The 71,714-nt window shown below is 43.0% G+C and overlaps 1 protein-coding gene, 3 long non-coding RNA genes and 1 pseudogene across 4 annotated transcripts; 1 reads left to right on the top strand and 4 right to left on the bottom strand.

Annotated features, from left to right (window-relative positions):
* The first annotated feature begins 2,164 nt into the window (after positions 1-2,164).
* On the top strand, positions 2,165-2,901 carry LOC101326651 (elongation factor 1-alpha 1 pseudogene; annotated as a pseudogene).
* A 29,359-nt stretch (positions 2,902-32,260) lies between these two features.
* On the bottom strand, positions 32,261-44,458 carry LOC141279058 (uncharacterized). The gene is made up of 4 exons (XR_012332808.1): positions 44,047-44,458; positions 43,471-43,636; positions 40,455-40,540; positions 32,261-32,479 (listed from the first exon to the last, which is right to left on the bottom strand). It is a non-coding gene; the product is annotated as an uncharacterized lncRNA (long non-coding RNA).
* A 10,266-nt stretch (positions 44,459-54,724) lies between these two features.
* On the bottom strand, positions 54,725-55,342 carry TNP1 (transition protein 1). The gene is made up of 2 exons (XM_004321099.3): positions 55,165-55,342; positions 54,725-54,958 (listed from the first exon to the last, which is right to left on the bottom strand). Exons 1-2 carry the CDS (start codon positions 55,301-55,303, stop codon positions 54,930-54,932), a joined length of 168 nt encoding a protein of 55 aa, XP_004321147.1. The 5' UTR covers positions 55,304-55,342; the 3' UTR covers positions 54,725-54,929.
* A 7,194-nt stretch (positions 55,343-62,536) lies between these two features.
* Positions 62,537-66,529, bottom strand: LOC141279057 (uncharacterized). The gene is made up of 3 exons (XR_012332807.1): positions 66,309-66,529; positions 64,745-64,781; positions 62,537-62,725 (listed from the first exon to the last, which is right to left on the bottom strand). It is a non-coding gene; the product is annotated as an uncharacterized lncRNA (long non-coding RNA).
* A 1,465-nt stretch (positions 66,530-67,994) lies between these two features.
* Positions 67,995-70,677, bottom strand: LOC141279056 (uncharacterized). The gene is made up of 3 exons (XR_012332806.1): positions 70,615-70,677; positions 70,169-70,250; positions 67,995-68,385 (listed from the first exon to the last, which is right to left on the bottom strand). It is a non-coding gene; the product is annotated as an uncharacterized lncRNA (long non-coding RNA).
* Between the last annotated feature and the right edge of the window lie 1,037 nt (positions 70,678-71,714).

Below are 71,714 nucleotides of genomic sequence, written 5' to 3'. Positions count from 1 at the left end.
ATCCTTGTGCCATATTGTGCAATAGAATTTCCTGTGATGGTGTTTATATCTGTCCCGTCCAGTATGGTAGCTCTTAGTCACATGTGGTTACTCAGCACTTGAAATGTCGTGTGGATAAGGAATTGAATTTTTACTTTGTCTTATTTATGTTTCAAATTAAATAGCCACATGTGGCTAGTGGCTACTGCGTGGGACACGGGAAGTCATTTGTTCCTCACGATAACTCAATGAGTCGGACAGAGATCACCTGTCCAGTTTTCAGGCAAGCTGGGGTTCTAGAAGATTATGTGACCTGCCCAAAGTTACATGAATATTAAATGACAGAACCAGGGTTTGCATACAGATTTCCTCTATAGGAAGCTATTTATGGTTACTGCCCTGGGCAACATGAGGCTCTGATACGCCTTCCGTCATTAAGAATAAAAGTTTGCAGTTGTAGTCTTTGAAAACTGGTCCCTGTTGGTTAGGTAGGGGAGCTCTGTTATCACACCTAAGTTCCTGCCACAGTGGAACAACACAAATACACAATCAGAGGGAAGGATGGGGCAGGGGGGTGAGGCTGTCGTAGGGGTAATGGGAGGACCACTGGGTTCTTCTCTTGATTCTGTCGAATGGCAAAATCCAGGTGTGGATCTTGGACTAGTTACCTATGACCTGTGGGACGGAGCATCTTTATTGATGGAATGAAGAGGCTCGCCAAGATGACCCCATGGTCCTTTCCACCCCACTTTTGGGAACTAAGACTCGGTAGAAGCCATGCTCTGGAATTCTTACAGCTCAGACACCTGCTGGTGGGGCCGATCCCATATGAAGGTGAGCATGCAGCTCAGCCTCTTGTCCAGAGGCCCTGGGTGTGAGATAGATTCAAGGTTCCAATATAGCAAACACAGCTCCAATACAATTCAGCTTCATCCTCAGCAGGGATGAGGGACAAAGTCCAGGAATTCAAGTAGAGCTGTCACTCGGGTTAGATTAAGGACCTGGGCAGGAGGGAGGTCTGGCTTCTGATAGCACAAGGGTGAGGAGGCCCCACTAATGAACAATGTAAAAGTTCTGGAAAGTTTGAAGCTATGAGAAAAAAATATAGATAGTATTGTTTTTTAAGCACTTAATTTTTTTTTCTTTTTTTTCCTGAACTCAAAATAAGAAGCATCTACTAACTTGAGTGTTTTTAAGATGATCACATTTGGTATTTTTGAGAAGACAATTGAGCCTGAAAACAACAAAAGGATTTGCGGGAAAAAAAACACTGGCTTTTGACCTTGGTATCCTCATTTTTACTGAAAATTAGTATTTCTGTTCCTTCATTCCCTGTAGGCCTTGGCATTGCTGCAGATGCTTACAGCCATGGAGGGGCATATGGTGGGGAGTCCAGCACCCGCCTGGATTTGCTTAGCATGAGGTCTTATCTGTGTCAAGCACAGGATTCCTTTCCTGGGCTTTGAGTCCCTGAAGAACTGGAAATTCTGTGTCCCATTTCATCTCACCTGGCTGCATTTTTTTCCCTGCCACCTCTCCTGCCTTGTACAGAGAAGCCACAGGTCATCAGTCATAACTGAACTACTTCTATATCCAAAGTTTGGAGAAATGGGAAATTTAAAGATCTTCAAGGCAGATAGACAAAGTCCTTAAAGGAGACTGGAGAGGTAGGGCTGGGGCTTAGTGTGTCCTGCCGTCTGTGCCCAATTGTGCATTGTACATAGGGTAGTCGGAAATGCAGTCAAATTTGCATTTCAAATCAATAATGAATCATTTATTTAATATAAGCATGTCCCCAATATTGCATACATTGTTGATTTGAAAATTTATATTTAACTGAGCATATTGGATTTTTGTTAAATCTGGCAAAACTTAATTGCACATCCTCTTGGCCTACATTTTACACGATTACTGTGGAGGCAACTAGCTCAGAGCCCCCAGCAGTCCTCATCTAAGCTGCCTCTTGTATCCTTTGCTTCTTGCTGACACTTCTCTGCTGTTACTGTATAGGAAACTCCTGGTCATTGGTGAGGTACAGACCATGAAGGGTAAGGGAGTTAACCGCCATGGGACAACCTCTGACCAGTGGGATGGGAGTTGATGGAAAAATGTTTGTCTCTTTCCATCCCTCCGTAGCATGGAATTATGAGTGCGTTCTATACGGCTCTTCAGAAGATACCAGTGAGACAGCGGTTTCCTGCACCATGAAGCTTTGCGTAAAGCTCTTCCTGGGGACCATGTGGGCTTCAATGTCAAGAACGTGTATGTCAAAGATGTTCATCATGGCAGTGTGGCTGGTGACAGCAAAAATGACCCACCGATGGAAGCAGCTGGCTTCACAGCTCAGGTGATTATCTTGAATCATCAAGGCCAAATCTGGATATGCACCTGTGCTGGATTGTCACATAGCTGGATTGTCACACAGCTTACATTGCTTGCAAGTTTGCTGATCTGAAGGAGAAGATTGATTGTCCTTCTGGGACAAAGCTGGAAGATGACCCCAAAGTTTTGAAATCTGGTGATGCTGACATCGTTGATATGGTTCCTGGCAAACCCATGTGTTTTGAGAGCTTCTCTGACTATCCTCCTCTGGGCCATTTTGCTGTTAGAGACACGAGACAGATGGTTGCTGTGGGTGTCATCAAAGCAGTGGACAAGAAGGCAGCTGGAGCTGGCAAGGTCACCAAGTCTGCCCAGAAAGCTCAAAAGGCTAAATGAACATTATCCCCAATACCTGCCACCCCAGTCTTAATCAGTGGTGGAAGAACGGTCCCAGAACAATTTGTCTCAACTGGCCGTTTAAGTTTAATAGCAAAAGACTGGTTAATGATAACAGTGCATCATAAAACCTTCGGAAGGAAAGGAGAATGTGTTGTGGACTATTTGTTTTGTGTGTGGCAGTTTTAAGTTATTAGCTTTTAAAATCAGTACTTTATTTATTTTTACATCTTTATTGGAGTATAATTGCTTTACAATGATGTGTTATTTTCTGCTTTATAACAAAGTGAATCAGTTATACATATACATATGTTCCCATATCTCTTCCCTCTTGTATCTCCCTCCCTCCCACCCTCCCTATCCCACCCCTCTAGGTGGTCACAAAGCACGGAGCTGATCTCCCTGTGCTATGCAGCTGCTTCCCACTAGCTGTCTACCTTACGTTTGGTAGTGTATATATGTCCATGCCTCTCTCTTGCTTTGTCACAGCTTACCCTTCCCGCTCCCTATATCCTCAAGTCCATTCTCTAGTAGGTCTGTGTCTTTATTCCTGTCTTACCCCTAGGTTCTTCATGCCTTTTTTCCCTTAAATTCCATATATATGTGTTAGCATACAGTATTTGTCTTTCTCTTTCTGACTTACTTCACTCTGTATGACAGACTGTAGGTCTATCCACCTCATTACAAATAGCTCAATTTTGTTTCTTTTTATGGCTGAGTAATATTCCATTGTATATATGTGCCACATCTTCTTAATCCATTCATCTGATGATGGACACTTAGGTTGTTTCCATCTCTGGGATATTGTAAATAGAACTGCAATGAACATTTTGGTACATGACTCTTTTTGAATTATGGTTTTCTCAGGGTATATGCCCAGTAGTGGGATTGCTCGGTCATATGGTAGTTCTATTTGTACTTTTTTAAGGAACCTCCATACTGTTCTCCATAATGGCTGTACCAATTCACATTCCCACCAGCAGTGCAAGAGTGTTCCCTTTTCTCCACACCATATCCAGCATTTATTGTTTTCAGATATTTTGATGATGGCCATTCTGACTGGTGTGAGATGATATCTCATTGTAGTTTTGATTTGCATTTCTCTAATGATTAATGATGTTGAGCATTCTTTCATGTGTTTGTTGGCAGTCTGTATATCTTCTTTGGAGAAATGCCTATTTAGGTCTTCTGCCCGTTTTCGGATTGGATTGTTTGCTTATTTGTTATTGAACTGCATGAGCTGCTGGTAAATTTTGGAAATTAATCCTTTGTCAGTTGCTTCATTTGCAAATATTTTCTCCCATTCTGAGGGTTGTCTTTTGGTCTTGTTTATGGTTTCCTTTGCTGTGCAAAAGCTTTTAAGCTTCATTAGGTCCCATTTGTTTATTTTTGTCTTTATTTCCATTTCTCTACAAGGTGGGTCAACTTGCTGTGATTTATGTCATAGAGTGTTCTGCCTATGTTTTCCTCTAAGAGTTTGATAGTTTCTGGCCTTACATTTAGGTTTTTAATCCATTTTGAGCTTATTTTTGTGTATGGTGTGATCTAATCTCATACTTTTACATGTACCTGTCCAGTTTTCCCAGCACCACTTATTGAAGAGGTTGTCCTTTCTCCACTGTACACTCCTGCCTCCTTTATCAAAGATAAGGTGACCATATGTGCATGGGTTTATCTCTGGGCTTTCTATACTGTTCCATTGATCTATATTTCTGTTTTTGTGCCAGTACCATACTGTCTTGATTACTGTAGCTTTGTAGTATAGTCTGAAGTCAGGGAGCCTGATTTCTCCAGCTCCATTTTTTGTTCTCAAGATTGCTTTGGCTATTCGGGGTCTTTTGTGTTTCCATACAAATTGTGAAATTTTTTGTTCTAGTTCTGTGAAAAATGCCAGTGGTAGTTTGATAGGGATTGCATTAATCTGTAGATTGCTTTGGGTAGTAGAGTCATTTTCACAATGTTGATTCTTCCAATCCAAGAACATGGTATATCTCTCCATCTGTTCGTGTCATCTTTAATTTCTTTCATCAGTGTCTTATAATTTTCTGCATACAGGTCTTTTGTCTCCTTAAGTAGGTTTATTCCTAGATATTTTATTCTTTTTGTTGCAATGGTAAATGGGAGTATTTTCTTGATTTCACTTTCAGATTTTTCATCATTAGTGTATAGGAACGCCAGAGATTTCTGTGCATTAATTTTGTATCCTGCTACTTTACCAAATTCATTGATTAGCTCTAGTAGTTTTCTGGTAGCATCTTTAGGATTCTCTGTGTATAGTATCATGTCATCTGCAAACAGTGACAGCTTTACTTCTTCTTTTCTGATTCGGATTCCTTTTATTTCCTTTTCTTCTCTGATTGCTGTGGCTAAAACTTCCAAAACTATGTTGAATAAGAGAGGTGAGAGGGGACAACCTTGTCTTGTTCCTGATCTTAGTGGAAATGCTTTCAGTTTTTCACCATTGAGGATGATGTTGGCTGTGGGTTTGTCATATATGGCCTTTATTATGTTGAGGAAAGTTCCCTCTATGCCTACTCTCTGCAGGGTTTTTATCATAAATGGGTGTTGAATTTTGTCAAAAGCTTTCTCTGCATCTATTGAGATGATCATATGGTTTTTCTCCTTCAATTTGTTAATATGGTTTATCACTTTGATCAATTTGCTTATATTGAAGAATCCTTTCATTCCTGGAATAAACCCCACTTGATCATGGTGTATGATCCTTTTAATGTGCTGTTGGTTTCTGTTTGCTAGTATTTTGTTGAGGATTTTTGCATCTATGTTCATCAGTGATATTGGCCTGTAGTTTTCTTTTTTTGTGACATCCTGGTCTGGTTTTGGTATCAAGGTGATAGTGACCTCATAGAATGAGTTTGGGAGTGTTCCTCCCTCTAGTACTTTTTAATGGAAACAACTTGACCAAAAATCTGTCACAGAATTTGAGACCCATTTAAAAATTTAATGAGAAAAAAACCCCAAAAACCAAAAAACTCAGTTTCCTGCCACGGTGACCAGCTCAATAATTTACTCTTGTGTTAACCTGTCTGCCTTCTTCCCTCCCTCCCTCCCTCCCTCCCCTCCCCTCCTTCTTTTCTTCCTCCTGTTGCCTCACTCCTGTTTCCTGAGATCACTTCAAAAACTAAGCCTCCTGCACTCAAACCCTTGGCTCAGGTTCCCCTCTCAGAGGGGAAGCTCAGGTTAAGAGAGGTTTACTGGGGCTTCTTCTGGAAGGAGAAACTAGATCTCAGAGCTGTATAGAATTTTAGCAAATTTGGACTGGAAGAATCCTGAGAGATCATATAGCACACCCACTCATTTTAGAGACATGGAAACAGGCCAGGGACTTACCCATGATCATCCCCCAACCCTCCCAGCCCAGGGATAATCTGGAATTTCTGTTCTTTATGAGGTGAACTAATCTATATAAACACACAGTGCTTAACACACAGCAGGTGCATGGTAAATGTGAAAATGGAATGACATGGGGAGGGGAGTGGATAAAGGTCTGCTGTGAGAGTGGACAGAATGTTTCCATATGTCTCGGTGGCAAGACTCTGTCTCTAGGATCCTGGCTCTTGCCACCTGTTGCTGCTCCTCTGGGCTCTTTGCACAGATGATGTCAAGGTAACTCTGTATGATTAAAGGCATCCCAAGAAAGTCAGCCCTTAAGGAAAAGGGACTCAGTGACAAATCTTAGTGGAAACACTTATTCCTCCATTTCTGCACCAGGGGCCGAGAGTTTAGACAAAGGCAACCAGTGTTCCCTAGGGATTGCTTAGAGCCTTTCTGGATCAACCCAACTAATATAATTTAGTTCAATTCCACAAATTTTTGTGCCAGGAACTGCCTAGGTCTGAAGAGTCACTAATAGACTGGCCTGTGCTGCAGGAGACTCATAGTCCTGTGGCTCATAAAAGCAGCCCTCCTGAGAAGGGAGTTCTGGGCCCAATTTATTAAACCAAACTGTTGAGATGGATACCCCCTAACCTGTAAGAAAGCACCTGCACCAGGGAGAATAGAAGAAATAAATGACATAGGAGAAGGAAGAAAGTCCATACGTGTTACATGCTTTCTCCATGACAGGGGTTAGGTCTTCAGAGCAACCTCTCCTGTGCTCTGTTCATGATGTTGATGAAGTTGTGCTAACTGGACTTGTTGGCAGGAAGTGGCCTTGCTAAGACACATGCTTACCGAAAAGTGGGAATTAAACTCCACAAAGATTCAAAACCCCATTTGTTAAAAGATCAAGTCCATTTTAAGGAGTACAGTGGTTTGGAGCATACCCAAACACCCCCTCTAGGGTGAATGATGAATTGTTGTATCTTGGGCCCTCAAACATTCTACCTCTACTGCGAACTCGCTCTGGTCTCCTCATGCTGATGGTCTGGCAGGCAAAGAAAATAAATAATTACTGTACTGGTGGGGGTAATTGACCTTGATAGATATGAGGAACTATGGTGGCTTCTATACAGCAAAGGGCAGGGAGATTCCTCTCCCTGCCAGGTATATTCCATCTCAATATACCTGGAATTCATGGGATTCACCAGGTATCACTTCATGCTTTCTTGCTCAGTGATATAAGTGGATGAGCAATTCTGACATCCATGGCCTAACAAGGGAAAGACAACTAAAGATGCAGACTCTTCTCTGAAGGGCCTGTGATGCCCCATTAGGAAAGCAATGCAGACCAATCAAAGTGCTGACTGAGGGAGGGAATCTAGAAAGGATGGTGGAGGAAGTGGGTGATGAACATTAATTATGCCTTCAGGACAGCTATAGCAGTAGGGAGTGTAGCTGGTTTCACTAACTCTCTTTTATTAATTATTTGGGGAGTTGTGGCTGGCCACCATCCTGAAGGAGACTGTGATAAATTAGATTTAAGGGAGGGAGGGCATGAACAGATCTGAGTGGTAAAAGGGGTAGATTGTATCAGTCACTTCTTGAGCATCACTTTACATCCTCTTGGGCTCACTTCTTCTAGCCACTGCTGCAGTGACCTCTCCCACAGAGGTTTCGACCTACTTCACAAAGATGGAACCTCATTCTCCTACCATGTTCCTCTTGCTATCTGTCCTGGGTTTTCTAACGGTACAGTATGGGACACCCATGGGAAGCCCTTAGGCACTGCTATATAGGCAACCTGGATGTGCAGAGCAATGAACACCTTGGGGTGGGGGCAGCCCTTAACCAATGGGGGATGGTTGCGGATAGGTAAATGCTCCTTCCTTTTCTTCTCTCAGATGGACAATCTAAGATACAATTCATAAGGTTTTTCAGATGGATGCAGTATCGACCATTCACTCCCTTAACAGTTTTGATAACGTATCCTAATATTGGTTCTCTCTTCTTCCGTTTCATTTCCCTGTTCCTTACTCCTGATCCTAGGATCACAATCCTGAATAAACCATGCACACAGAAGTCTTCATTTAGGGCTCTGCTTTCTCTGGGTAATCCAGCTTAAGAAACATTCCCAGGTTTGCTCTTTGGAGCTGTGAGACTTCAGGATAGTTACTTAATCTTTTAAATCCTGTCCCCCCTGCCTTCCATCGCCCCTGGAGGGAGATGTTCCCCGAAGCACTTGGAATCCTGGAATTAGAGCAAAATGGGGCTCTGTTAGAGAAGAAGAGGGAAAGAAAGAAATGGTTATTGGTAGGTGGACAAGTCAGGGATCTGGGGGGTAGAAAATAACTGGTATACTCAGAAGGAATGGTTGAAAAGAGTTCAGCAAAGAACTATGCAGTGCGGTCATTGTTGAGGGAAACCAGGAGGAGGAGGTGAAGTACACAGTGACTGGTACTGTAGGAGGCTGCTCTCATCCCTGGGTGTATTGTTGTCAGGTAGCTACAAGAGATAGCTGCCTGGCAGATGCTATGGTTTTTGCTAGAAGAATTCAGCCACTGTCAAGCTCAAGACCTGCAGGGAGAGAGTCGGGGGATAAATAGCCTAACTTTTCTTTCCTCCCACCTTCTATCTCCTACTGATAGGTTCCGTTGGTTGAATCCAACCAGAGGCTAGAGGACAAGGAGGCTTGATTGGTCCAGTCCATACAGGTCAGCCTCCTGGGGCACAAAGCAGGTTGGAGAATGGAGCTGAAGAGTCAAATGGAGAACATCTAGTCTAGTGGAAAGCAAGCATCTGTCCCAGTAACTTTATTTAAAACTTATAACTATAGTAACATATACAACTGGCATGGACAAATTTAGGAACACAACTGACTCTTGATAAACAAACAACTCAATCAGTGAGAACAGACATGCATTAGGGCATGAGAGCATGGCCCAGTAGCCATGAGCAATCAGTGTACTCTGGGTTTGTCTGGTTTACTTCTCAGTGGAAATGGAGGGTATTGGTTCAGTCTGTGAGTCAGTTAGAGGAGATGGGTTAGGAGAGTTTTCCTATTTTACCTCCCTTCTTTCCTGGGGTGGATAAAGAGCAGACAAGATTCTGTTAAGTACAGTTTAGTATTGTTTATTAAGTATTTCCAATGTACCTATTATTGAGAAATAGATACTGTAGGGAAAAACAGATGAAGGGTAAGATATGGCCTCAAGCCTCCTGGAGTTTACATTCTAGGTGGAGGGATAAATTCCATAGATGAAACAGAATAATAAACAAGAGAGAGAATTGAAATGCTGAGGTGTGGGATCAAGATGAATCACAAGGAATTTGACCAAGGTGCACCACATCCAAGTCTATGGTTTCTACAGGGTCTTCAAGGGCCTCCCACCTGGATGGGATGTGGTTAAAGCCTTATGCATGAGTTTGGAGACCAGGGTGTGCCTAATCAAAATTGGGCAATGGGACTAGAAAGAATGTATCATACTTGGACATTCGATTTCCTCACTTTTGGGTGGAGGTCTCTTGGATCTCCTTGTCTTAACTATGTCTGTTGAAGGCTCATGTTGGGTTTCTCAGGGCCCAGACTGATGAGGGGTCATGGGCTAGAATAGGCACTTGGGAATCCTTTGCTCTTTGCAGATATTGCATGTGTGCAGGGCCAAGGAGGAGAGCCATTTGCAAGGCTGGTGAGTGGTGTTCACTCCATAGGTGATGGGGATGGATAAGAGGTCTAGTATCCTCACTGGCCTTGCTCTCTACACACTGAAAGGGAAGGTGAAGTGTTAAACTCATCATTATCCCTCAAGAGTTAGAGCAGGATTTCACAAAGTGTGTTCTCTGGGACATAAATGTCCAGGAAATGATAAGAAAAAATTCATGAAAGAAAAGGGTTCCTTTGCTGAGTAAGTCTAGGAAACACTAGATTAAACAAAGTTAAATAAGGTTTCCTTTGCAAGGTCTCTCAGAGTCTTGAATGTGATGCTGTGTATTATGAAATTCTTGCAAGGGGCTAGCAATGGCATGCAGAGATTCCCAAACTTTTTTGATCAAAAGAACACCTTTTTTAGGAACACCCAAGAATATCTCTTGGAACACTAGCACTCTGAGGAACAGTTTCAGAAATGCTTAATATGTGGGGAATTTGCCTTCTAAATAGGGACCCTGCAACAGAGCACAATGTTTAACACCACAGGATTTCTACTAATACATAGCTTTTCAGGTACCAATGGGAAGTTGGGGGGATTCCCTCAGCATTCCTGGAACCTCCCCTTTCCTCCATTGGGTTGAAGAGTGGGCAACATTGAGGGAGGGCTTTAGGTGAGGGGGTAGGTAGCAGAGAGAGTTTCTGCTGATGGACAGAACAAAAGAAGCCAGAGGTAGGGAATTTGGGAACCTCCTTCATAAAGGGCTAAAAGAACCTGGGGAGAAGAAATGTGGGGTTTCCAAGATGGTGGGACTTGGGAGATCCTGAAGTGATCCTCTCCTTCCTTAAAAAGGCTTTCACTTCCTACTCTCAAGCCAGCAGTGCATATTTTATTCCACATCCCCTCTCCCCAGGAAGCAGGAAGAGACTGAAGATGCAAGAATCTATTGCATCTAGAATCTGTATTTTTACCAGGGTTTCTAAGTGTGTGGAATTGTCTGGCAACTATAGGTCCATGAGGAAGGAAACCCCCCCCAGCATACTTGAGATGCTGAAATATTTTACTCAAAGCCTCAGTGCAATCACCATGAGAAATAGACAAGAACAACTGGCTTTGGCTTAAAAATAGGAAGGTTCAGAGGTCACAGAAACCCCCAAGTCTGGATCTTTGGGTTAAATGTATTGAGTTGAACCATGATAAAATTGCCCTTTTCCCTAGGTCAGAAATTGTTGAATATTGACCATTTTATATGGGTCAGCCTATATCTGGCAAACATTTATGGGAGAGCCAGAGGGAGAAGAATGTGAGTGAGTGTGTGTGTGTGTGTGTGTGTGTGTGTATGTGTGTGTGTGTAGCGAGTACATTGCTGGGAGGCTAGTCTTATATGTAACAGAAATAGTTTCCTTGCTGATAAAAAGGTGGAAGAGAAAGGCTCTCTTGGGCATATTTCCAATGGGTGAACAACAAGATTAGAAGTTCATCAAGGAGATAAAGGTGGAGGTTGTTGGGGACTGGCTTTTAGGATTAGGTGTAGAAAGACACTGGGCACACTGTTGGTCTCTAGGAGCAAGGCATGGGCACCTGGGTCTGACAATGTATTAAGTCACAAGCTGTTAGTGACTTAGACATGAAAAAGAGTGAAATAAAGAGTCACTCTAATTAGAGAAATTGAACCAACCCTTTAGGGTGGTGGCTTATTCCTTACTCCTTGGCCTGTCCCTTCATTTCTCCTCCCAGTACACCTGAAAATCAAAGTGGTGGGATGTAGGGTAGGACTGGGAACAAGGTATAGAGAGAGACAGTTAACATAGGGGAGTGTGGGGAATTTCCATGCCCATCACCTCAGCTAGTCCTTTTGGAGGATGAACACAGCTGTTATAATGGTAAGTTTCCTAATTTCCTAATTTCCATAATACTTTAAAACTTACAAAACAGCCCACAGATATTATCTCATTTATTCTGATTTTCAAACAACCTTTGGAAATGGTATTGCAATTCCCATTTTCCAGATAGGAGATCATGGCTCAGAGAACAAATTCCCCAAGAATGGTAATTGGCAGAATCAGGTTCAAACCTGTACCTTTGGACTCCAAATGGAATATTGGTTTAGTTTGATCTCATGGAGCGTGACCAAGGTCATCACATAACCAGGAAGTCCTAAGGCAAAACAGTTGTTCAGGGACCAGGCAGGTAATAGGTTTGAGTGAAGCTGGTTGGTTATAGGCAATAGGGAGTGGTGGGGACTGTGGCTCAGGATTGGTGAGTCTAAATCCTGCCAGAGGGTGTAGTCACTACTCAGCTCCAGGTGATTATTGCCAGGAAGATGTGCCAGTCTGATTTTTTTTGAGAGAAACTGGAAGTTCAATTAAATAAGTGTTTACTGAGTGTCTACTATGCACCAGGCACCAGGGTAAAGCAGTGAATAAAATGGATAAAAAATTCTAGATTTTTATGTGAGCTTGTCCAATTTTTAAGTGTTGGGAACTGATAGAAAATTTAGAAAACATTATTCAGGCCAAAAAAACACATCTGTGAGTTACATTTGGCCTGTAGGTTGCCAGTTTGTGACTTCAGTTCAAAAACTTTGATGAACCAAGTGTTCTCCAAAAAGGGGACTGTGCAGAAGGGTCCATTAGGTCCAGGGAAGAAACTGTTAACACTTTTATTCATACTGGTCTTTTATCTCGTCCTTTAAAAATTCTTATTTTTGTGAATACTCTATCATAAACATAACTAATCCGTGTATAGCACATGTATGTCCTTATAAATATTTCAGTAGATATTATTTCTATTTAAATAACAATAGATCTTATAATATTTCAATAGATATATTAAGGGCACATGATTAAAGTACTTTATTGATAGTGATGTGGATCAGGAAAAGTTCAAGACCACTGGAAATAGTCTTTACAAAGCAGATATTTGTACACTCCCTGCCTGAAACAGGGATAAAGCTGTAGACTTCAGTTTAGTGTCCAGAGGGCTTCCGGGAATGTGGGAGTGGGCAGAATGTCTATAGCAAGATTGACTAAACACAAACCATCCCGCTGTTCCTTCTGCCAGAGCGGCTGTCCTATGAGTGAAAACTGTGGGCCTTGCTGAGTGATGGAAGAAACAACTGGATGATGGGGTCAGTTCAGGGTAGAGCTCCCCTGCCAAGGTTATGGGGCTCTTATAGTCATGATTGTTTTTACTTCTTAGAAAATGAAACATGCTTGTGAGACTGTAGCTGTACTGGAGAAATGAGGAGGGAGGGGTCATATAATACTCACCCTTAAGTGTCAGGAGGTTATTATGGGAAAGCAGGTGATCAGAGACTCATCAACTTCTCTGTGGACAGAACATGAATAGGTGAATGTAAACTAATAGAGAGATTTGGGTTACAACTACAGAAGATATTTCTTTTTTTAAACCACTTTTAAAACACTGAAGTATAGTTAATTTACAAGTGTTAGTTTCAGGTGTACAGAAAGATGATTGAGTTATATATTATATATATATATTGTTTTGCAGATTCTTTTCCATTATAGGTTATTACAAGATATTGAATATATTTCCTTGTGCTATATAGTAAGTCCTTGTTTTTTACCTATTTTATATATAGCAGCAAGTATATATTAATTCCAAACTCCTAATTTATCTTCCCCTTCCCCCACATATCCCCTTTGGTAACCAAAGTTTGTTTTACAGAAGATATTTCTGAGAGTGAGCTTTGTCTGAATCCTGTTCTAAAGCCTGTCTTGACCACTGTACCCCCCATCTGTCAGTAGAGTGGCAACGTTATGTCCTGAAAAGAGCACAGGACGAGGAGCCAGAAAATGAGTGCTCTAGTTCTGAAGAGACCTTTGGGTGTCCCTGACCTTAGACAATGCCAGATCTGTCTTTCTCTGGATCTCTCTTTCCTCTCTTGGATAAAGAAGGGTGTGGTCTATGGTCTCTGAGCTTCTTTCTTCTACTTCGAACTTTAGTCTCATGCTAAGAGTCGGAGTGCTGGAAAGTGGTCACTAGGTGTTGCAAAGTGTTTTCTCGGGACAGAACAAGTTCTCTCTAACCCAGGTCAGTATACTAGCTGTTATAGCAAACAGATTGCAAAATGTATACTGGTTCTTATATGATAGAAGCTTATTTGTTGTTCACAAAAATTATAAATATGTTTTCTTGATTGGTAACTGTTTTCCTCCAAGTATTGATAGAAGGATCTATGATTTTTCTATCTTGAAGTTCCACCATATTCAATACATGGCTCTAAGGTTGCCAGGCTCATCTACATCAGGCTGATGATAGGAGGGGGAAAATCATGGACAATTAAGCCTGGTATATTTTTATGGGCCAGACTGGGAAGGGTGTGCATTAATTCTGCTCAAATTCTATTGACTAGAAATCAGTCACAAGGAAATGCTTAACTACAAAGGGAAGCTAGGATATGTAATTTCCCAAAAAAGAGGAAATGGATTTGGACAATGAGAACCCATTATGCCACAGAGAGGAGAGCTAAAAAGATAGAGGATCATATGGTGTGGAAAAGGGTAGGATGAGAGTGATGTTAATTATCTTCCTGTTTATAAAGAGCTTGGAACAGTCCTCAGCTGAAGAATGGCAGGACCTCGGCTTAAAAGATTTCCTGCGCCACAGGGAAGAGCTCTGAGCTAAGACTTAAGACACGCAAGGTTCTATTTTTGGTTGTGTCTTGACGTAGCTACGGGACTGAACAGAATTTACTTCACTATTGTGCTTCAGTTTCCTCATCTGTAAATGGCAACCAAAATACAGAACTGACACGATTTTCTGAGGAGTCAGGTGTAACAACATCATGCAGATTTTAGAAAAAATACAAGAGTGATTACTACAGAGAGTGAACTTAAACTGCTGGTAGAGAAAATTAAGTTAGATGAGAAAATAAAACTTCCCCCATAGTGGAACATGAGAAACTTTTAGGGAATGTGTAACTTTAAGAAATCAATGTGAATTTAAAGTGATGAAAGGGAAAAACCTACAAACAAGGTTACTCTACCCAGCAAGATCTCATTCAGATTCAGTGGAGATATTAAAACCTTTAGAGACAAGCAAAAGTTAAGAGAATTCAGCACCACCAAACCAGCTTTACAACAAATGCTAAAGGAATTTCTCTAGGCAGGGAACACAAGAGAAGGAAAAGACCTACAAAAACAAACCCAAAACAATTAAGAAAATGGTAATAGGAACATACATATCAATAATTACCTTAAATGTAAATGGATTAAATGCTCCAACCAAAAGACATAGACTGGCTGAATGGATACAAAAACAAGACCCATATATATGCTGTCTACAAGAGACCCACTTCAGACCTAGGGACACATACAGACTGAAAGTGAGGGGATGGAAAAAGACATTCCATGCAAATGGAAATCAAAAGAAAGCTGGAGTAGCAATTCTCATATCAGACAAAATGGACTTTAAAATAAAGACTATTACAAGAGACAAAGAAGGACACTACATAATGATCAAGGGATCAATCCAAGAAGAAGATATTACAATTGTAAATATTTATGCATCCAACATAGGAGCACCTCAATACATAAGGCAAATGCTAACAGTCATAAAAGGGGAAATCAACAGTAACACAATAATAGTAGGGGACCTTAACACCCACTTTCACCAATGGACAGATCATCCAAAATGAAAATAAATAAGGAACCACAAGCTGTAAATGACACATTAAACAAGATGGACTTAACTGATGTTTATAGGACATTCCATCCAAAAATGACAGAATACATTTTCTTCTCAAGTGCTCATGGAACATTCTCCAGGATAGATCATATCTTGGGTCACAAATCAAGCCTTGGTAAATTTAAGAAAATTGAAATCATATCAAGTATCTTTTCCAAACACAATGTTATGAGACTAGATATCAATTACAGGAAAAGATCTGTAAAAAATACAAACACATGGAGGCTAAAAAATACACTACTAAATAACCAAGAGAAGACTAAAGGAATCAAAGAGGAAATCAAAAAATACCTAGAAACAAATGACAATGAAAACAAGATGACAAAAACCTATGGGATGCAGTAAAAGCAGTTTTAAGAGGGAAGTTTATAGCAATACAATCCTACCTCAAGAAACAAGAAACATCTCAAATAAACAACCTAAACTTACAGCTAAAGCATTAGAGAAAGAAGGACAAAAAACCCCAAAGTTAGCAGAAGGAAAGAAACCATAAAGATCAGATCAGAAATAAATGAAAAAGAAATGAAGGAAACAATAGCCAAAATCAATAAAACTAAAAGCTGGTTCTTTGAGAAGATAAACAAAATTGATAAACCATTAGCCAGAGTCATTGAGGAAAAAAAAGGGAAAAGATTCAAATCAACAGAATTAGAAATGAAAAAGGAGAAGTAACTACTGACACTGCAGAAATACAAAGGATCCTGAGGGATTACTACAAGCAACTATATGCCAATAAAATGGACAACCTGGAAGAAATGGACAAATTCTTAGAAAAGCACAACCTTCCAAGACTGAACAAGGAAGAAATAGAAAATATAAGCAGACCAATCACAAGTACTGAAATTGAAACTGTGATGAAATATCTTCCAACAAACAAAAGTCCAGGACCAGATGGCTTCACAGGTGAATTCTATCAAATATTTAGGGAAGAGCTAACACGTATCCTTCTCAAACTCTTCCAAAATATAGCAGAGGAAGGAACACTCCCAATCTCATTCCACAAGGCCACAATTACCCTGATACCAAAACCAGACAAAGATGTCACAAAAAAAGAAAACTACAGGCCAATATCACTGATGAACATAGATGCATAGCAAACAGAATCCAACAGCACATTAAAAGGACCATACACCATGATCAAGTGGGGTTTATCCCAGGAATGCAAGTATTCTTCAATACATGCAAATCAGTTGATGTGACACACCATATTAACAAATTGAAGGAAAAAAGCCATATGATAATCTCAACAGATGCAGAAAAACCTTTCAAAAAAATTCAACACCCATTTATGATAAAAACCCTCTGGAAAGTGGGCATAGAGGGAACTTACCTCAACATAATAAAGGCCATATATGACAAACCCACAGCCAACATCGTTCTCAATGGTGAAAAACTGAAATAATTTCCTCTAAGGTCAGGAACAAGACAAGGTTGCCCACTCTCACGACTATTATTCAACATAGTTTTGGAAGTTTTAGTCACAGCAATCAGAGAAGAAAAAGAAATAAAAGGAATCCAAATCAGAAAAGAAGTAATGCTGTCACTGTTTGCAGATGACATGATACTATACATAGAGAATCCTAAAGATGTCACCAGAAAACTACTAGAGCTAATCAATGAATTTGGTAAAGTAGCAGGATACAAAATTAATGCACAGAAATCTCTTGCATTCCTATACACTAATGATGAAAAATCTGAATGAGAAATTAAGGAAACACTCCCATTTACCATTGCAACAAAAAGAATAAAATACCTAGGAATAAACCTACCTAAGGAGACAAAAGACCTGTATGCAGAAAACTATAAGGCACTGATGAAAGAAATTAAAGATGATACCCACAGATGGAAAGCTATACCATGTTCTTGGATTGGTAGAATCAACATTGTGAAAATGACTATACTACCCAAAGCCATCTACAGAACCAATGTAATCCCTATCAAACCAACAATGACATTGTTCACAGAACGAGAACAAAAAAAATTTCACAATTTGTGCATTGTGCATAACCATAGCAATCTTGAGAAAGAAAAACGGAGCTGGAGGAATCAGGCTCCCTGACTTCAGACTATACTACAAAACTACAGTAATTAAGACAGTATAGTACTGGCACAAAAACAGAAATATAGATCTATGGAACAGGATAGAAAGCCCAGAGATAAACCCACACACATATGGTCACCTTATCTTTGATAAAGGAGGCAAGAATATACAATGGAGAAAAGACAGCCTCTTCAATAAGTGGTGCTGGGAAAACTGGACAGCTACATGTAAAAGAATGAAATTAGAACATTTCCTAACATCATACACAAAAATAAACTCAAAATGGATTAAAGACTCAAAATGGATAAATGTAAGTCAAGACAGTATAAAACTCTCAGAGGAAAACATAGGAAGAACACTCTATTACATAAATCACAGCCAGATCCTTTTTGACCCACCTTCTAGAGAAATGGAAATAAAAACAAAATAAATAAATGGGACCTAATGAAACTTAAAAGTTTTTGCACAGCAAAGGAAACCATAAACAAGACAAAAAGACAACCCTCAGAATGGGAGAAAATATTTTCAAATGAAGCAACTGACAAAGGATTAATCTCCAAAATATACAAGAAGCTTAATATCAAAAAACAAACGACCCAATCCAAAAATGTGCAGAAGACCTAAACAGACATTTCTCCAAAGAAGGTATACAGATTGCCAACAAACACATGAAAGAATGCTCAACATCACTAATTATTAGAGAAATGCAAATCAAAACTACAATGAGGTATCGCCTTACACCGGTCAGAATGGCCATCATCAAAAAATCTACAAACCATAAATGCTGGAGAGGGTGTGGAGTAAAGGGAACACTCTTGCACTGTTGGTGGGAATGTAAATTGATACACCAACTATGGTGAACAGTATGGAGGTTCCTTAAAAAACTAAAAATAAAACTACCATATGACCCAGCAATCCCACTACTGGGCATATACCCTGAGAAAACTATAATTCAAAAAATACATGTACCACAATGTTCATTGAAGCACTATTTACAATAGCCAGGACATGGAAGCAATCTAAGTGTCCATAGAGAGATGAATGGATAAAGAAGATATGGCACATACATACAATGTAATATTACCCAGCCATAAAAAAAACGAAATTGAGTTATTTGTAGTGAGGTAGATGGAACTAGAGTCTGTCATACAGAGTGAAGAAAGTCAGAAAGAGAAAAACAAATACCGTATGCTAACACATATATATGGAAATTAGAAAAAAAATTGGTTCTGAAGAACCTTGGGGCAGGACAGGAATAAATACGCAGATGTAGAGAATGGACTTGAGGACGTGGGGAGGGGGATGGGTAAGTTTGGATGACGTGAGAGAGTGGTATTGACCTATATATGCTACCAAATGTAAAATAGATAGCTAGTGGGAAACAGCCGCATAGCACAGGCAGATCAGTCCATGCTTTGTGACCACCTAGAGGGGTGGGATAGGGAGGGTGGGAGGGAGATGCAAGAGGGAGGGGATATGAGGATATATGTATACATATAGCTGATTCACTTTGTTATACAGCAGAAACTAACACAACATTGCAAAACAATTATACTGAAGTAAGATGTTAAAAGAAAACCAGCAACAAAGAAGAAATCAATGTGAAAAAATTTCGTGAATAGTGGAAAAAGAACTCAAACTTGGGGGATGTTTTGTGGAGGGAAGGGAGGACATGGGTGTGAGTCCTGGGTCAGCAAGCCAGTTGCTGTTTGATCTTGAGTGAGTGAGTTCTTCCCCTCTCTGGCTTCCGTATTCCTCTTGTAAAACAAAGGGGTTGGATTACGCATTTTGCTAAAGTCTCATTCCCAAATGGTAAGCTTCTGACTACGTTTAATCATGTCGAAGTGTGGGGATTTGAAGGGCTTTAAGTGCCTATGCTGATGAACACAGTGCTGACAGATGAGCTCCAAACACATCCAATTTCCAGGTGAACCCTTCAACTTGGAAGTTCAATAGACACCTTGAACCTTCCATGCCCTTGCAAAGCATTATGGTACCTTCCTTCCCCAAACCTTTCCTCCTGCACCCTTCCACATCTCAGTAAGAAGGCAGCTATTCTGAGAGTCCCCCTTCAACAACCTCACTTTCAGACATAGCCTGCATCCCACTGACCAGCAAGCCCTGTCACTCTACCATCAAAATACACCCCAAATCTCACCCCTTACCTGCCAACACCTTAGTGCGAGCCACCATCATGTCTCACCTGGATGCATGCACCGACTGCTCTCCCAGATCCCACTCTTGCCCTCTTATCATCTAGTTTTCACATAACCATCAGGGTGAGCTCTTTATCCTTTCTTCCATTAAAAATCTTCCAATGACTTCTTATCCCTTTTGGAGCAAAACTCCTTGCCTTGGCCTGGGGAGATTTCTGACCTCATCTCTAACCCTCTCCTGCCCTCCTGTCCACTTCTCAACATGGCTGTAGCCATTTGGGCTACTCTTCAGCACACTGGGCTCATTTCTGTCCCAGCGCTGTGGTGCTCTCTGGCCCTTCTGCTTGGGGCACTCTCCTTCCAGATCTTCTCTGGCTCCTTCCCTTCCTCCACTCGGGTCTTGTCTCAAATGTCTCTTCTTTGAGGAGGCTGAGTGCCCACCTTCGTTCCTTTCCAGCTCCTAATTCGTTGATCTCTCGGCCTCATAATTTTTCCCTAAAGCACTTAACATTCCCTGGAATTATTTTCTTACTTGTTTACTTGTGTATTTTCTGTCTCTCTCTCTCCACTAGAATGTTTACACCATAAGTGCAGGGACTTTTTCTGTCTTTTATACAACTGTGTTTCCCATAGCATGTCTAGTAAGTATTCAATAAATGTTAATTGAATTAATGGATGAATCGTGAAGAGAAACTGACCATAGGACCCCTGGAGAGACTGCCGCTGCCAGTGGCCAACATTCTTCAACAAAGGGAGGAGAGTTGGGGACTTGGGTTGGATGGCCAGGGGTGAACCGGGGACAACCTCCCCGAGCCCAAGGTGTGGGTCTCTGACCCTGGCAGACAGCTGTCTCTGCCCTGTGGCCCTGATCAGATCCTGTTGCTTCAAGTTCTGTACTGTCCCTCCTTTTCTCTTTTTAGGATGCACTTGGTGGGCCTCTCAAGGGGTATATTTAGCTTCTTTTTCAAGCTACTTGCTCTTGCTGTTGAGAAATGACTGAGCAGATTCTCCATCTCCTGGTGGCCAGCTTCCCACCTGCGAGAGTTGACACTGTCAGCTCAGACTGGTTTGGAGGACAAGCCCTCCTTCCGAAAAAGCCTCCTTCCTTTGCTTTCTATTCAGAAAAAGCACAAAGCAGACACCTCCATCAGTGCCTTCTTTAAAATGGGCTTTACTCACCCTTGATGGGGCTCTAGGCGATCCCCATGCGGGCGAGGAAGGCAGAGATTAGTCTGATTCCTACTCTCAGAGCTCAATGTTCGAGTCATGCTGGATGTTGCAAAATGTTTGACAGAGGATATTTGGATGGTGGCATAATAATGATGACACCATTTCCTGCTTACTGACTGAGTGCTTACTCTGTACCAGGTATGATGCTAACCTCTTCAGGTACGTCAGCTCATTTGCTTCTCACAATGATCCTATGAAGTGAGTGTTGCAAATTTATAGATAAGGAACTGGAGGTAAGGAAAGGTGAAGGAACTTGCCCATGGCAGCATGACTCATAAATGGAGGCGACTCTTTGTTTCCGAGAACGTGTGCTTCTTCCTCGGGATGCACTCTCCACACCACTGCACCGATTGTTCCTAAAAGCTGAATACGGTGGAAACACAAAGCAAAACCCTAGTGATTTTTTTCCAGATTTCTCACCACCATCCCCTTACTTCACACCAGAAAGACTCCTGACAAGTTCAGTGAGAAGTTAATAGGTTTAATGTGGAAAATTGGTTTAGAAGTGAACTAAGTTTGGGAACCACTGGGTGTAAATAAAGTTAGAAAAGATTTTGCAGAATTATTAATGTGTTGAAATTGATTGCAAATCTTCAAGAGGGAGATGTATCATGTTGCCATTCCTAAATTTAATTGACCAGGGAGTACTTTTTCTCCCAGGAACATCTTGGGGTTCTAGAGTTCCACAAACACTCTGGAAATTGCTGAGTTCTACTAATATACTCACTGACTTATAAAGGTGCTTGGGCATTCTTCTTTCCATCTTCACTTTCTTCATCTGAAATCCATCCATAGAACACCTACCACATTCCAGGCACCATACAAGTTGTTTTCTCCTACATCATCATATCCATTCTCACCACAACTCCATTTTATAGGCAAAGATGCAGAGACTCAGCAAGGCTACACAGCTAGACAGTGAGAGGGCAGACGTTAGAACACAAATTTCCCAGCCCAGACTTACTGATTTTCCTTCTGTACTCCAGGGTTTCTTCCTTCAGTTGCTTATTCAAATTCTGGGTGTTTGTCAAAATCCCAACTCAAACTGAAAAGAAGACCATACGTCCCTTCCTCCCTATCTGCCCTTTGAGTAGTGAGCTCTCTCTCTCCTAAACTCCCTTCAAACTCACCATCTTTACCGGAAAGATGCTGGTTTAAGGGTGAGCAATTGAGTATGTATGTGTGTATCTTGGGTCTCAAATGAAGTTTAAGTCAAGAACTTAGCAGGTATCATCTCCTTAAATTGGCACATCAACCTTGTGAAGGAAGTAACATTAGACTCATTTTATAGATGAGAAAACTGATGGTTTTCACTGCCCAAAGTCACAAAGCAAGTTAGCAATGAAGCCTGGCCACAGGACTCATTCCTTTCACTTTTCCATGCTGCCTCTACCTAGTTCAACCCCTTGTTTCATAGCTAGGGAAACTGAGGCCCAGAGAGGGGAAGTGACTACCCCAAGTCACACAGCTTGTGAGTAGCAGTGCTAGAACCACCTGTAAAGCCTCAATGCCAGGAATCTTTTCTCCCAAGAAGGCTGCCTTCCCAGGTTTAACTCTGATCCCAGCCATCGCTGACTGTCAGCTCCTATTACCTCAATGCAGTGGAAATCGTACCTTGTAGCTGCAGAGACAGCAGGAGACTGGTAGCCTGCTCCCTGGGGCATAGCCAAGGAAGGTCAGCCTACTAGTCTGCAGACCCAGCACCTAAGATAAACCAGGCAGCAAGCTCAAAAGAAACCACACAGCCTTCCAGCAGCCCAGGGCCAGATGCAGCGTCACATTCCCAGGTTTCTTTGGCACAGTGCCGAGCACAGCACTTAGTGGCTGCTGCTTCCTCCTTTTATTTTAAAGAAAATGAGTTCCTGTTGCTCTAGATTTAGAATTTGAGGTTGGCAGGAATTGAGGGAACTAAGGTCCAGGAGACCCTTGGAACATGAGGGGGAAGGAGAAAGGAATATTTTTCACATGGCTGGTTTCCAAATTGGAATGCTTATCAGAATCACTTGGAGAGCTTCAAAAAATGACCTAGGTTTCATCCCAGACCTACAGAAATCAGAATCTCTGGGGACACAGCCTGGGACTCTGTATTTGAACATGTTCCCCAGGTGAGTGGTTCAGGTTTGTGAACCACCATCCCAAATATGCCCCTTCCCTTTGCTGGTCTGCTTGGCTTGCATCTCCCATCCACAACGCTCACTTGGGGCATGGTTTTTTTCACTTGTGAAATTTATTTATTTATTTTAAATAATTAATTAATTTGTCTGCGTTGGGTCTTAGTTGTGGCAATGTGGTATCTTCGTTGTGGCATGTGGGATCTTTTGTTGCAGTGAGAGGGCTTTCGAAGCTCCTGGGCTTCTCTCTAGTTGCAGCACACAGGCTTAGTTGCCTGCAGCCTGTGGGATCTTATTTTCCCGACCAGCGATCGAACCTGCGTCCCCTGCATTGGAAGGCAGATTCTTAACCACTGGACCACCAGGGAAGACTCACACTTGTGAAATTTAAATTCTAAATTGTCCATGTCTGTAGCATGGTGGGTTGGTAAGATAACATTTAGTAGGGTTTCTGTTCTTTTTGTAAATGGGGATTTCAAGTTTCCCCTTTCAACTGAAGCTCTGTTCTGCAAGAGGTCTAAGTTCCTGGAGGAGTCAGTTCAGGGGAATTTGGTTGCCTAAGAAATCTGCCACCAATTCCCTTGGTATCCCAGGCAATCTGTAAAATTAGAGGTCGCTAGGGTAACTGCAGATAGCAGGACACAAGCCATTGTATTTAAATTTCTTGAAACACCCTTGTCAGCAGCTGAAAATACCTACTGAAAGAGGAGAGTTTCTTTTCTTATTTAAGAAGAGATTGGAAAGTTACTTTCCTCTGGCTTGGAAAGAGTCAGGAGTTTGATTTGAGTGTAGAGGTGACTGTTGCTTCTCCTGCCCAGGGTGAAGAAAAGAGACCTCAGATGGAATGGGGGACCTTGCTAGCTCATCAGAAGACCAGAGAGGAAACACAAACTAAGGCTCCTTCTGCAGCTGAAGCCTGAGTGGCCCCATCTAGAGAAGAAAAGTCACACTGACCATGGTAGGCCCCTGGATGGGTGTTGGCATCAAGCTGATCTGAGCTCCTGGGCTGAAGCTCTAGATGCATGTTCTTACCTGCGGAGGACTAGCTTCATTACAGGTATCCTGGGGAAGTGGTTATTAACGCCTTAGTGCAAAGAGCGCTGGCTTCCATTCTGCACCTGCTTCTGCAGGACAGGGCAATGGAAGGAAGCGGGGAGAGGACTTGTGTCAGCCGAATACCTACTGCAACGTCAGGTGGGGAAATAAAAATTGTAAGGCAGAGTGTATACATGCAAGTAGTTGGTTGTCTAGAGGAAGCACGTAGCCAGAGATGGCAAGGAGTTATTCTTTTGTCGATGAGATTGATGTGATTGACTGTGACTGCCATGGGTGTATGCATTTGCAGGGAGGGAGGGACGGGTGCCTGGATCTAGATAAACCATACCACGATCTCTGCTGCTCAAGGGAGCTCTGTGTGCACTGTGGCCAGCTCAGGGAAGACCTCCAAAGACAGAGCATGTGTGCTGATCCAAGTTGGATGAGGCATCAGGGGAGGTGAGATGGGGAGAGCAAGTCTGAGCAGGGGGCGTGGCTGTTTCAGGGTAAGGCCCTCATGTGAGCTCAAAGGAGTTTCCCTTTTTGTATCCTTCATCGGAGTGCTGGTGACAGTGCTTGGCCTTAGCAATACCTAAAGTGGACTGAGTTTTTCTTGGATGTCCCCTGTTTTGAACCCTTTAACCACTTTAGATGTTCCTTCCTTAGGACCACTTTGTCTTTGAACAGGTTCTTTTTTTCAGAGAAGACAACTACCACTAAAGGTAACTTAAAGCACTTATAGAAAGGCTTTGATTTAAAAAGAAGAGCTGAGAATAAGAGAGAGAGGCAGAGAGAGAGAGAGAGAGAGAGAGAGAGAGAGAGAGAGAGAGAGAGAGGGAAACACGAGACAGCGAGAAATGGTTAATCCAGAACAATGAATGCTGGCGATTTAGACAACATTTACCTAACTGGGGAGATTCTTTAGGACAGGGGTTGACAAACCTTTTCTGTAAAAGGCCAGATAGTACATATTTTCAGCTTTGTGGGTCATGCAGTCTCTGCTGCAACTTTGCAACAACTTTGCTGCTTTGCAAAAGCAGCTACAGATAATACCAGTAAGTGCATGGGAGTGGCTGTGCTCCAATAAAACTTTATTGATGGACAATGAAATTTGAGTTTTACATAAGTTTTATGTGTAAAGAAACACAGTGGACCCTTGAACAATGCAGGAGTTAGGGACACTGACCCTCAGCACGGTTGCAGATCTGTGTATAACTTACAGTCGGTTCTCTGTATCCCTGGTTCCTCCATATTCATGGTTCCTCTGTATTTGCAGTTTCTCTGTATCCACGGTTCCACATCTGCAGATGTAGCCATCCAGATTCAACCAACCACAGATTGTCTAGTATTGTAGTATTTACTACTGAAAAAATCTGCATAAATGAACCTGTGCAGTTCAAACCCATATTGTTCAAGAGTCAGCTGTATTATTTTCCTTTGCATTTTTTTTTAACCACTAAAAAATGTAAAGACATATTCAGCTCACGGGCTGCACAAAGACGATTTGGTCCACGGGCGGTTGTTGGCTCACTCATCACCTCTCCCATCACAACCTAAGATGAGGTGCACTGTGTCTGGGTGAGGTCACTCTGCTTGGAGAGTCTCTGTATAGCCTAGCAATTCATCCATTTATTCCATCAAATACTTACGGAGGACCTGTTGTGAGTTAGGGGCTGTTCTGGGTACTGGGGACTCAGAAGCGAACAAAGCAAAGTGCTTGCCCCTGGGTAGTTTACTTTTCCCAGTCAGAGCGGGAAGATTTAGGGCCTGGAGGCAAGGATTTGGGTTTGGGTCTCAATTCTTGCTTCCCTAGACATGGATCTCTTTCAGCCACAGTCTTTAGGGCACCACACGTTTGCAGGGCTGGGCCAAGGAGCCCGAGTCCCGGGCCTCTAGTGGTCAGCCGCAGGGGAGCTGCGTGGCATGCTTGGAATGAATGGCCTGGGATAGCTTTAGTGTTCTGAATTTCCAACTAAAGAGTCCAGCCAAAAAATAAAAATGGATAAAATAGCATAAAACCCAAGACCTTTCGGGCTCAGTGTACTCTGGCAAAGCATCCCAGTGGGATTCTGGGATGGTTTTCAAGAGCCATGGCTTCTCTTGGACTTTCCCATGGCCTATTCCAAGACAACCACTGCTCTGTAGATGTTCCCCCAGGACCAGGTCGTGGCGAAGGCCGTTACAGCAGCACCCACCACTGCTGCCAGGGCTGAGAGGTCAGTGCTCATGTGGACTCTGGCAACGGCTCATGTCCTCCAGCTCCCACCCATTCCTGGGCAGGTGATTGGGAAACTGTGAATTCCTCCTCTGAGACCAAGAAATCCCCTCCATGATGTGGGGGAAGCGATATGGCTGCATTAAGACGGAAGAGGGACTTACAGCAAGTAGGAAATTGCCCCCAGCCTGCGGGCCACACGATTTATAGGACATCTGCTCCACATCCAGCCACTGTGCTGCATGCTGTAGGGTAGGAGTGGGGAATGGAACCCGGAGAAAAGACAGCAGGAAGATAAGGGATGTGGTATTGTCCCTACTTCCAAGTTCTATATAATCTGGCTAGGCGGGAACTTACATGAAACAGTTAGGGAATCCCAAGCAGCAATGCCTTTGCTCCCTCCTAAAACCCAAACTGGCCTAATCACCGGTGAGCCATGTGACCTTGATGTCTCCCAAGTTCCTCCTGTAGATCGTGAGTGTCTTCATTACACGATTACATGATTGCAAAATGTTTTTTTCCCGTTGTCAAAACCTCAAGTTTGGAACACCCTGCAGTCTCCTTTTCCTGGGCTCTCCCATCTTTTCTGCCTCCACCCCATCTCCTGTCTATTCCCTCTGACACTTCTACTCTGATCTAGCTCAGAGGTGTTCAACATTTGCCCAAAGCTCACCTGGAAGTGCCATCCCAGGCCAGTCTCCCAGGAAACAAGGCAGAGGATGTGGAGAGAAGGAGGGAGAGGAGGGACGTGGCTCCTGGCCTGCTGGGTTTTCATTAGCATCCTTCTCTATCTACTGCCCTGCCCCTAGCCAGACTTCTTTTAGCTATTCTGGATGTGGATGGGTAGTTATTTTCATGGCTTGATCATATATATGACATATTACACATTCATTCACTCAGCAGTTATTTGTTAAGTGCTGACTACACACCAAAGACAATGGTGGGGTTAGAAGAGTGGGTGAAGTAGACCCAGAACCCTCCTCGATGGTGCCATTGATTCTAACTCCCTCATTTTGTGGCTGAGGATTTTGAGGCTCAAAGTGGAACAGTGGCTTATTTAAGGCAGCACAATTAATTAAAGGCAGAGCCAGGACGGGAATACAGGGCCTCTTCACCAAAGCAAGACTGGGCTTCCTCACTACCGGACAGCAGAATTTGTGTTTCCTTTCCTTTGCTGAGCATTTGAAATGTACAGAGTATGTCTCATCTCCATCTCTGTTGTGGGAGGGGCCAGGCATAATAATTATTATTCATGTAATTATAAATAGCCTCCACAGGGTTATTCACTTTTCAGATGAATAAACTGGGGCTCAGGAAGTTAAACATGAGAATAAATGGCCGGAGGAGGCAGAGCTGTGAGAAGAACTGGGGTCTTCTGATCACGCACAACACAAATATTCCCACATGCACCAGCCACTCACCCTCCTCTCTCGTTTATGGCTCACTGGCCACCTCTGGTGCAAGAGGAGTGAGAAGAAACTCCCAGCCATCTCAGCAGTATGCTGTAGTACTGTCAGAGTGCAAGAAAGAAGCAGGGACTCAGAGACTGTTAGGGGAGAGGCAAAGAAAATTTAGGGAAGACTGGGAGCAGGGAGAGGTGTGGGGTACTGGTGAGATTAGAGAAGAAAGAGGCCTAAGACAGGCTAGATCAGGGAGAATGGACCTTGCCAATAATTTCTATACCCTCTAACATAAAAATTGACATACCTTGTGTGGATCAAAACCATTGTCATGGTGAAGGAATTAATGGCACACAGAATGAGGCCTGGACCACTAATAAACTTGGGAGGTATGAACCCTGTCTGTGATTTGATTACCTGGGGTCTGGTGACCCAGAGTGCTGGGCTACCTAACTTCACCCTTGAGCTCCTGTCTTCTGATCAGATTCCTATTCACCAACCCCTCTCCCACTGGGAACTAGAAACAGTAGACATGTGACATGCTCCCAGAATTGGGTTTGGGCAGGGGAATTTCTACGCTGAGGTAAAAGAAAAGGACAACTCCTCAGACTCTCTAAATTGTCTTCTAAAGGACTTTCCCCAGGCTTTTGGGGGTCCTAGTGGCATGAGAAGTTCCAGAACTGACTCTGCTAGTAACCTATACATTAAATCCTCAGTGTTTAAATTCAGAGTTCTATCAGCTAATCAGTGAATATATAATGAGCACCTTCTATGCAGCCGTTCTTTGATTAGCTGCTTTGGGGGATATGGAAAGAACATACCTCCAAGACTTCAAGTAGCTTATGAGTCCCTTGGGTCGTGGCTAATGTCAAGACTATATGTAATTATTCACTTATTTGCTTGGTAGACTACTGGGGCTCTCGGAATTCATTCCCCACCCATCATTATACTGTCAGTGGCTCTGTGTTGTATAAAGAGATGACTTCTGTGTCCATTTGACAAACATTTATTGGCATATACATCTTCTAAATATGGGGACGAGATAGTGATCAAAGTAGTCATGGTCTCTGACTTCAGAGAGTCTGTTTAGTGAAAGGAGAGAAGCAACAACCAAGAACAGGATAACTCAAGTATGAGAAATGCTGGGAAGGGAGCAGAGAGGACTTGAGATAAAGTGATAATGTTCAGTGTGGGCTGCAACCCAGGATACTTAGATAGGGTGGGAAAGGAAGGCCTTGAAGTGGGCTGGCGTCTGAAGTTTGACAGTGATCAACCGTGAGGGGCCTAAGGATAAGTAGACGTGGAGGAGAAAGAAGAGGTCCAGAGAAAGACAATGGGTCCTTTACTTATCTATTGCCACATAGAAAACTACCCCCAAACCTAGTGGTTTAAAAAAAAAATGTATTGGGACTTCTCTGGCGGACCAGTGGTTAAGACTCTGTGCTTGTACTGTGGGAGGCACAGGTTCGATCCCTGGTTGGGAAACTAAGATTGCACATGCCATGTGGTGTGGCCAAAAAAAAAACCCAACAAAACCCAAGAAACCAAAACTCAAAAATGTATTCTCATCTCTCCAAGCTCTGTGGGTTGATTGGGCTTTGCTAGGTGTAGGTTCTCACAGGGGGTCTCTCTTGCAGTGTAGTCAGATAGCAGTTGGGACTGGAACCATCTGAAGGATTGACTGGGCTGGAGGTTCAAAATGGCTTCTTTACTTATGTCTGGCGTGTGGACTGGGCTGGCTGGAATAGTTGGAGGTTGACTATCAATGCTCTCTCTTCATATGGCTTCTCTGAATGGCTAGCTTAGGCTCCTCGTAGTACAGAGGACTTGGTATAGTTGGACTTTTTATAGGAGGCTGGCTGGCTTTCTCAAGAGTGAGCAGGAATGAGGAAGCTGCCCAATTTGTTAAACATTAGATAGACCTAGATCTGGTCTAGTGTCACTTCTGCAGCATCCTGTTGATTAAAGCAGTTGCAGGTCAGCCTGGATTCTAGGATGTGGAGGATTGGAAACTACCACTCCAAAGGAGAATGGCTGGTGCATTCAGGAGGGAAGGATTGATGATGGCCTTCTTGGAGACAAGCTAAGGTTTTGAGATAGAAAAAGCTTGGGGTGTTAGTGGACCAGGAAGACAGCCAGTATTGCTAGAGTGTAGTGAGGGTGGCACAAGAAGAGGCAGGAGTGACAGGCAGAGCAGGGTCCTGGTAGCCAAGCTGTGGTAGGGAACTTAGATTTCTTCTAAAGTGTCATGAAGTCCTTAGGTGTTCTGCTTTCCAAGGGCTGATAATCATAGGAATCTCCTTTTTCCTTCCTCCAATCCATCCTCACTTTCTGCGGGTAGATTTTGCTAAGTCCCAGTACTGGTCACATGATCCTGTGTATCAAACTTTTAGGGAGTCCTCATTGCCTCCTGAACTAAGCATCAATTTTCCAGCTGGGCTTCAAGGTCCTCTGCCAAGTTGTGCACTTATACACTTTTCTCACATTTTTACCCTACCTGTCCTATTGGATCTCTTATTTCCCCTGAGAGGTGTATTTTGTCTTCCTGCCTTCATGCCTGGTCACATCAGTCACTTTGCTTATAACGCTGTTCTATGATGCCATCTCCATCTGCCCAAATCTTACCATTCTTTAAAAACTAACCTTCAATGTCACTTCCTCAAACTGAGTGTGACCCCTCACCCCTGGAAACCTCCCAGTTCTTGCTAATTGGAAGGTGCAGCTACGGCTATATTTGTCTAACCCTTACCTTCCTGGACCCATCTCCATTGACTCTAGGTCTTCAAGGACAGAAAACATGGCTCTCTTGCTTCTTCTGCCCTACAGCCCCATGCCTTGGGCACAGCAATTGTTCAGTTGATGACTGTTGAATTAAAGAGCAATTACTCTGGGACACCAGCCTCCAATTCTCTTCCTTTCCCATGGCAAATTCAGCATTCAGCTCCCAGCAACCCCTGATCCATGGCCTCAAGCTTCCTGGCAGGCCTTTCCCGCAGGACCATGGAGCTGCTGTTCCCAGGCGGCCAGGCCTGCACAGGCCAGAACCAGCTCCCGAGAAGATGGAGAGCTTCTGATTTTGCAGGGCCCTCTGGCTCCTCTCTTCCAGCTGCCTTGCACTTGTTTTCCTTGGCAGGAGGAAGCCCTCAGTCACCACTTCATCTTCCATTTATAGGCATATATGCATCTTTGTTATTCTTTTCACAAAATGACAGTGTTCTCAGTTTAGAAAAGAAGAGGAGAAAAAGAGTTGAGGGCCATGCAAAGCAAAGAGAGGCATGTGAGATAAAGTCTCCAGGGCTTCCTGAAATATTTCTGTTCCTATTAGAAAATGGAAGACACTCTTCCTGCCTCTACTGCACTCTCATCTATGCCTCAACCTGTACCATTAGCTCCTCAAACTTCATTGATGGGTAAAAGTAAGGCCAGGGCATGAGCAGTAAATGGGGCAAAGGTTCTTATTAACTAGACAGGAAAATGGGCATGGCTCCCTGGCTTGAGTCCATGCTTCCACAGTCTTTCAGTCCTTCTTCTCACACCAAAGTGTTCTGTGGCCAAGAGTCAAGCTCTGGGGGTTCTGGGTTTGCCCATTAGTCAAGCTACACCTGTATGCAAAAAAGGAGAAACAATAATGGCAAACAATTATGCAGTGCTTCCTCTAGGCCAACTACTATTTTAAGCAGTTTTTTGAATAGGAACTCATGTAAACCTCTCAATAATCCTGTGAAGTAATACCATTATTATCCCCATTTTACAGATGAGGGAACAGAATTTAAGTCAGTTAACCTAAGATTATACACCAATGACCCGTAGCACAGCTGGGATCTGAGTCCAGGAAGGCTGGCTCCAGACAGTGTCTTTATCCACTCACAATACTTCTTTAATCGCTCATCAAATTAAGATGTTTAAATAACTTAACAGGATCACTTAGTCCTTTTTACATACCCAAGTGCACTGGAAACAACAGTGTGTCTGAGAGTTGTGGGCAAGAGCCTGGACAGGTATGAACCTGTTCTTGGCACAGTTAATTCAATTTGGATTAAATTCTGACTTTCCCACAGATTTATGATTCTTAGTCTAGTGTTTTGTGCCTTTTTGGAAGGGTAGATTAGTGAAGAGATTTTCTAATGTATCCAAGAGCAACCTGCTTCTCTTGGCTGAAACTGCTGGCCTGGGAGTTCACTAAATAACTGATTAATTAATTTCTTCTTTCCTTCAGTAATTCATCAAACTTTGATCCTATGTTTTGTGTGGGTAAGACATCATATGGGCACGAGAAGGATGAGTGGAAAAAAGAAAAGTAAATGAAATAGACTTAGTCTCTGCCTTCTAGCTGTGGGTTTGTGTGCACATGTATACACCTGCAAGTAAAACTGAGAACCCAACTGTATCTGTCTACATACTCTTTCAGATCATTTAGTACTCTATGAGGGATTATATGTGGTTTATCTCACTGGTTCCCTGGAGTCTAAAATTCTTTGCATAAACAGGTTTTTATAAGGAGGCCCACCAGGGCATGGATGCTCTTACAAGCCAATGGATCTCCAAGCAATCGAAACTGGATAGCATAGTGATGGTAGATTCCTGGCCAGGCTGTGCATGACATTCTATTCAGTTGAGTTAGAATGCAGACTATATTAGTTTCCTAGGAATGCCATACAAGTTACCACAAACTTGGTGGTTTGAGACAACAGGAGTTTATTCTCCTATAGTTCTGGAGGTCAGTAGTCTGAAATCAAGATGTCAGCAGCATTGGATCCTTCTAGAGGCTCTGAAGGAGAATCCATGTCAAGACTCTCTCCTAGCTTCTAGGGGTTGCTGGCAATCCTTGGTATTCCTTGGCTTATAGATGCATCAATCCAATCTCTGCTTCATCTTCACATGACCTTCTTCTCTCTGTGACTAAATTATAAATACACCATCATTAGATTTAGAATGCACACTAAATCTAAGATGACCTCATTCTGAGATCCTTAATTATATCTCTAAAGACCCTATCTGGCCAAACCCAACCAGAACCAGTTAACAACGGTGCCTGTGTATAGAGTTCTAGGAGTACTCCCTGGGCCAAGAAGAGCAGAGATGGGTTTGCAGTAAAGACTAATCAGCACAAATCTGTACATGGATTGAGAGAGCCTATTAGTGCATCTGTTATACATACAGAGTCGTGGAATCTTGGAAGTGGAGTAGCACTGACTCAGTTACTACACTAACTTTTCATTTTATAAATGAGGAATTGGATTCCAAAAAGGTTAAGTGTCTGCATGTGAGCATGGACACACATTCCTGGGTAAAGGATGATTTTCTGTCATCATCAAAACTCAAAAAGAGTGTGTAGTGTGGCTATTAAGCATTTTAAAACCTTGGGGATCTCAAGGGAAAGTTAAAAATATTTTTAATTAAATGACAATGAAAACACAACTTATCAAAATTTGTGGGATGCAGTGAAAAAAAGTGCTTAGAGGAAAATTTATAGTATTTACAGTATATATTAGAAAAGAAAAAAGATCTAAAATCATAATCTAACTTTCCACCTTAGGAATCTAGAAAAAGAAGAGCAAGTTAAGTCCAAAGTAAGTAGGAGAAAAGGAATAATATGAATTAGAACAGAAATCAATGAAATTGAAAACAGGAAATCAATAGAGAAAATCAGTGAAACCAAAAACTGCTTCTTTGAAAAGATCAATAAAATTAATAAGCCTCTAACAAGGTTAACTAAGAAAAAAAGAGGACACACATTACTCGTATCAGAAACAAAAGACGGGACATCACTACAGAGCCTGTGAACATTATAAGATAATAAGGAATATTATGAACAACTCTATGACACAAATTGGATAACTTTCTCTTTAAAAGAAAGACACAATTTGCCAAAACTTATACAAGAAGAAATAGACAATCTAAATAGGCCTTTATTATATATATTAAAGAAATTGAATCAATACTTAATAATCTTCCAAAACATAAAGTACCGGGCTCAGATGGGTTCATTTATGAACTCTACCAAACATTTAAAGAAGAAATTATACCAATTACCTGCAATCTCTTTCAGAGGATAGAAGCAGAATAAATAGTTTCTAACTCATTCTATGAGACCAGCATTACCCTAATACCAAAACCAGACAAAGACATTACAAGAAAAGAAAATTACAGACCAATTATCTCTCATCAACAAAGATGCAAAGATACCTCCCCCAAGTATTAATAAATTGAATCCAATAAGGTATAAAAATAATTATATACCACAACAACATAGGCTTTACTCCAGGTGTGCAATGCCAGTTCAACATTTGAAAATCAACTAATGTAATCCATCAAATCAGTAGACTAAAAAGCAAAATCAGCCAATAGTATCAATAGATGTGAAAGAGCATTTGAAAAAATCCAACACCCATTCACGATAAAACCTCTCTGTAAACTAGGAATAGAGGGGAACTTCCTCAACTTGATAAAGAATATCTACAAATACAGCTAACTTCATACTTAATGGTAAGAAATGTGAGGGCTTCTCACTAAGGCTAGGAACAAGGCAGGTATATCTCTTTTCACCATTCCTTTCCAATATTGTACTAGAAGTACTAGCTAATGAAATAAGATAAGGCAGAAATAAAACTGTCTTTGTTCACAGACAACATAATCATCTATGTAGAGAATCTGAAAGAATTGGCCAAAAAATTACCTGCAAGTAATAAGTGATTGTAGAAAGGTTACAGGATACCAGGTTAATATACAAAAGTCAATCACTTTCCTACAAACCAGCATTGAATAAGTGGTATTTGAAATTAAAAACAGTATGTTTTTTTTTTTTGACCTGTACCCCCTTCTTTTTGTGATAACCACAGCAATGGGTTGGAAGTGACCCAATCAGATCCTCCCTCCCCCTGGTCACAGTGACTGGTGCAGGTATTGCCAGGTTATTCAAGCTGAGCCATCCTTGACCCCAAACTGGCAGACAGATTGGCTTGTGATTCAGTCCAAGCCAATGCAAATAATTCCTTGGGGTTTTTCTGGCTGGAGTCCATGGGAACTATTCCTTTCCACTCTGACTGCAGAGCTGGTGAGTTGGGAGTTTGGGGTCTCCAGATGCTGCACTGAGAAAGCCCAACTGCAGTAGGAGAGAATCCGTTTCTGAGATTTGCCCACCTGCTGCAATACATTCCCAGGTTTGCTAAGATTGCTTGGTTTGAAAAACACAGTAGCATTTATGTTAGCACTCCCAAAGATTAAATGCTTGAGTGTAAATCTAACAAAATGTGTATAAATTCTATGTGAAGAAAACTACAAACGTCTGATGAATAAAATCACAGAAGAACTAAATCAGTGGAGATATTCCATGTTCATGGATAGGAATGCTCAATATTGTCAAGATGTTAGTTCTTCCCAACTTGATCTATAGATTCAATGCAATTTCAGTCAAAATCCCAGAAACTTATTCCATGGATATCAATAAACTGACTCTACATATGGAGAGACAAAAGATCTAGAATAGCCAACGTAATATTGAAGGAGAAGAACAAAGTTGGAGACTTATACTACTCGACTTCAAGAATTACTATAGAACTACAGTAATCAAAAGAGTGTGGTATTGGTGAAAGAATACATGAATAGATCAATGGAACAGATAGAGAGTCCAGAAATATACTCACATAAACATAGTCAATTGATCTTTGATAAAAGAGCAAAGGTGATACAATGGAGCAACGATTTTTTTTTTCAACAAATGGTGCTGGAATAACTGGGCATCCACATGCAAACAAAAAATGAATCTAGACACAGACCTTACATGCTTCACAAAAATTAACTCAATATGGGTCACAGATCTAAATGTAAAATTCAAAACTATAAAACTCCTATAAGATAATATAGACAAAAAACCTAGATGATTTTGGGCATGGTGATGAATTTTTAGAAACAGCACCAAAGGCATAGTTGATGAAGAAAATAATTGAAGATCTAGACTTCATTAAAATTAAAAACTTCTGCTCTATGAAAAAAAAAATGTTAAGAGAATGAGGAGAAAAGCCAAAGACTGGAATAAAAAATACTTGCAAAAGACACATCTTATAAAAGAACTATTATCCAAAAATGTAAAGAACCCTTAAAACTCAACAATAAGAAAACAATCTGATTAAAAAATGGGCCAAAGATCTTAACAGACACCCCATCAAAGAAGATATGTAGATGGAAAATAAGCATTTGAAAAGATGTTCCACATCACATGTTACCAGGGAAATGCAAATTAAAACAGCCAGTGAGATAAAACTCCACACCTATTAGAATGGCCAAAATCTAAAACACTGACAACACCAAATGCTGGTGAGGATGGGAAGCAACAGGAACTCTCATTCCTTGCTGGTAGGAATGAAAAATAGTACAGCCACTTTTGAAGACAGTTTGGCAGTTTCTTACAAAACTAAATATACTCTTATCATACGATCCAGCAATTGTGCTCCTTGGTATGGTATTTACACAAAGAAATTGAAAACTTATGTCCACACAAAAACTTACACATGGAAATTTATAGCAGCTTTATTCATAAGTGCAAAACTTGAAACTAACCAAGTTGTCCTTCAGTAGGTGAGTGGATAAATAAACTCTGGCACATTCAGACAGTGGAATATTATTCAGTGCTAAAAAGAAGTGAGTTATCAAGCCATGAAAAGACTAGAGGAATCTTAAATACATATTACTAAGTGAAAGAGCCAATCTGAAAAGGCTACACACTTGGCCCCAATTATATGACATTCTGGAAAAGGCAAAATTATGGAGACAGTAAAAAGATTAGTGGTTGCCAGGGGTTGAGGGGTTGGGAAATGGTTGCATAAGCAGAGCACAGGGGACCTTAAGGGCAATGAAAATACTCTGTATGATACTATAATGATGGATACATGTCAATACACATTTGTCCAAACCCATAGAGTGTACAACACCAAGAGTGAACCATAGTGTAAACCATGGACTTTGGGTGATTATGAGGTGCCAGTGTATGTTCATCAACCACAACAAGTGTACTACTCTGGCGAGGGATGATAATGAAGATGCTTGTGGGAGAAAAGGTTAATGGGAAATCTCTGTACCATCTCAATTTTTCTGTAAACCTAAAACTGCTATAAAAATAAGGCCTTAAAAAAACCAACCAACCAGCCAATGAACCAACCAACCAACCAACCAACCCACACACCCCAGGGCTCTGAACTTGAAGAACCGCTTCGTATCTACAGCAGATATGAATTGGTTATCTTCTCAGCATCCACTTTCCCTTTCTCTTCCCCAAAGGCCTCCAATTTTATTTGGAAATTCAAGTGATTCAGGGGAAGCTACCTTTGCTCTTGGCTCAGTGGGAGCTTAGTCAAATAGGGTATCCCATTCCCTGTCAATCATGATCATTTGTGGAGTGGCAAGTGGCTTAAGCCAGTCAAGTCCAAGTGAGCATCAGGTCTTCTGTTGTGAATGCTGGGACAAAGATGCTCCTGCATTCCTTACAGATGTGAAGGAGGAAGTTCATGAATTTGGGGACTGCTGGAAGCCATCTTAATAGTGGGGGAACCAGTGTTAAGATGAAGTTGAAGTTAGGACAGGAGATAGAAAGAGAATAGGTTCTAAACAAAACTATTGAAGCTAGTATACCTTTCATCTTTTTAAATTAAATGAGCCAATAAATTCTTTTTAAGAGTTAAGCTATTTGAGTCAGATTTTCCTTACATGCAGTAAAGAGAGAGCAGGTAGGTGCATTACCTCCTCCGGCATGTAACTCTTCTGGACATGAATGAATCACTTAGCCTCTTTGATTACTTTAATGGGTGCAGGTGGAGTAAAAAAGAATTAAAATACTTTGAAAAAGTTAATTCTTTTCTGTGTCTCATTTTCCTCTTCTAGGGAACACAAATGCCACCACCATAGTTGCCAGAACCTGTTGGTTATTATATTGGATTGCAAGAGCAAGTGTTGCTAAGGAACAGAGCAGAAGGCAGTAGAGGGAGAGATTCTGTACTTAAATTATACTAGCAGCTTTCCTTTTCATGCTTATTATCTTTAAGGAAGCAACTCTCTCTCTCTCATACTTTCTATTGGAGATGCAGAGCCTTCTAGGTTTCAGAGGGAGGTTTGAAGAAGAGGATGTGAGGAGAAGGTTGTAGTGTGTAGGTAGGAGAAAGGACTTTAGTAAAAATACCAGAGGCATATTATGAGAGGTAGAAATCTCTCAGGGATTTCTGTCTATTTTATAGAAAGATAAACTGAGGTTTAGAGTCAGATCCTGCTCCACCACACCCAGACAATCCAGCAGCATTACAGAGATTTGAACTCTAGTGTCTGAGCTCTCCAACCAGGCCTCTCCCTCCAGATGACCTCTCTGCCTCCTCCTAAGTCCTATGAATTGCTTCCCCTGGAACCAAACCAAACATTCTGGAGAAAGCACGATGTCAGTATTCTAAGTGGAAGGGCTGGGTCCCCTAAGATGCCATTTGCCACACTCACTGTGCTGGGCTGACTCTGAGCCCAGGTGTTTTCTAAAGTCAGGTGACAGGCTTTTAGGGTCTCTTGGAACTCCCTTCAGAGGAAAATGGAAGCATATGTGACAGTGGGCTCATAAAAGTTGAAGAGGGGACTGAGGGCTGAGGCGTGGCTGTCAGCAGCAGTCAGTAAGAGTCTAAAAATGACAGAAATCAATGGTGTGTAGTGACATTGTCCCTTCTTGCCTTCAGCCCCTGGGATTCCAGTAAGGGTCTTGGCTACACTACAGGGACTGGGCCCCTTTGCTCCAGTAATATCTTTTCTCTTTCAGTGCAGGATTGAAAGAGCAGGGAAGACACAGCCCTAAGGAAGAGCCCTAAGGGGTGGTGGGGCATGACAGGGGTGTAGAGTGGTGGTGGGGCATAGGGAAAGATTTGGGAGATTGCATCAGGATAGTGATAGACTTATAAGTTTGGAGAGGTAGAAAGGATTTATAGAGATCTCTCTCACAATCCTCATTTCACGGGTGAGGAGGCTAATTGTTTCCCAGAGAGGGGAAAATACTTGCCTAAGAGTTCACAGTAAGCTACTGGTAGAGCTGAAACTAGGTCCTGGACCTATTTATTTCCAGACTGAATGTATTAGTTATTTATTTTTGTGTAAGAAATTACGCCCAAATTTAGTGGCTTAAAGCCATGAATACATATTATTTCATAGTTTCTATGGGTCAGGAAAATGGATGTATCTTAACTGAGTCCTCTGGTTCAGAGTGTCTCCTGATGCTTCAGTCAAGGTATTAGCGGGTATTAGTGCATACTCATCTCAGGGCTCAGTTGGGAGGACCTGTTTCCAAGCTCACTGAACAAGTTCACTTGTTGTTAGGATGCTGTTCCTCATAAGCTGTTGAACTAAGAATTTCAGTTCTCATTAACTATTGGCCTAAGTTCCTTGTCATATATTATTCTCCATACAGCAGATCATAACAAAGCTACTGCTGTCTTGCATCAGTGTGATTAAGTAAGAGAGCAAGAGAGGGTGAGCAACACATCAGCCAAAGTCTTTTTCTAACCTAATCTTGGAAGTGTCAGATCATCACTTTTGCTGTACCTAGTATTGAAGTGAGTTACTATGTACGGCTCACACTCCTGAATATCAAGCGGCAAAAATCCTTAGGAACCATCTTAGAAACTACCTATACCATATTGAATACTTTTCACTATTATTTGCTGCTTCCTTCAACAATCTGGCAGAAATGTCTGGGAAGGCAGAAACTTAGGAGATGGGTGTTCTGTTAAATAGCTATTCTACTCTGCTTTTGAGTTGGAGAAAATACCCTTCTCCTCAAAGGAAGGGAAAGAGTTAGAGGCAGAAAGAACACCTTAAACCCCATAAAGAAGGACTTATAGTAATAGTTACTAAGTTCTAACTTATTTTCCCCTAATACAAAATTTTCTGTCTTCGTTTTTGTTCAATTGTTTGGTGGATATGATAAAAAAAAAACAAGGGATTTAATTTAAATCTTAAAACCTGAGTCTGATTATGACTTATAACCCCAGACAAGTTACATACCCTCATGGAGCCTCAATATGCTCATCTAATCAACAAGATAACAGTACCAACTTTATAGGATTATTTGAATATAAATGTAATGCCCTTCAAAGTCAACAAGATGCTTTTTTTATAGGGTGACTTAATTAATAAAAATAGGCTTGTTAGAAAGTGGAATGTGGATCTCTTCTCCTGGAGCACCTTAAACTTTGAAAGAATGTGTATAGGTAGCCAATGTGATAAGGTAGGAAACAGAAATAAGTGTAGATCTAAGGGGGAAGAGCAGCCAAATTCTTATTATTTTCTGACTGTATGAAGGCATATTAGTTTGCTAGGGCTGACATAACAAAATGCCATAGACTGTGTAGCCTGAACAATAAAAATTTATTTTCTCACAGTTCTAGAGGCTAGAAGTCCAAGATTGAGGTGTCAGCCAGTTGGGTTTCTTTTGAGGCTTCTCTGTTTGGTTTGTAGATGGCCACCCTCTTGCTGCTACTTCACATGCTTGTCCGTCTGTTCATGCACATCTTATGTGTCCAAATTCCGTCTTCTTATAAGGACACAAATCAGACTGGACTGATGCCCACCCTAAAGGCCTCAGTTTAACTCAATTATGTTTTTAAAGGCCCTATCTTCAAATACAGTCACATCTTAAAGTACTGGGGGTTAGGGCTTCAACATATGAATTTGGAGTTGGGGGCACAATTCAACCCATAATAGATGGAATGTCTAAAAATATTGAGAGAATGAATCTATGAAAACTAATAAGAGATCAGTAAGGTAGCCAGATACAAAATAAATATACAAAAACCTAGAGCATTATTGTATATCAGTAATGACTTATTGAAAAGATACAATGGTAAAAGACCCCACTCACAATAGTCACCCATCTTCAGTCCAAGAGTGCTTCCATGCAGAGCAGAGAGGAAGGGTGTCTCATGACTCAGAGCTTCATTTTGTCACCTGGGCATGGAAAGAGCACAGCTTGCAGCCAGAGTCTCATGAAAGATCTTATAAAAATATTCCAAGCCTCTTGTCCTCAGACTTCTAGCCATAGGAGCTCAAACCCAGAGCATGCTGCTGCTGCATGAGACATAAAAGCCTCACCATTCCTCTGGGTCTTCATTCCTTTGTCAGTTAAGCCACATGTTCTCAAAAATCTCCTAGTCCAATCATCTCTGATCCAACACGGGGACAAGTTAACACAGGAAATATTACCACCCCTCCGCCCCCCACACACAAAAAAACCTTTTCCTCCTGGCAACCACATCTCAAGATCAGAAGCCAGTCTTTACTTTCCATTTATATCATTAAAACCCTTATTCTGGTGATTTCCTTAGAACAAAGAGACTCTCTATACTAAAGGACTGTTGATGTTTCCATTTCATGCCAGACAGAAATTGCTTGCAGCTTGAAGAATTTTTTTTTAAAAAGTTAATTACAGAAGTATAATATGCAATAAAATTCAAACAATACAGATAAATCAAAAGTCTTCTTTGTTCACCACTTAATTTCATTCTTCTCCCCATAGACAATCACTGTCAACAGCTTGGTGCAAATATTTTAACAATGTACAAAATTGTGTGTGTATGTGTGCATACACATGCGCATTTGTATACATGTATATGTAAACGTTAATATACACACAGCCCTTAATTTTTACATATAAAAGTTTCTATCCTTTTACATTTGAAGGGTGTCATATTGTATGTATTCTCTTGCTACTTTCCTTTTTTCCCTCACCTAATAATATGTCTGGGAGATCTCTCCATATCAGTACATATATGTATGTGTGGATCTATGCACATATACACATGTATCTACTTTTTAATTGCTATAGAATATATCATGGCATAGATATAATTTACTTTATTCGACTAGTCCCCTAGGGTGTACTATAAGAGGAGAGACCCATATTAGACTTAGACTATACAGCAAGCCCACTTTTATGAGTTAAGCTGCTGTATTTGAGTCTTGTTAACTTTATATGCTGTTGTGACTGTTATGAAACACTCTTGTGTAGAGATGTAAAGATTTCTCTAGAATAGATGCCTAATGTTAAAATTTCTGGGTCCAAAAATTTGGCCATTTGCATTTTTATTAGATCAGCTTTTAAACTTTGCTTTGTTTTGCTTTTTTTGGTTTCAACTTCTACCCTTCAAGGGTTCAAAAATCTTAGGGTCTGAGTTTCTGCATGGACAACTCAGACACAGCCCTTTGGTTCCTCTCATAGTGTATGGGTGCCTACACAACTTCTTGGTTGCATTGTTTAGTTTGTCACAATTTTCTTCTTCAGACTAGTCCTTAGAACCAGGACTTGGGTCCTCACTCATTTCCCCAATCTAAAGTCTTCCTTAACTATGCATGGACCTCATGATAGTGCCCTCCGTTTTCTGATTAGAGCTCAAATCTCAGTACAGAGTCTATATATTGGAGATGATTTATAGGCACATAGCTTGGCACAACTTAACACAGACCAGAATGAAATGTCAGCTTTGTATTTTACTCTTTTCCTAGCTCTGCCACCTCTGTTAGTCCTGAGCCTGGAGGATGCCAAGTTCCTTCCTGTGGTGACCTAGGTATGAACCTCCTCAAATGTAGGTCCAAGCTTTCCTTGCAGCTGTGATTTGGCCACTAAAGGCTTGTTGTTCACTCTCTCAGTTCCACTAGCAGAATCTTCTACATTCCTCTGTTTCCCAGACCCACCCTCTGAAGCAAGTCCCTTAAGTTTGCTCCCTGCTCAGATTAGTGTAAGTCTGATGTTTGAAAGATGCCACTCCCCACACTCCATCTTTTTCTAAGACACAATCTCCTTATTTCGCTCTAGCAGCCATACATTTTTCTGGGTCCCACCAGCAATCCAGAATTCAACCCTCTTCTGGTATGATCAGTTTCTCAAATACAAATTTACAGTTACAGGGTAGCTGCATTTGCAATAAGAGCCACTCTAGCCTCCATGAAAAATTCAGCACGTAACTGAGAAAGAATGTATTATTAATAAATATATGTATTTAACAAATATTTATTATGTAATTCAGGTGGATGTTGGGGACACTATGGTTGGCGAGAAAGAAATAAGCAAACCAAAACTGTGACCTCCAACTTGCAATCAGAGAATTATACAGTAGAATCACAAGGGAATTCCCTGGCAGTCCAGTGGTTAGGACTCCATGCTTCCACTGCTGTGGGCCTGGGTTCAATCCCTGGTTGGGGAAATAAGATCCCGCAAGCTGCACAGTGCAGCAAAAAATTAAAAAATAAAAAGAATCACGAATGTGAAGAACAGTGATGTTAAAGAGCACACATGTGTGTTGTGCTGAGTATAAAAGTGGATCTGACCAAACCAGTGGTGGGGAAGTAGTTGTAAGGATGGCTGCCCTAACAGCATCCCTAACTAACAGTTCTTATGTATGAGTTTGGTCAGAACCAGGGAGTCCAGGTCTTTCAAACTCCAGTTCAGTGCCCTTTTCCAATCCACCATGTGAACTTGGCCCTCATTTTCTTATCTAAACATAAGAGGCTGGTGTAGAAGAACTCTGAAGTCCCTTCTAACTGCAATGTTCTTTATCGTCCTCTTCCTTATGGAGACATATGTGGTCACCTGTCAGCAGCATCACCTCCATCCAACTGCCATCCATACAATACATGCTTGTTGAGCAACTAATCTGTGCCAGGCACTGTACTAAGGCTGGAAACACAATAGACTACGGACGTCATGCTGTCTGCCCTCATGGGAGTGTCCAGACCTGGAGTACCAGTTTGGGTTAATGGAGTCCTCCTCTTGCTTCTTTGGCCAAATCAATACATTTAGAATTCAGGTGTTTTGAACTGAGCAAAATTAGGAAGTCCTGGTGTATATTCTGAAGGGCCCAAGACCTCTTTCTGGTACTTACCTCGCCCTTGGTGAATCCCTGCCCCTTTAGTGTTGATGCCTTGTGTACTTAGAGGCATATATCCTGAAGAGCACAAATGGTACTAGGACCACTCTTTCAATATAAGGACTGGCATAGCATAGTGGCCTTTCACTCCATGGACGTTTGTTGAACACTGGCTGCTGTCCTGGATGGATGTAGAAAAGCATTTAGTTCTGGGTACAGAGTAGACATTCAATAAGCCCCCACTGACTTAGCCAGGAGGATATTGTCCCAACCTGAGAGACCCTGTAGTAAGCAACATGGGTGAGACAGAGCTGATGATTGTTCTGTCTTTAGGGAAATTATGTTCTGTTAGGGCCATGAGACCATACCTCAGTAGCTATAATATTATTGTATCCAGGGAGGACTTCTAGATGGGCAAACACACTGAGCTGGAAACTCAGAGATGATAAAGCCCATTCATTTCTGGCTGGTTGATTAGGAAAAGATTCTTGGAAACATGTATAAAAATATGGGAGCAATGTTAAAGAGGTGATAGAAACAAAAGAGGTCTCTTTCCAGAGGGGAGCTTCCTCTTGTCTCTGGCCTAATTACCTTGCCGTTGAAACCATGGAAAGTCAAGTCCACCCAGAAGGAGAAGGCACTCCCTCATCTCTGGGAGGGTTGGGGTCTCTCCCATTTGTTTTCCATCTGTTCAGCAGGGGTGAGGGCAGTCTGTGCTGTGGGTGGAGGCGTGGAGACGATGGACCCGGGAAGGTCCTCTGAGGGCCCTTTGACACTTTGAGAGTCTTTTAGTTGGGGAAACTGAGGCATGGAAGGTGGAACCTCATTAAGCCCAAATAGCTTTAAGAATGAATTTTAATTAGTTAAACTCTAAGCTAACAGAAATAAGAAAGAGACATCTCTCTTTTTCAAAGTCTCTGCTCTTTGTCCACACCTGTCCCCCCTCCCAGGGCTCCTGTACCGGCCCTTAAAACACATGAGGCCGGGCATCAAGCCAGCCTTTCTTAGATGAAATCCAGGCTGCCAGGTGACCCCACCCACCACTGTCCCCCCAGCCCAAGGCCCCAACCTGCCCTGTCCTGGGAGACACAAAGGGCTTCTGTGACTCAGGCTGGAGCTCACAATCCTCCCCTTTCTTTCTAGCAACACAGACTGAGGCCGTGGAGTGCATCTTATGGTGGTAACCCTACCTCACCCACTATGTCCCAAACAGCACAGAGCTTTCCACTCCCCAGTCCCTGGGGCCACCCCTCTAGCCCTACATGCTTATTTCACTCCTGTATAGACTCTTTTGCAGGAATTCCAGGGGTCCCTGTTTGGTTCCAGCTGAAGTTGAGGAGGGCCAGGGCTGGTCTGGAGAGGAGCTAATATTTATAAAGCAGTTACGAGGCACATGCACCAGGTATGGTGTGAGCTGTTTTGCATATGGATCTCATGCAGATCCTCACGGTGGTCTTTGAAGGAGGTGTTCTTAACCCCGTTTTACACAGCAAATGACAGAGGCTCAGAGAAGTTAGGAAACTTGTTGATGATCATGTTATTGTTCTGTACTTGTGGCAAGATTTGAGTCTAGGACTGGCTGGTGTCAAAGCCTTTGGTTTTTCTGTTATAATTAATTCGTTGCTTAGGGTTTGAATCAACTTGCTCTGCCTTTACCTGGTCAAGAGAGATGAGAAATGTTGTCGGTTCTTGCTCCTTCCTGTCTCCCATCCCCAAGCACCCTAGTGTGCACCTATCAAAATCCCCCTGCATTTTGGACACTGGCGTGTTCTGGTTTTGGGGAGACTGGGGCATTGTGGTGGGCATCAGAGGACATACTTCTAGTCCAGCCCCTGTCATTAACTGGGCCACCTTAAGTGTGTCTTTTCTAGTCTCTAAATCTCAATTCCTCCAACTGTAGAATGCCACAGCTTAGTAGTTAAGCACGAAGACACAGAACTGACAACCTGGTTCGAATCCCAACTCTGCTGCTCACCAGCCATGTGACCTTGGACAAATTGTTTGATTTTTCTGTGTCTCACTTTCTCACATCTAAAACAGAGGTCATAATAGTACCTACTGTATGAGATTGTGCTGAGGGTTGAAAGAAACTCTTAGGAGAGTCTCCAGCATAAGCCTTTTATTTTTCTTTAACATCTTTATTGGAGTATAATTGCTTTACAATGGTGTGTTAGTTTCTGCTTTATAACAAAATGAATCAGCTATACATAAACATATATCCCCATATCTCCTCTCTCTCGCGTTTCCCTCTCACCCTCCCCATACCACCCCTCTAGGTGGTCACAAAGCACTGAGCTGATCTCCCTGTGCTATGCAGCTGCTTCCCACTAGCTAGCTATTTTACATTTGGTAGTGTGTATATGTCAGTGCTACTCTCTCACTTTGTCCCAGCTTCCCCTTCCCCCTCCCCAGGTCCTCAAGTCCATTCTCTACATCTGCATCTTTATTCCTGTCCTGCCCCTAGTTCTTCAGAACCATTTTTTTTTTTTTTTAGATTCCATATGTATGTGTTAGCATACAGTATTTGTTTTTCTCTTTCTGACTTACTTCACTCTGTATGACAGACTCTAGGTCCATCCACCTCACTACAAGTAACTCAATTTCGTTTCTTTTTATGGTTGAGTAATATTCCATTGTATATATGTGCCACAACTTCTTTATCCACTCATCTGTCAATGGACAGTTAGGTCAGCATAAGCATTTTATAAGTATTGCTATTACTATTATTATTCCTAGATGTATTCATTTCTAAAACAACATAGAATTTAAAGCTGAGTGCCACCACCTTGACTTTTCCTTCTCTCCTTTTTGACTGTGTGTATGTGTGCGTGTGTGTGTGTGTGTGTGTGTGTGTGTTAGCAGGTAGAGAGATGTGAGTAGCTCATTGTGTTAATTAGATGTCAAGTTATCCCTCCTCTCATGTGTGACATATCTTCTTGATATGCCAAAAAGAGCAAGCATTTTTTTACTTTTGTATATTATATGTTTTCAAGCCAAACAGTTTTGAGCCAAAAGTTTTCTGAGTAGAAAATATACAGCTCTACAGGGTTTGGCAATTTGGGCCCCAGACCTCCAGGGAAGCAATTATTTAGGCACATCAGGGGCAGCAAGGATGACCATGAGAATAACAAGAATAATACAGACCAACACGGAAATCACCTCCCAAACCTCTGGATCTAAAGGATTCAATTAAGATAGTAGGCAGGGATGTCCCTGATGGTACAGTGGTTAAAAATCCACCTACCAATGCAGGGGACATGCGTTCAAGCCCTGGTCTGGGAAGATCCCACATGTCACAGAGCAACTAAGCCTGTGCGCCACAACTACTGAGCCTGCGCTCTAGAGCCCACGAGCCACAACTACTGAGCCCACATGCCACAACTACTGAAGCCGGTGCACCTAGAGCCTGTGCTCCGACACAAGCCACTGCAATGAGAAGCCCGTGCACCGCAACGAAGAGTAGCCTCCGCTCGCTGCAACTAGAGAAAGCCCGCGCACAGCAACAAAGACCCAACACAGCCAAAAATAAATAAATAAATATTAAAAATAAAAAAGATAGTAGGTGTGTGTGTGCGTGTGATAGAGGGTTGGGAAAACTGAAGGTAAATGGTGGGCTTTATTCATCTCTTTGCAGTTCTGACTTAGCACAGGGCCTGGCTTAGTAGACACGGCTCTAAAGGAAAAGAGTAGGAAGTATAGGGAATGAGGCATTACTGAGCTGTGAAAATACAGGGCAGATTTGGCCAGCTCTGTCCAATAGAAATATAACACGAGTCACATTGTGGTTTTCAATTTTCCAGTAACCACACTTAAAAAAACAAAAAAGAAACGTGCAAAATCAATGTTAGTTTTTTTTTTTAAATCTAGTATGTCTAAGTATTTCAACATACAATCAATGTGAAAAAATATTAATGAGATATCTTACATTCTTTTTTTCATACTAAGTCTTTGAAACCAAGTATGTATGTTACAGTGAGAACACATCTCAATTCCAATTAGCCACATCTCAAGTGCTCAGTACTTACATGTGGCCAGTGGCTCCCATACTGGATGTCCTAGACCCAAACCCTGGGGAGCTTCTATCTGCTAAACCAGCCAGAACATGTCTTGTTTCTTGGACGTCTGGAGTGGAAGGAGGGAAAGAGGGAAATCCTTCTTCTTAGGAGCCAGGCAGGGGAAGATGGAGTCCCCCTGAGGCCAGGGCTGCCTGCTCATGCCCCAAATTTGCCTTATTGTACTCTTGACTTCTATGGAGATCACAGTCTCCCTCTCCACCTTTCCCTAGAATCTGTGACTCCCAGGTATGTGTACTTCCTGAGCCATGAATATAAAATGTGCACACCAGGAATGGGACTGTCCATCCCTCCAGCAGCAGCCCTGCATGCGGTTCTGTGACTCTCTTCTTGCTATCCCATTTGCTGTTAATTTTTTCAACATGGTGAAAACGTTCTTTGTGTGGAAAAAAATGGAGTGGAGAATGAAGCCAGTTTATGGTTCTGGCAGTGAAAGCAAAATGTATTTGATCGGTTCTAAGCAGATTCTTTATGCTAAGATGGCAGTTTACAGGAAAACTGCACGACATAACGGTGTTCACACCTTTAGGGATTCAAGAGAGGGGCTGCTGTGTGCGCAGGATGAGTTTTTACCCCGTGGGAGAGTCTGCTGGCATTGCTTGCATTGCAGGGAGGTTGTTTCTTGCCTTATGCAGTGGACATGTCTGGCTGCTTGGCATACATTTTCCTTTCTTTGGTAACAGTCCCTCAATTTTCCTTCTAGGATCAACCCTGCCCCACTGTAACACAAGCTTGACCATCATTTTCTCTCTCCTGGGACCCTGGCTTTTTAGGGTAGTGATGTAAGAACGGAAAACAATTGGAGCCCTTTCAATGCAAAGAGGGCGCCCTTGAATTGCGGCCTGCTTCCTGCCTGGCTTCCGTCCTGGGACCTACTTGTCCAGCTTTTCCTTCTCTTCTTGAGCAATTTCACAGCCTTCCAATAGATTCCATTTCCCCCTCTTTTAAGTTAACTGGAATCTGTTTCTGTTGTTTGTTGACAAATGCACACCTTGAGCCACAAGTGGGCTGTGATCTGGCCCAGGATCTGTAGCCAAGGAGAGCAAACAGAAAAGACTGAGTAGTCAGACCAGAGATTCCGTTTCTAGCCTCCCGTGGTGGCAGTGGTGGGAGAGGCATCGTTGTTCAGAGCATTTTCTCACCTCTTCTCTAGCTTCTTTCTTTTCATATCCCTGGGAAGTACAATCCCCATGTTCTGAAGTGGTGTAGACTAAGCACGGTTCAGAGGGGCAGAGAAAGCCCTCTATCCACATTCTGTGATGCTGCTGCCTTCTGTTCCTAAAAGAGTAGTCAGAGAGATGGGAGTTGCTGGGCTACATTTCTTGGATCTAATCCTTTAGAATCTTAGGACACTTTTTTTTTTTTAAGAATTGCAAGGCATCTTGGAACCCCAGAGAGGGGCAGTGAATTGCCGTGGAAGTTTGGGCAGAGCTGACCTGGACCTGCTCCTTGAGCCTTTTACCAGAGGGTTCTTGTTTTTGCTTTTTTTAAATTTTTCTCTCATTTTATTATAAAGAAGTTTAATAGTACAGAAAATTCACCTGACCTTAGTGGGTCGAGCGGAGTGTTCTATATCTCTTCACTCACTACTTACAGAGTCAGTGTCAGAGCCACCTGGGAGCTTCCTAGAAATGCAGAATCTCGGGCCCACCCTGGATCTACAGAATTAGAATCTGCATTCCATCAGATTGATTCCAGGTGATTCTGTGCATGTGAAAGTGTCAGAAGCATTTTGCATATACCTCATGTGATATTGTTCTTTGGTGTTCCTGATGGAAACAGTAAGTCAATAAATCAAGGTACAGTTTCTAGTCCTGTTGAGAAGCTCTCCCTCTTCAGAGCTTCCATTTTGAGGCGCTTTTGAGAATGGTCCCTGCAAATTGTGAAATTCCAGCTCTTTATGTCTTTTTGATAAAAACCACTTGCATGTTAGACTTAGGACTTTATAGCTGATTAATTACAGAGATATTTGCCTGCTACTAATAGACATGATCCTAATCGGTGAGTTTATTAATCAGTCCTTTTCATTGACATCCATGCTCAGATTTTATTTTTCACAATGTATTGGGTTAGAAGGTGGATTCATTGATTTGTTTCCCAAGAAACAAGGGCTGTTTGTCTGTCCCGATGTGATCCTTCTGCCCCTCACTTGGGAATGGCTTGGCTCCTGCCCCTGGGAGTTTACAGTCTCATTGGAGAGATAAGATCATCCTCAATGCCTTAATTTTATGGGAGAGCAAAATAAGTCACAGGGCGATATAGATGCTTCCTGATCTCAGTATCTGACCTGGGCAAAGGGATGGAAGAGATTGAGAGGCTCTAGGTCACATGGGAATCCAGAGCTCTCTGCAGAGGAAGTGGTGCCTGGGAATCTGTCCACAGGAGCGCCATCCAGAGACTAAGGCAGGAAGCAGGGTCACGAGTCAGGGCCAGACAGACACAATGGTATTTAAAAGGCCAGTCCAAAGGGAGAGAGGTGAGGGCAGCCAATTCAACTCAAGTCCTATAATTTACAGTATTTTATATTCTTACAAGTCCCCTGTGCGGTAGATGTCATGACTGACATTTTATAGATAAGGAAGATGAGGCTAAGGGAGGTTGGAAAATCAACCTAAGATCACATGGCTGGTAGAACCATTGCCCATCTGCTTTAGCCTACCCTGCTGGCCGCTGAGAGATGCCTCTCCCTGCAGTCAGGCTTGGTAACAGCAATGGTAAATCTGAACCTTAAGAAGAGATGAAGTGGCCCCAGCTGCAGGAGGGGAGGTGTGCAAAGGCTTGAAATAAAGCAGGACTGAGAGATGGATCAAGGTCACAATGCAGGAGGAGTTGGTTCTCATGGAATCCAGACCCTCGGGATTCAGTCCTGGACCCTTTCCCTGGTACTGTGCTTTGTGGAGAGAATTGTCATCTGTATCACTTCTGGGACACTGAGCCAAATGGCAGGCACGGCTGCAGGGCTCGGATCAGGGAGAGGTCTCCCGTTTGGACCCATAAAAGGCTGGAGAGGGAGGGCGGCTTGGGGGCCCAAAAGTGAGGAGAGGCTCTCTTCAAGCTGGACAACTGGTTTCCTCACTCATCAACCCGGTGAGGTGGACCAGCGACCTGGTGACCAGGACCTGGTGCTCCTAGAGGTTTGTGTCTTTCCCTGGGGGGCCTGGTGCGTGAAGGCTCAGATTGCAGAGCCAGGCTGTGCTGTCCTCTGGTTTCAAAGGACAGACCTCTAGGTGACCCCAACAGCTGAGCCCCAGGCCATGTCTGACTTGTACCGACTACCCCTGGGGCACCCCAGTCCCCTCCCAGCTGTAGCTTCTGGGCCTTCACTCCCTCACACAGCCCTGAGCACTTCTCTAGAACTTCCTGTTTTCCTGCAGCTGCACAGACTCAGCTGGCCCCACCTGGGCTGATCTGGCCAGGCCCAGGGCAAGAGGTGGGAGTCAGCTGTGTTCTCCCCTAGCTCCTCTGGGCTCTCTCCACCCACAGGGTCCTCAGGGACCACTCCCATCAGACCCCGATGTCAGTGGAGCAGAGGCCCTGTATCCAAGTCAGCTCACCAGAAGGTCAAGGTGACCCAGAAGGGCTTGTGGTCAAATTCCTTAATTTTTTTGTTTTTCTTGATTTCTGACTTTCTAAAAAGGCTGAGTAAGTGATGACTTAAGAACATGGCATTCCAGAGAAAACTGGAGAGAGGAACAGAGTTCCCTTGGTGAAGGAGGTGGAGAAAAAGCACACAGAGGGTGAGGTCTTCCAGTGTCCCAAGCCCCCTGTGCTCTTTCCCTCTGGGTACCTGCCTGGTCCAGGCTGAGCCTGCAGGAGCTGTCAACAGGGAGCCAGAATGAATGTTCCTGGAGGGCAGTGACTAAGTCAACACCAGAGCTGGAAGATGCCCAGCCTGTGAGCCTGGAAAATGTTCTTACTACAAAACAGAGTTTTCCAGGTGGCTGCCAATCCTTCCACACCTGTCTAAGGGGGCAAAGACAAGTCATCAGGCAAGGGTCTGGCTGCCCTGACCAGCCTTGAGCTGTTCTCCACATGCCCATCCTTATCATTAATTAACATTGTCTTAGAACATTTTGTCTGGGAATAATACTCTCTTGCCAATGACATGGACGCGTGCTTTTGAGCTGAGGGTTCAGGAGCCCTGAGTAACTTGGTCTGGGGTCTCTTCACTGGTTACTTCTGAAGGGACTTTGGTATGTGACAAGAAATGAGAGAAGACAAATTATATGCTAAAGTGGCCAACTTCTAGAAGTCCAATGAAAGAAGACATTTTCCCTACCAGCCTGTGCCAGCTATCACCATTGGATTTTAGAGCTATTCTTCAGCACCCTCTGCTCTCTGCTGCCCTGCAACACCTGGGGTCCTTAACTTGTTGCCTTTTGGTTGAGTTTGGCCACGGGAAGCATCAGGAGGAGATTGGAGGGCTGGAGGAGAGAAACATCAGGGTGCTACTGAGACCAGCAGTGGCTGTGTCCCTCTCCAGTACAGTCTTTTTACCCAGAGGTCCATCTGCCACCCCGTTCACCAAACACACAGCTTTGGCTCTCATGGGGCTCCTATAACACTGTTCCATCCTTTTGCCTCTGCAGAGCCATTATTTCTTTATTTATTTTTAATTAATTAATTTATTTTTGGCTGTGTTGGGTCTTCGTTGCTGCGCACGGGCTTTCTCTAGTTGTGGTGAGTGGGGCTACTCTTCTTTGTGGTGCACGGGTTTCTCATTGCGGTAGCTTCTCTTGTTGCGGAGCACTGGGCTCTAGGCATGTGGGCTTCAGTAGTTGTGGCTCGCGGGCTCTAGAGCTCAGGCTCAGTAGCTGTGATGCATGGGCTTAGCTGCTCCACGGCATGTGGGATCTTCCTGGACCAGGGCTCGAACCTGTGTCCCCTGCATTGGCAGCTGGATTCTTAACAACTGCGCTACCAGGGAAGCCCTGCAGAGCCATTATTGCCAGGCTCTGGAGGTCTTGCCTCTGTGAATCGTCCCTTCAGTAATGTGCCTTCATTTGAGTCCCCTCCAGGATCTGCTTTCCTGAGGGATCCTGATGGATACAGGAATAATATTTCTATTTATTGATACATGTGGAATAATATTCTTGTTTAAAGAATAATAAGTTTCTTGAGGGAAGTACATTTCACACTATTTTGCTGTTCTGTTGACTCTTCCCTATGGGAAAGTTTGTCTTTGCGCATCTTGGCAATCTGAAAGATGGCAGAGAAAAGGTGAAGTGGAGAGCACGGAGCAAGGGGTGAGCTGTGCATGAAAGCATTTGAAGGCTCCTGGCACACAGTTGCAGCAGGGAGTGGCAGGGGCAAAAGTTGGGAAAAAGCAGGTGGGAAGAGATGTAGGTTATCAGAAAGCCAGTGGAAGAGGCAGAGGTGTGTGGCTCAGACTGTGGGGCATGAGGTCCAGCAGACAGCCTCCTAACTTCAGCCTAACTGCAGGGTCTGCCTCAGCACAGAGAAATGCCTGGCCTGAGGTCACCCTTTCCCTAAGCAGCCTGCTGGGCAGGAGGGGATATAAAGGCTTCACTATTTTGGACCCATGTAGGAATTCTAACTGGCTGTACTCCCTGCTGGCTGATGAATGAGAATTTATGGCTGGAGCAGCAAAAGCCTGACAGTAAAACCAGTGGATTTTGTGTGCTGCAAGGAGCTTTCCGGCTTTCTTTACATGGAGGCAGAGGAACTCCCAAAGGGCACAAGAGTATGTGAGGACCGGTCATTTCTGATTGGGGATTCCAGCTGAATCCGTAAAGAGTTTTGTGTGGATGTGGATAATTATCTACTTGAGAATCATAGGAGTTTGAGTTTCGTTTGAAAAACAGGGACAACAGGAATGTTTAAGAGGTAAAACTGTGGGAGATGAAGGTTACGAAGGGAGTGTTTTCTCTATTCCCTCTTTACAAAAATGGAAACTGACAAAATAAGGAGGGAAATACAAGTTTGATGAGTTCTGAAGAGTCTGGGTGCCTGATGCGGACTTAGCTCAGGAGCAGTGTGTGCATTCTCCAGGGCTAAGAGGACAAAGCAACTTGAAACATCTTTACGCATGTCATGACCTGGGCTTTTTCTCATCCTTCCCTACTAGAATCTGACCCACAGGGATAGCCCTTGTTCCCATCCCCATATCCCAATACCTAGACACCTCCACAGGGCTCAGAGTCAATGATCTCATTGAAAATATGTGGAGCTCTGCAGAGAAGAGGCTCCCTTTCCTCGCTTTGTCACCTGGTCCCACATCTCACCCTCCACCCCCCCCCCGCCCTGCCCATGTTGGAAACTTCGTGTCTGACCTCATGCTCCTCTCATTCCTTCTGGCTTATAACCTTTCCTGGTTGCTTCTCCAGAATCCAAGTGGGTGGGCTTGTTTAAATATGAGTCTCAATTCCTCTCTGTGCCACCCTGGTACTGTCTCTGAGGCAACAGGAAACCCTCATTAAGAAAAATATTGCCCCCTCCTAAGCGGGTGGATGCCGAGAGGAGGTGTCAGATCCCTGGCCAGAGATGACATAACCGTTATCAGAACCCAAGGTCAAGCTAAAGTGAGGGCCACAGCAAGGGATGGTTCTTCCTTGCCAATAAGGTCCACCCAGACTGAGGTGAGGTCATTCCTACTTCCAGACACACCTGATTAAGATTCATTTATGATGTCAGAGTCACACAAGCTGGCTTGAATCTCCCAGGCAGTATCCCTGCCTCTGGTCTTGTCCAAATACCATGCTGGCCTCTGCCCAGAATGTATCCTCATCTCCAACAGCCTGCTAATCATGCCCATACAATCAGATAAATTAGAAGCATTGAGGGTTCTCTATCCACCACTGGGACATGTCTTTAGCTAGCTAGTTTGGGAAATCACAGTTTGGTGTTTCCATGCTCTAAGCCCCTTGACAAAACCGGCTTGCTTCCTTTGGCTCATAACTGGAACTCTGATGAATGTATTTCTCCCATTTCTTTTATCTCCTCTCCCTTTCCATGTTGGGAAGGGAGACGGTACATTGAGACCAAGACCCAAATATGGTGCTGATGCATAGCCAGAGTTGGGGCACGAGGAGAGAGAGTTGTTAAGGAAAACTACATTGACATTGATATTATCCAAATCATGTTTGATGTTTAACGGTTTCATACCTGCTAATTCTTCCCCAAGGCTGCCCAGCTCAGGAGCCATTTTCCAACCAAAGGATCAAAGGAAACTAAAATTCAGTTTTCAAATGTTTATTGAAATGTTGGGGAGAAACAGCCAGCCTATACATTCCTCACTTCGTCACGACTGACATTTTATCCACATGATAGGCTCTTCTCCGGCTTTGATCTAACTTCAGATCTCCTTGGCAGTCCCCTTTCTGTTCTCTGTTGCTGCCTGGTGTCGTTTGAAGTCCACCAGGGCAGAGCCCGCTGGTGGAGTCACAAGTGGGAGCGGGAATTGCGATTGGCTGTAGGGAAAGGACAAGTTGGCGACAGGAACACCAGTTAGAACATGACCATTCATCCTCTTCTTGCCCAAACATGAACCTAGTTGGGAATGAAATTCTCATGCTGAGGTTTCAGGGTCCTATGAGAGGTAACTCCAAGAGCGAGGGCCCCCGGGACAACAAGATCCCCCTCTGTTTGACTGCTCTCCTACTCATCCCTCACTCACCGTCATTGTACCGTTTTCTACTCTTCATGTTGCCCTTCTGGTATTTTCTTTTCCTGCCACCTCTCTTGACTCCCTTGTGAGGTGCTTGGTTCTTGCCCTTCCTCATGCTGTGACCCTTTAATTTGCGGCTGGTCGACATTGTACTTTCTGCCAAAATGAGGGGCTCTGTAGAGCCGGGAGGCCACAAGTCTGGGTATTTAAGGCCTTAGCGATTGTGACTGTGCAGGGGGCATGGCTTAGCAGGTGGGCAGGGCTCCACTGTGATGTCATTAGCCTTTGTTACACTTTGGTAATATATGTGAAATAAGGTGGCCCCTCTAATGCAGCTCAAGGCTACCCTCAATTTTGAGGTCTTTTTTTAATGATAAGTGAGGTTTTCCAGACAGGTGTTATTGAGCACCTAAATTCCAGCCCCGTGCTGGGCACCTGGGGAGTACAAGAGCCATTAAAATTGTTATCTCCTGCTTGTAGGAAATTCAATGGTTGTTGAGTGTGTGTATATGCATCATGTTTAAGTCTCTCTTATGGCATTGGGGGATAACAAAGGTGTTTCTATAAGGACTTGACTCTAGGAAATCCAGTTCAATATGACCAAAACATAAATATTCTTTCTCTTTCATCTAAACCAAGTTTTCTCAACCTGAGCACTGCTGACATTATGGGCTAAATATGTGTGACTATTGTTGTTAAAAAACAAAATTTAACTGAGTAAATTTGAAGATCTAATTCGCTTTATTAAATTATTCTTTTTTTTTTTTTTTTTTTTTTTTTTTTTTGCGTTATGTGGGCCTCTCACTGTCGTGGCCTCTCTCGTTGCGGAGCACAGGCTCCGGACATGCTGGCTCAGCGGCCATGGCTTATGGGCCTAGCCGCTCTGCGGCATGTGGGATCTTCCTGGACCAGGGCACGAACCCGTGTCCCCTGCATCGGCAGGTGGACTCTCAACCACTGCGCCACCAGGGAAGCCCTATTAAATGATTCTTGAACCAGGCAGCATCTCATCTGGCAGACAGAGAGATACTCCAAGGGGTTATACCACATGGAAGGCTTTTATAGTAAGGAGAGCTGGACAGGGAAAGGAAGTCATCAGCAAGGAAATAATGAGAGTTCATTGGAGGAAAGTAAAAGTTTAGGTGATAGGGGCTTCCCTGGTGGCGCAGTGGTTGAGGGTCCGCCTGCCGATGCAGGGGACGGGGGTTCGTGCCCCGGTCCGGGAGGATCCCACGTGCTGCGGAGCGGCTGGGCCCGTGGGCCATGGCCGCTGGGCCTGCGCGTCCGGAGCCTGTGCTCCGTGGCGGGAGAGGCCGCGGCTGTGAGAGGCCCGCGTACCGCAAAACACAAAACAAAACAAAACAAAACAAAACAAAAAAGTTCAGGTGATAATGTCTTTTTATTGGTTGAGCTGCGGCCCTTTCCATTGGCTGGGCTTGTTGCTGGGTGATGGAAGTCTTCCTTCCTCCTGCTGGGGTAGTAAAGTAGTTGTACTTCCTGTTGGGGTCAGTGCCTGATGTCTTCCTGTTGGGGTCAGTAAGTAATATCTTCTTTTTGGCATGATTGACCATGAGTGGTAAGGTGTGAGAGAGCTCCCTGTATGAGTGCTTCCAATTCCAATCTTAGCTGAAGTTTCCTTTTACTAATTTTTACATTGCCTTGTGCATTTGGCAGCATTCCTGGCCTGTACCCTTTAGATGCCAGTAGAACCCCTACAGCTGTGACAACCAAAAATGTATCCAAACATTGCCAGGGGGAGGGAGGGGCAAAAATTACCCCTGGTTGAGAACCATTGGCTTAGCCATTTAAAAAAAGTCAGTCTGCAAATATTTATTGATCATGTAGTATGTGCCATGCATTTAGGTGCTAGGAAAATAGTAGTGGGTAAAAACAGACATAGACTCTGAGTTCATGGAGTTTTCAGCCTAGTAGGGGAGAAAGCTATTAATCAGACATCTACACTAATCAGTGAATAATTACTTCTCAACATGGTGCAAGATGAGGTTGGAGAGAGGAGCAGATACCAGACAAGCTCAGGTACATTGGGGAGCCATGGAAAAATGTTTAAGAGGATGACGTGATAAGTTTAGATGGCGGATGGATAGATGGGGAAGTGAAGTGAATAAAGGGAGAGGCTATTGCCAATAGTGGGGGTTCAGGAGAGAAATATTTGAAAATGGCTTAAGCCCGGGCCAGTGGGTGTTGGTTAGGATGTAGAGATGTAGATAGGAGACAAAGACTTGGTGATGGATTGGATTTGGTTGGTGAGAGTAGAGTGTATCAAAGGTGTGGATTTTATTTCTGTGTGATGCAGCTATCTAGAAGTTCGTGCCACTCACTGGGATAAAAGCCAAGCATGGGGGCAATGATGATCATGATTTTGGTCTAAGATATTTTGGGTTTGAGATTCCTTTGAGACTTCCAAATAGAGATACTGAATGATTGTTTGGTATATGGGTCTGGAGGTCAGGGTAAAAGTCTGAGCAGGAGATATCCACCATCCCCAACTTCCCTGATACTGGCCGCATCATCCAACCTTTTCTTCTTCCTCCTTTATACCTTATATTGAGACCTTTCGAACAAAATCTCAATAGAGCCTGATAACTTCTTTCTGTCCCTCTTTCTCTCTCCCCTGCCATCATCCTCATTCAAGAACCAAGCACTCTTGCATGTAGGAGGTTCTAGGCAAACGTTGATTGAATAGAAGACAGAATGTAGTTCAAGGCCCACTCCCTGTATTTCTAATGTCTATAGAGAAGATGGCAAATCATGTTTTGAGACACAGCTTCCTTGAACAGCCATCATAAGTGACCCCTTCCATTTTCTGGTTTCCAGGCAGTTCTTTCTGAAGACCTTCTGTTGGATGCCTTTATTCACCCAAAGAAGGAGGAACTCTATGAAAGAGGCTGGCTGCTGCCTTGCCTCTTTGTAATTTGGGGACTTTTCTGTCTACTCCAGCCTAGTTGTTCCTCCCACAAGCAAGCTTCATGAAAGCTGGAATTTAAAAATTATGTTCACTGAGCATTGAACAGTCCTCACAGAGTAGGAGCCCAATAAGGATTTGTGAAATCTTGGCTGAATCAATAAAAAGTCCTATTTTTCCAACGATCTGATTCTTTCCCATTTTGTCTCACCTTCTCCAAGGAAGACTCCTCTGACTTTTCAAACTATCATTGTCTTTTGAAATTTGTTCAAAGTCCATTGTCCTATAATATTGTCCTCGATGTCTGGGAAACCAACCCTAATTGTTTGAAATCTTGTTTTGTGCCCACATTGTCATGTCATGTGTGTGAGTCTGATCTCAACAGGAGGCAATGAGTCTTGTTTTTAGTCTGGACTGTGCCATAAACATCACTCCTCTGGACTTCAGCTCTATTATTTTGTAAATATGCTGGTTGGGATAAGTGATCTCTGAGCTGATCTGACTTTTGTGGTAGGCTCCTTGTACTTAGGGACTGTATTTTTTATTTCACTGCATTTCCCACAGGGACATGGTCCATAGTAGGTAGTCATGAACATTTGCTCATTCCAACGACTTTGGTGTTATGAGGACAGACAGTACGACATTGAGTGATTTTGTATACCAAGTGGGAGCATTTCTAGAGAAAGAAGGGAAAAAGGACATTGTCTCCATAAAAGGCCCTCAGGTGCTCCGTGCTGGCCTCTCAGGCCTGACCCTGCTGGTGAACATGTTTGCAGAGGGATCTGGCCTCTTTAGTTTGGGAGATATTTTCTGCATGGTCCTGGAGACTGGATAATATTTCTTTCCCCCAATCCTTCCCATCCCCCAAAGATCTACTCTGCCAGGGAGAAGCTGAGATCACAGGGAAGAAGGCAGCCAGACTTGAGATGGGATGAAGAAACAAACAAACAGGAAAGTCCCCTTTGCATAGGGTTAAGGACAAATTCTGGTTTCAGACACCCATGCTGAGAAACTCCACCAGCAGGAAGCCCAGTGTGAGGGGAGGCAATTCCCAGGCCAGTGAGGAGTGGGGCTGTGGTGGTGTTTGTGTTGGCTTCTCTGTCAGACCTCCCAGCAGGGTTGAGCAGTGGGGACTGCAGCCTATCTCTGTTTCTCTTTCTGTTTCTTCCCCAGTGTTGTTTGAGCCAATAGCAATTTACAGCACAATGCATTCTTTCCTTTGTTGAGAGCCATCTGTTAATCCATCTGTTAATCTGTTAATCCGTTAATCTGTTGTCTCCTTACCTCTTCTTCTGCTCTCTCTTTTTCATTTTTCCTTTTGGATGAAGAAACCAAGGCACAGGATGGCTACATGAGCTACTTTAAATAACCCAGCACAGGAATAGCAGGGATGTCCCAATAAACCTATTTCCTCCATACTTTGGTTTCCTAGTGGGTCTTAGTTTTTGTTTCTCTTGATGAAAGGAAATAGATATTTTCTGGTAGCTATAGGGACATGGAGTAAGAACTGAATTACTGGTCTTTTTAGAAGAGGAGCTATCAGTTCCTTCACTTTTGGGGCTGAGTGTTATTTTGCCCAGAACAGGTGGATGGACAAAATGGTGTCTTTATCTCCTAGAAAGATGGCGAAGTGGCACTGCAGGGAAGGGCTTGGAGACTTGTCACTCTCACTGGCCCCTTTCTTAGGTTAGGAAGAGGCAGGCTTTGGACATCACTGTTTTGGAAGTCAGACCTCTAGTTGGGTTTCATCTCACCTCTCCAATTCAAACTCACTCCATTAATTTTCCTAGGAGTCCAATGGATGTCTGTCCAGGGCAGGATCTTCCCAGCAGGCCAGAAATTGGGGCTTATTACAGGGAACATGGAAAAGTTGCTGACAGTCCTTAAAAATGTAGATCACTCAGTGTGAACCCCTGTCTGAAACCTAAGTCTCTACAGACGTTGACCTTAGCTGGGAAGTGAGGACCTTCTACCCTGTTTGCACGCACACCCTGTCTTCTCTGTTCTTGCTGCTGCTGCTGCTGTTCGGGCAGGCAAAGGGGGCTCAGGGTGGGCTGGAGCGGGGGAAATCTGCTGAGAGAGGGGTTTCACCAAGGGGTTGAGCTCTCTGAGCTCAGGATTCATCTGGTATCTCTCCTAGGAAATAAAGAGGAACCAGAGCCAAAGGCCAAGGGGTGGTTTGCAGAGAAAATGGAAGGAGGGACCTCAACTCCACCTCTTCCCATCCATTTCTGGGAAACAAGGGGACATCTTGGCTCTGAAGATGGTCTGGGTTCTACACGAAGATTTTTGGAGTTTTTTCCTCATTTTTCTTTCAGGCTCCTCCCCCATCCTTTCTGACTGCATCTCCAAACTCTCTTTCCATAAGAAACTTCTGTTTTCCAGGAATAGAGAAATTGGGCTGCTATAAGTTAGGAAGCTCATCACAAGAGCAGTGGCCCTGGGGGGGGTGTTCCTCAGGAGCCATCTGACCCCCCTCTTTTGGGAGGCCAAGAGGCTTGTCTAAGGGCTGCACCCAGGCAGTGCAAGAGCCATGGCTGATCTCAGATTGCTGGTCTTCAAACCAGACTGCCCCCCACTTCACACTGCCTTCTCTACTTGCCTTAAAAATCGATCTGACCTTGACTCTCTGCTCCCTTGGCCTTTCTCCTCCTACCTGTGCTGCTGCTAGGATCACAATGAAGGAATATAATACTGAAGGGAGAATGAGAACTGGGAAAAAGTAATGAGCTATTCTTAGAGGCAGGGTGTGAACTTAGAGTTCCTCTGGACAAATTTAAAATTCTCATTTGGAGAGAATGCCATAGTTTTTGTTGTTGTTGTTATTTTTGGACTTACGAGAAATTATTTGACAATTTTTATTCCTTTTGCCACCACCGACCCTAAGGCCACATGGTTCAGTAGTATACAAAGAAAATCCAAATTTTATGCTTCAGAAGGTTCCAAATAATGTTTTCACATTAACTACTCCCTTTTGCCCACTGACCTTAATCCCCATCTATATCACAGTGAAGAAGAAGCTGCCCCTTCCCAGAATACACTGGGAATACAGAGCCCTACAGCCATAAGATAAAACTAAAGCTGCATCCTAAGATATTAGAAAGGGTGTGATATGGTGTGAAAATGTCATGCATGTTAAATTATTTGCCTCATATCGTCCTTAGGAGTGAATGAATTTTAATCCGCTTAACAACTGGAGTAAGGAAATTTCCCTGCGCCACCAGGGAAGCCCCCGGAGTAAGGAATTTTGAATTGCAAGGGTTTTAAGAGAACAATTTCATAATAAATAGGTCTGGGGATGAAGGGTAGCTTGGCCAAAATCACAAATTATAGGCAAAGTTGGATCTCAAGCTCAGATCTCTTCATCCCCAGTCCAGGCTTCTTGCCACTGTTTCATGAGGCGCTTTGTTGAGATTTCTGGCCTCTTTTTTTTCCCGTGCTTTTTCTCTATTTTGAAGTCTCCTTTCACATTCTGAGAGCCATGTTCCAGAGGCCCTTGCCCTCTTGAAATCATCCCACCAACCAAAGACTATCATGTCACTGAGTTTGTGGACACTTGGCCCTGTGAAAGGGGGAAATGTTGCTATCAAAAGGGGACCAGAGGGCTTCCCTGGTGGCGCAGTGGTTGGGAGTCCACCTGCCGATGCAGGGGACACGGGTTCGTGCCCCGGTCCGGGAGGATCCCACATGCTACGGAGCGGCTGGGCCCGTGAGCCACGGCCGCGGAGCCTGCGCGTCCAGAGCCTGTGCTCCGCAGCAGGAGAGGCCACAACAGTGAGAGGCCCGTGTACCGCAAAAAAAAAAAAAAAAAAAGAACGGGACCAGAAAGACAGACTGAAGTTGCCACACTGAGGGTCAGAGCCTTCATAATTGATGATTTCAAAGCATTATACCAACATGCTGCTGAAGTGTACATTGCCCAGAGGAGACACTCAATATTTCTGGATTATTTTTTAACACAAATACCTATTCTAACTCTACTGATCAGGCTTGAGTCAAGAGAGACAATCACAATCCAATCGTATTTCTTTGACATGATTTGCTGAAACTCTACTTTCTATTCTCAGTGGTGATCAATTGAGGGTGAAGAAGAGGAGATAGGTTGGAATCATAAATTCACTTTGCCTCTTGAAGATCTTGAAAAATGGAACTGACAAAGAAGTCTTGCCTGGCAGTATCATTGTCTATTTTGTTTCCCCATTGTTCCCTTGGGTGGAATTCTCATATTTGGAGAAGTAGCTTTAGTTGTGTTTATACTAAAGAAAGAGAACAAAGTAACCCCCTCACTGTTCTTTCTAGTAGAATTCTTAGGTCCAAAGCACAAAGTCTTAGTGACAGTTTGCCCTCTACGCACCCTATGCTAGGACAGCAGGGAAGACTCACCTAGTGAAATCTTTAAAACAAAGCCTTCATTTTCAGAAAGGGCCAAAGAAAGACCCAGATTTCTTGAGTGTTGCAGTGAGCAGATTTTATTGGTCAATCAATTTCCAGTGCTAGGCCTCCTTATGTTTGTTCTAGGAGGAAATATGGAAGATCATACTGCTGAGCTGCCCTGGAGTTCTGGTAAAGACAGTGTCTCCATGCAGAAGTATTTGTTTTCTCAGTGGACCACTGCCCTGCAGTAGTGATGGTGGTACTTTCTTCATGCTTCAAGGAAGCAAAGACAAAACTGAAGTTATAAAGGTCCCTGGTTAGGGTGGGAGAGTCTCAGAAACTTCTTCAGGGGGGCACACAAAACCAACTTGATTTTTCCAGATTTTCCTTTATGACTTTTATTACCTCTTTAGCTATGGTTTGGCCTGGTTTACTTGCAGGTCAGTCACATCTCCCCAGAACTAGCTACATTATTTGTGGGGTCCAGTGCAAGATGAATATGTTGGACTTTTGTTTTAAAAAAATACTTTCAAGATGGTGACTGCAGAGCATAAACCAAGCCTCAGCAGCCCTGGGCACAGGGCTGTTTGTGACAGCACAGGTCCTATACCCATGAAGCCTACCTTGTCCCTCCTGACTGAAGGTACTTCTTATGGTAAACATTCAGATAACACATTGAAATATCCCTATCTCATTCATCTTTATAGTCCAGGAGAGCTGGTCAATGTCTTATTCATAATGGGGGCTTGATGAATACTTACAAATGGACTTCTTCTCACTGAGGCCATACCAGGTGCCCCAGAATGAATGAAGCCTCTTCGGTAATGGCTCCATCACCACCTCTTCACTCCCTTCCTCACACACAGTTTACAACTACTCCCCACGTTCCTCCTACACTCCCTCAGAACCACACATTCAAGAGCCTTGCCAATTGCCACCACCATCTTTCTCCTCCTCCATGCTGTCCTCAGTGGTGCTTTCTCTTATGTACCTGCAGGAAGTCTGCCAAGTCCTAAGGGATATGCAGCACTGCAGTATCCTAGTGTGGTTGCACCTAGTCATGGTAGATATTAGAAGCTTGGTGTGGGCTTTCCAGTCATTTACCAGAAGATGGTATTCTCAACCTTGAGATATGGGGGTTGAGGGGCCACCTGTAAAGAAACTAGGCCACTGTGACTTGGACTTCCCCACTCTAGGATTTCACAAAGTCCACATGAGATAGCAACCAAATCTACAGGAGAAGAGCTGAGCAGTGGGACCTGGGATTATTTCCTTCAACATTTAATTAGACTGATTTTCTGGTTCCAAACCTCTCAACCTAGTAAACCTACTAAGACCAGGACAAATTATTTCATTTCTCTTGGTCTTAAAAATCTTCTTTTAGTTAAATCCAGAAAGACTTGGACTTCCTATTATTTTACTAATGAGGAAAAAAAGTACCCAGTTGGAGATTACTTCCTTACAGGCTTCAGGAAATTGTTCCAGGACACATAGATAGCAAACAGCAGAGCTGGGATTTAAATCCACACCTACTTAATGTTAGTGCTTATGCATGATGTCTCCTGGTGCCTTTGCTCCCTTGGTAGGGAGGGAGAGGGAGATGCTTAATCACCTAGGGGGTGATATCTTTTACTCTCATCATGTTTTACCATGATGAGAGATATGAACAAAAGACTTGAATATTAAGACCTGGAGGAGACTGACCCAAGTCAGTGATGGGGATGGAAAAGAAGGGGTAGATTATAAAATATTGAGGTGACTGATGAGATGTGGAGAGCTTTGAAGGGAAAGTTTGAATCCCAGACCTCTGCCCCCCAGTGAATAAGTGCTAGGTGGTTACAGAAGCAGAAACTGTATTTGGATAGAAAGTACTGCTTTTAGTTTTGCACAGATTGAGATGTCTACTGGACAGATCTGGTGTCCACTTAGGTTCTCAGTGGACAAAGTAGATATAGGTAACTAGCTCAGAAGAGCATTTGGGGGTGATGATGTAGATCTGGGTGTTGGCAGAGTAGAGCTTTATGTAGTTGAATCTACAGGAGTAGATGAGATGGTCTAGGGACAGAATTTTGGGATTCACCATCTTCTAAGGTTTCCAGAGGAAAAAACTGAGAAAGGAGACAAAGAGAGCAGAAGAAAACTCAGGAGAGAGAGGAGTTGCTAAGTAACAGTAAGGAGTTCAAATATGGAAGCTGCCAAACTTGCGGCAGACGTAACCCTTATTGGACCTACTGAGTATCAGGTGCTGTGCGGAGTACTTGAGGAGCCTCAAGTCATCTTTTCAGTCCTTACCTTATTCAACCCCACAGAGCATTTGACACCTACGTTCCTGCAGAGACAGGATAGAGGGTGTGGTCAGGAGTGCAGTGAATAGAAGAGAGACAGAAGGTGAGGTAATAGAGGGTGAAGGTTTTTGAGAAGAGGAAGGTAAGTCTCTCTCTAGCAACCATCCTCTTCAAGCTTCTCAAAAGAGGATAACTTATTCAACCACTATTGTTCTGCCATAAAAAAGTGACAAGCCTTCTCCTTGTTTTCTATCCTTACTTTTTTCATGTGTCCTTTACCCCTACCTGACCTCTACATCCTCTTTCAGGTATAGATAAAGCTGCAATTTGGGATGGACATCCAGTCTTTTTTGTTGTTGTTTTTTGTCAGTGCCACACGGCATGTGGGATCTTAGTTCCCCGACTAGGGATTGAAACCGTGTCCCCTGCAGTGGAAGTGCGGAGTCTTAACCATTGGACCGCCAGGGAAGTCCAGGACATCCAATCTTGGCTGGTCCTTGTTATTTCATCTTGGTGCCTTCCTTCAGACACCTTACAGTCTGGGAGTACAGAGACAAGCTAATAGCTTGTGCCTGACAGTGCTCAGAATATGGTAAGTACTCTAGAGATAGTAACCCAATTCATCCTTATATCAACCTCGTGAGGTGGCCACTACTGTTGCCATGTTCTAGGACCAAGGTTGTTAAGTAACCACCCAAGGTCTCACAGCTAGTAAATGGAGGAGCTGGGGTCTTCTTGTGTAAGAAACCGTAGTAATTTCTCATATAAGATTGTTTCTTATATAGTTGACATTCTTTTTAAGTACTTAGCACAAAGATAGGCTAGAACAAAAGAGGTTCTCAGTATATCCTTGCCAGTTGAGAATGGATTCCCTATTGTTTATCAAAACAAAGTTCCTGATAAGGATATCGTATTCACAAAGTGAAGATTTATTCAGGCTGTTGATGTGTGTGTGTGTGGGAGAGGGATCCATGTTAATATGTACTTAGGCTGGTGAGTTCTCAGGCATATTTTAGCCATGATTTGGAATCCCAGGAAAATATCTCCATCACTTCCTTTTTGCCCATCCCTCACACTGACCCATGCCTCCATGCATGCATGGGAAAGAATACAGAAACAGAAAGTGGCAGAGATAAGATTAAGGAGATAGCTGCAGATCCTCAATACAAATTTGGATGAACAATGGATTGCTCTATCAAGCCATCTCTAGGACATAACATCACAATCATAGACTCCATTCATAGACAATCATAGACTCTAATCATTCTACCTTAAAGATCTGAGTTCTTTGGGGGATGGAAATAATCTGATTATTAGTAACTTTTGACCAGGAAAAGAGGACATAGGATAAATTAAACTCAGTGTGGCAGATATGCACACATAGTCAAAATACATCTACCTCCTCCTCTTTCTTCCTTTTTCTCTCTTCCCAACCTTTGTAGCCCTCCCTAGGATTCAAACCTTAGATCTTAAGTTAAAAGAACCACAGAAGTACAGTAGAATCCCCTGCCTCTTAGAGTCTGCAAGAGGTAGGAAATTAGAGTGACTACGGGAGGTACTTGGATTATCACCTCCTTTGTCTCCATGTGTATTTGACCCTCTTGGAGCGGGTGAGCCACTACAGCCTTTGTTCAACGAGGTGTGCTTGAAACCAGGCTTTAAAGGAAGAGAGGAGATTGCATCTCTTGGGGCCTCCCTGCCAGCCTGTCTCTTCTGGGTGGCACCACCCAAGAGCCATACTAGTTAGGCTTGAAATCCAGGAGTCCTTGACCTCTTCCCTCTCCTTTGAGTCTTTGTTGAGTCTTCCTTTATGATGTCCACAGTTTTTGCTCCGGGGTGGCAGCCCTTGAGCAAGCCTTGTTACCTTTGGACTACATTACTGTGGAGGCTGCTTGGATCTCTTTAATGCAAACTATTATTCAGTGAAACTTCCTAAAGTGAGACTAATCATGCCACTCTTCTGTTCAGGACGTGTGGGAACCTTCTTCTTGCTTGCAAGGTGTAGTTCAATTTCAATTTTCATATCAGCCCTCCTAACCCCAACTTCACTTTCTAGCCATGCCTTTTATTCTCTCCCTCAGGCAAACTCTGCTTATTCTAGTCAAATTGGGTAATTTCAAAAGTATAAAAAGTATAGGTGTTCATGGGAAATTCAGTGTCTTAACTTGCACTGTTGCTTTTTCTAGCATTTTAATCTGTTAAATTCCAATGGAATGTTTAAAACTCAAAACAAAGCCCCCCGATTCTATGATGACTTCTTTAATAAACTTCCATTATTCATCTTTTGAACACATTCTCTATCGTTTATCAGATTCTGTCCAGAATTTTTTATTTCTATGCATGTCATCTCTTCTCAAACATTGAGTTTCTTGAGGTTGAAGCTGCACCTCTGTGAGGTTCTGGGGGATGGGGCAGGGGTAATAGATTAAAAAGATGAGTTGGACCAAAGCTTTGAATTCTACATTATTCGAGATTTGAGTGGGGGCTAGGGAAGGGCAGGAGGGAGAGATTACAAATGTGCACAGGGAAACTTTTGTGAGTGGAGTACATGCTTACTGTCTTGATTTGTGGTGATATGTCAAAACTTATCAAACTGAGCATTTAAAATATGTGCAGTTTATTGTATGTCAATTATAATTCAATAAATTAATTTAAAAATTCCGTATCATTCAAGTCCTCACTAAAGAGCTCTTTTTAGAAAGGAGAAGATGGAACCAAGAATGCATACCTAAATGTGCCAGAGAATGAAGTCTTTGATGAGGCTAGACTTGTGTCTGCAAGGCAGGGGGAATTTTACTTGGCTTATATCATTCAAGGTGGTTCCTATGGGCTATACTGATGGGCAACCAGCTGATTCTAGCAGTCCTAACAAGTACTTCCTTGACTTTATCCAAATGTCTCAGTATTCCCCAGCAACCAAACCAAGCTCTCATGTTAACTCTCAGCCATTGTAACAATCATCAATTATTAGGTCCTTTTACCAGGAGGGCCCATGTCATGGCCATGTGTCTTCATATATAAAGGGAGTGATGAGTGGGCTGCTTTGGACAAATGGACTTGGGGTGGAGCAGGGGGAGCTGACCGAGGCTGCTGTTTCAACAAGAACCCCACTGCTGGGCAGAGTTGCAAAATGTAAGAGGATGGTGAAATCCTACAGATGTAAGTGTTCAGCATGCCATCTGAAGGATTTACCACAAAGACAGAAAGCAAAGAAGTTACACCAGAAAAAAACCAGGAAGCCAAGGTATTAATGACATTTTCTGATTGAGAAAGGGGACTCTCAGACTTGAGAATTATCATCCTAGCTTGGCAGGTGTTCCAAAATATCATGTCTTTGTCAAAGCAAAGCTCTCCATTTGCCTTCCAAAAACTGTATCCAACTCTTCCCTAGCACTCTCCCTTCCTCCACCCAACACCCACTCCTCTTCCCATCCCTGCCCCAGACCCTGATTCCTCACCAATCCTGCAGAGAGCCAGACTTTCTGTGTTCATTGCTTTTCTTCTTTATGCTGTAGAGCCTCCCTCTAATCTTGCCCATTCAGTAGAAATATTGACATAACCTCTGGACCTACCTTTGAAGGTAGGCTTCTTAAACTCTTGATAAATTTATGTCTGATGGAGTCTCCAGGAAGCTGACTAGGGAGGTCCCTATATGAAAAACGAATGGGTTTCCTGAGTGTAAATCTTCCATTTTCTCATTCTTGTCTCCTTAGTCAGCTACATACACCAATGCTCTGCTTGAAGAAGCTGATTGAATCCACCATGTCTTCCCATGTCATGTTTGCTTTCATGGATGGCGAAAAGAAAAGCTTCTTTCGGTTCAGACCCAAGACCACCATAATCGTCTGTGATTTTTCCTCTCTGCCCCAGGGTCTCTGAATAAAATCTCTCTCCTTTCACTGACAAATGGTGTTTTTGTTTAGCTGGAGAATGACCTGTGGCAATCTGGAGAACTGGTCCCCCCTTTTTTTTATGTAATAGGATAAGTGGGGTGTGATGGGTAGAGGCATAACCAAGTGAGTCAGGAGGAAATACGTAGTTTCCTCCTTTGTTCCTATTTAAGAGATTTGCTAATAAAATGTGTGTTTGGGTTGTGGTTTGGGATAGGTTGTGATGCTTTCTGGATATGGAAAGAGCTTACTCTGTTTGATAGACCTTCTAAACTGGCTGGGCTGGGGGGTACAACAACCAGAAAACCTGTAACCTGATCACCGTCAGCTCACACTTCTGGTTTCATTTGTTGGTAATTAGTTATGAAGATTACCGTTTATCTAGAAACAAGCCCAGGTCACGTCACCATGAAACATAGGAATTGTAAACACAGGGAAGGGGAAAACATAACATATGCCTAGAATGGCACGTGTGTATTTGGAACATTTTAAAGGACAACCTTCTCAAACTTCTCTGAATAGCGTACTTTAGATAAAATGTAGTTTTGGGGCTCTCTGGGGTCAAATAATTCTGATAAGTGTGTGGAAGCCCGTGTGTAAATGAATCTGAACCTTGTGTAATTCACATAAAGGTACTAGGTCATCTCCTTCCCCCTACTCATTACCATTAAACTGCAAAAGTTCTGGGAAGCACAGCCTGCCACACCCAGGGATCATAAAAGCAATCTTTAAAAATCTCAGGCCAGCAAGACTAAAGCTAATCTCTAAGGTTGAAGCCTCATAACTCAATTCTTCTATCTAACTTTGGAACATGAAAGATGCAGAAACTGGAAAAGGAGATGGGAACTTCCAACTTAGTTAGGCCCCAGGGTTTTGTCATGTTTCTTAGATGTTGATGAGTTTTTGTTTCTGATGGAACATGGGTTTCTTTGATGGTTGCTTTTGCTCTTGGGTGATCACATTTGGTCCTAGTGTGGGGATAGGGAGAGATGGTAGTTTGAAGATGTTATGGTGGGTGTCCCTGGGCCCAGGAGCAGAGGCATCTTCCAACAACATGACAGGAGGAAGGCAGCTAACTGGCTCTTCACAGGGTCAGGGCCTCCTGTGATACAATGTGGTCATATTACATCCACCATTATCCTTTACACCTCATAATGGCAGGTATGAAACTGGTCCCATATTAAAGTTCATAAGCTTATGAATTTGCCCTTGTACAACTCATTCTCTAGAGTCTTTCTCCATTCTTTCTGTATAGTTGTCAGTTACTATGGACTTTTAATAATTCTCCAGTTATAGTAAATTGTGATATTCCTATAATGTGTGTCCAGTTGATGGTCTAAGAGCCAACTATAGCCCAGAAATATGTTTTCTTTGACAAGCTGTGCAGGCCAACTTGGAGTGGGTAAAAAAAAAAAAAAAAAAAAAACATTTGAACTAGTTGCCAGCAGCTTTCTTGTAAAATTTAGATTTTTGACTTCCTGGTTTCTCTTAAAAACTCTCCTAACAGCATTGGATCCCAATTGACTAGAGTTCAGAGGTACCTTTCAGATGCAGCATACACTCTTCAATTTGCTGTCATCTCCACCAGTCTCTGCTTCTTTTACTTATATTGCTAGCCTGGCCCTGAAGACATTGACTCTGTAACTCTGTTAACTTTTGGAATCTACCACAACCAACCCTGTTGATTGTATTTCTCTCTTGCCCACATTTATCAAATAGTTCAGAGGCCGGTTTGATTTGCTAGGCAGGGGAGCCAAGGATAAGAATCTGGGATTGTGTACAGGCCAGCCTCCTTCCCTTTGGAATCTGATTCAGATCCCTGGGACCACACATTATCAGGGCCATTTCATTCCTAACCTCAGAATCCCTCCTTTTTCCTGAAGCATAGTTGGAAGTTCATTAGGAAAGAGAAGAGAACCAGCTGTCTGTCTAGATGTGACTTGGGTTCCATGTTGGGAATGAGAGCACCCCTAGCACTCAACATTACGTCTTGGTGGGTCTGTAAAACATGGTCCTCTTCTAAACAGCTGGTGCAGTCACATAATTGCATTAGGCAGAAGGACTGTCTTAAACAGGTCCTAGCCTCATGAGTCTTTTTCCAGTGTTGTAAGTCCCGACAGGCAGAGACCCTGTCAGAGTTCTGTGTCTATGGCATTTGACAATAATAATGGCACTGATGATGACAATGTTGTGACAGGATAACTCACTGAATTATGAGTTTGTGTGTATCATGTGTGCATTTCTCCTCCCTCATCTGAAGCATAGGGCCACATTTTCATTTTGTTTCCTTGCTTGGGGTTGGGAATAAAACACAGGCTCTTTAATATAACTTCCTTCTTTTTTTTTTTGGCGATACGCGGGGCCTCTCAGTGTTGTGGCCTCTCCCGTTGCGGAGCACAGGCTCTGGACGCGCAGGCTCAGTGGCCGTGGCTCATGGGCCCAGCCGCTCCGCGGCATGTGGGATCTTCCCAGACCGGGGCACAAACCCGTGTCCCCTGCATCGGCAGGTGGACTCTCAACCACTGTGCCACCAGGGAAGCCCCCTTCTTTTGTTTTTGAGATTCAAAAGCCTGAGCTCAGAAGAGTATTATGTCTTGGGGGTGACTTAATTTTACTCGCCTTCCAATAGAGGCTGAGATAAAGACCTGAGCACTTTATTTTGGGAAGTAGATTCGAGTGAGCAGGAGGGAGAGGATAGAGTGTGGGGGACAGGGAAGAAAGGGAATAAAGAGTGTGCTACTGCGTTGATCACTGTCATGGGCCATGAGGGTTCAATCCCCCTGGAGACCTTCTGAAGGGCTATGAGAAATGCCCTCAGAATTGTCCCTCTAGGTCTTGGGAGGCTGGGACATTCATGCATTGACTTCCATCCAACCCCTACTAGTTGAAGGTTTCCCCTGCGAATGTTAACTGTCCCCTTGCTGGGCTGCCTACCACCTGTGGTTGTGGAAATCCTCTCTCCCTGTTATTTCATTCTCTGCTCTTTAGGGTCTCAGCCAAAAATGGGACAGAAAATGTATCATTTTAACATTTAACCTTTCTGATTGTGTATATGTGTATATATATGTCTGCATAATATTCTATTAT

This window comes from Tursiops truncatus, chromosome 7 (assembly GCF_011762595.2).
Source record: "Tursiops truncatus isolate mTurTru1 chromosome 7, mTurTru1.mat.Y, whole genome shotgun sequence".
Classification (NCBI taxonomy): domain Eukaryota; kingdom Metazoa; phylum Chordata; class Mammalia; order Artiodactyla; family Delphinidae; genus Tursiops; species Tursiops truncatus.
Note: the sequence above shows the minus strand (reverse complement) of the source record. Positions and strands in the feature narration are given on the sequence as shown.

What these genes read in the sequence shown, in the direction of transcription:
- TNP1 (XM_004321099.3), bottom strand. Translation starts at nt 55,303, where the DNA reads ATGTCGACCAGCCGCAAATTAAAGGGTCACAGCATGAGGAAGGGCAAG. An exon ending in TAGAAAACGGTACAATGACG is followed by an intron (nt 54,959 to 55,164) that starts GTGAGTGAGGGA and finishes CTTTCCCTACAG; the next exon opens with CCAATCGCAATTCCCGCTCC.